Here is a 71,625-nt window from a genome sequence, read left to right as displayed (position 1 = left end):
CCCGGGATTCCTCTATGATTGACCCGTAGGTCCCATTATGATTTGGACTCATAGGTCCCTCTGTATTTGGACTCATAGGTCCCTCTATATTTGGACACATAGGTCCCTCTGTATTTGGACTCATAGGTCCCTCTGTAATTTCAGATCCAGTACAAGGCTGTCACAGATCCTTTTTAATCACATGATTCATGTACTTTCAATACCATATGTAAAACATCAATTACACATTTCTATCATATAATTCATTTACAACATCATATTCATTGCACCAATCACATATCCATATCATATTCCACAATCTATATCAAATAACACATAATCATATTGGATCACATCATATAATCAAATCATTCATTTTATTTAACACCTAGCAAGGAAGCAAATAAAACAGGTAAAATTAAAAGTGTGATTTATACACACCTTGACTTCGATAATAGTTGTCTGAACTTTTGAATCCATCTTTCCATCTACGACCCTTGTTCCTTCAAAATTTCCTCCTACTGGAATAATATTTCCCTTCCTCATTTCTTTTTTCCTTCACTAGTTTCCCTTTTTCTAATCCTCTGTTTCTCTTCTCCCCTCCTTTTTTTTTAACTATTCCTCCCCTCTTGCCTAATAAAGAATTGTTAATGAAATATATGTGTGTCTTAAGTCGGTTTGGCCGACGTGGGGAAACTAAATAACTATTGCTCCACGACCCTTGTAAATAATTTAATATAAAGAAAACACTGCAATTTATTGCTATTGTGCATGAAAGTTTAATAAATGGCCACATATATTACATAACCTTTCATTTACTTTATTTAATTTAATTACAAATGGCACTCCTGTATATATACTTATGCATGCAAACCTTAAAATTTGACACTTGTATGCACTATCTTCAAAACTATATGTTCCTTATTTAACTGATAATATAAGCCACATCCTTATTAATAATATATATGTACTATAATTATGTTACTATATCATATAAGAATCACGTATGTTTTTTTTTCCTTCCACTGAACTCTCCTAAAAATCTCCTTTCTTTTTTTATATATTGATGCATAAATATGAATAATAATTTACAAACATTCACGTCGGTCAATTGCCGACTCATGCATATAAGTTTGATAGTTTAACTCCAAATGGCATGTTCTTAGTTAAGTACTAGTGCTACGCGTCACTTATATAATTAGTACTAAAAAAATATCATTTCATATATTATATATAAATATATAAACATAGCTTAGTAATTAGAAAAATACTCCTAGTCTAACACGTACATATACATAAACATCTAACACATAAATCCATTATTCTAATTTAAAACTCAATTACATGTAATTATGTGACACATAATTGCTAATATCATGAAAGAATATTTCTAGATACAAAAAGTTATAATTAACTTAATCTCTCATAGTTTACTAAACACCACATGATATAGCAACCCACTTAAATCTCTAAAATATTTCATGTAATTATAATAAAATAGGTAATTATGCAATATGATGTATGATTTGGGTTACGGATGTCACAATTCTTCCCCTCTTTAAGAATTTTGTCCGCAAAATTCGCTTTTCCCATGAGTTAATGCATCCAATAAAATCACTAACCCGTAAACAGATGTGGATAGTTCTTTCTCATTTTTTTCTTCAGTTTCCTAAGCAGCCTCTTCGACCCTATGATTCCGCCAACTAACTTTAACCATTGGGATCTCTTTTCTTTGCAATTGTTTAACCTGTCGGTCTACAATATTAACTGGTTCCTCTATGTAACTCAGATTCTCAGAAATCTGTATATCAGGATCTCTCAGAACATGTGACGGATCATACCGATAACGTCGAAGCATACTGACGTGGAAAACATTATGAATCTGTACTAATTCCGGAGGTAGTGCTAACCTGCACGCCAATGGTCCAACTCGTTCGACAATATCATAGGGTCCAATATAACGAGGATTCAACTTACCTTTTTGTGTTCTCAGTAACCTATAGCAAAATATCGTAATTGCGTTCTCATTTCAAGACTATAATAGCTAAAGGCTTCAACAAACCTGTAGACATATGATTGTCTGCTTTAACAAGTTGACATGTCAAACACCTCGAAACAAACTTTACGACTTTCTTCTTCCTCTTCGACCAACAATAATACTCTAATAATGATATTTGTATATATGTAATCACTCTGCTTGATTTGTAACTCAAAGTATCTGTAACAACATTCACCTTCTTAAGATAGTATTCGATGGTGCTATCATATTCTGTAAGAACTCCATCCAATGTCTTAGTCTCATATTCAACTCATTCTCACTCTTCAAATATTTCAAACTCTCGTGATCAACCAGAATTTGACGTAGTCCTCCATACAAATAATGATGCCAAGTCTTCGAAGGAAAACCACACTGTTAAATCCAGATCAGATATATAATAAGAAGCTTCATGTACTCGTGATTGTCCTTGACGCATAAGCAATAAACTTTCCATTTTTTTAATAGAAATCCAGATCAGAAATAGAAAACCAAATCCATGTTGCAGTGCATTACTGTAAATAACATAATATCATGTACCTTGAAATTGATCAAATAAGTCTTCTATTCTCGGCAATAGATATTTATTCTTCACAGTCACTTGATTCGACTTCCAATAGTGTATATAATGTCGCAGTGTGTCGGCTTTCTTCTTCAAAAATAATATTGGTGCTCTCCAAAGTAAAACATTGAGTCATACATATCTCTTGTCTGACAACTCTTGTAACTATTTATTTAACTCTTGAAACTCTAATCAAGACATTTGATAAGGATGAATAGAAATAGATGCAGTACCTGGTAGTAACTCAATAGTGAAGTTTGTCTCTTGATCAGGTGATAATCCAGAAAGATTTCCACTTCGAATAAATTGAAAAGTCGATGTAGCTAATATAAGACAAGTTGCCATTGGTTGATACCATTAAATATCACTCCATCTCGTCTCGATGATTATATTACCATTTCTTTAACATGACAAGCTGCCTTAGTTCGATGAAGTGACAACCAATCTATACCCATGATAATATCAAATTTGTGTATGAATAAGAGAATCAATATTCGCTGGCAGCTCAACTGAATTAACTCGCACCACGCAGTCTAGTTAAACCGTGTATATTGAAACAATGCCAGCTCATAATCAACAACAAACATAGTTCTTGTTTAAAGACAGAATCTCTCTTTACTTCATCATCACAATACACTTCTTGCATATATTTATCATTAAATTCTCTAGAAAAATCGTCTGAACTTAGTACCAAAGATTGTATAATAGCTTGTGGGACTGTTTCTCACCAATAGTAAGTATTGCTTCAAAGAAAAGACACTATGTAATCAAAACGCTCGTCTGACATACAACTCATACGATTGAACACATGTTCTATCCTTTTCAACCCTATCTCGGCCTCGGTCGGATCAGTAGTCTCATAAAGGCAACAATTCCACTTTTCGGTGCTATTTAATGTTTCTACCTCTTTGACTCATCATTGGTCCATGTATTTATTGGAAATCATCATATGATGCAATATGTATATGAGATGTTTCTATAATTAATTGATGATGCAGGGCGGCTGACTCTTCTCTCCTCAGTGAGATATGTTCATGACAATACAAATGCAAATGAAACTTATAACATAAATGTATCATATGATATACATGAATACTATGTCCCAGCGGGATTCTATCCCCGCTCTGATACCACCTAAACTGTCACACCTCAACCCCTCTGACATATATTCTTTTAATAAATAAATCATTTATCATAAAAGCAATCAATACAGTGTCTAATTCATAGAACACTCATATTATATAAGTTCAAACCAACACTTATCCGATACATATTTCAAAATATCTTGTAAAGTAGTGGAACCCTCTCACCACTCTATATACTATACATTTATCTACATGCAAAAAGATGAGGATGAGAAGGTTGCCAATATGCGTCAGCCGCCGAACCTGATAAACATGTGGAGTTCCTATGACCCATGTCAGTCAAAACATTACTGCTATCTTATTCCTGAAAAATTTAGTGGTTTATATGAGCCACAACTCAGTATATATAAATTTCCACCTTTAATCTCACATGATACAAACATCAAACATATTCTTTCATCAATACATATAATCAGAAACAATATATATATATATATATAACATAATTTAAAAACAAACCATTTCATATTCATATGCATATGCCACTCTATTCAGTTTATTATTCTGTAACAGTCAAGCCTGGTATCTGCCCGGGATTCCTCTATGATTGACCCGTAGGTCCCATTATGATTTGGACTCATAGGTCCCTCTGTATTTGGACTCATAGGTCCCTCTATATTTGGACACATAGGTCCCTCTGTATTTGGACTCATAGGTCCCTCTGTAATTTCAGATCCAGTACAAGGCTGTCACAGATCCTTTTTAATCACATGATTCATGTACTTTCAATACCATATGTAAAACATCAATTACACATTTCTATCATATAATTCATTTACAACATCATATTCATTGCACCAATCACATATCCATATCATATTCCACAATCTATATCAAATAACACATAATCATATTGGATCACATCATATAATCAAATCATTCATTTTATTTAACACCTAGCAAGGAAGCAAATAAAACAGGTAAAATTAAAAGTGTGATTTATACACACCTTGACTTCGATAATAGTTGTCTGAACTTTTGAATCCATCTTTCCATCTACGACCCTTGTTCCTTCAAAATTTCCTCCTACTGGAATAATATTTCCCTTCCTCATTTCTTTTTTCCTTCACTAGTTTCCCTTTTTCTAATCCTCTGTTTCTCTTCTCCCCTCCTTTTTTTTAACTATTCCTCCCCTCTTGCCTAATAAAGAATTGTTAATGAAATATATGTGTGTCTTAAGTCGGTTTGGCCGACGTGGGGAAACTAAATAACTATTGCTCGACGACCCTTGTAAATAATTTAATATAAAGAAAACACTGCAATTTATTGCTATTGTGCATGAAAGTTTAATAAATGGCCACATATATTACATAACCTTTCATTTACTTTATTTAATTTAATTACAAATGGCACTCCTGTATATATACTTATGCATGCAAACCTTAAAATTTGACACTTGTATGCACTATCTTCAAAACTATATGTTCCTTATTTAACTGATAATATAAGCCACATCCTTATTAATAATATATATGTACTATAATTATGTTACTATATCATATAAGAATCACGTATGTTTTTTTTTCCTTCCACTGAACTCTCCTAAAAATCTCCTTTCTTTTTTTATATATTGATGCATAAATATGAATAATAATTTACAAACATTCACGTCGGTCAATTGCCGACTCATGCATATAAGTTTGATAGTTTAACTCCAAATGGCATGTTCTTAGTTAAGTACTAGTGCTACGCGTCACTTATATAATTAGTACTAAAAAAATATCATTTCATATATTATATATAAATATATAAACATAGCTTAGTAATTAGAAAAATACTCCTAGTCTAACACGTACATATACATAAACATCTAACACATAAATCCATTATTCTAATTTAAAACTCAATTACATGTAATTATGTGACACATAATTGCTAATATCATGAAAGTATATTTCTAGATACAAAAAGTTATAATTAACTTAATCTCTCATAGTTTACTAAACACCACATGATATAGCAACCCACTTAAATCTCTAAAATATTTCATGTAATTATAATAAAATAGGTAATTATGCAATATGATGTATGATTTGGGTTACGGATGTCACAAGTAGTGTGTAGTTGAAATGATCCCTCGAATAAATGTATCAAAATAATTTCTAAAATATATGCGTTTCATTTAATCTTTATTTTCGTTGCAAATTCTTTCGTTGTTGGATTTTCCATGTAAGATTAAAAGGAATATATGAATATTTAAATATTAAAATATTAAAATAGAATGATTTGGATCAGAATTATTTAATGTACTGTATTTTCTAACTTAATAACACGTGGTCAATGGATTAGATCTTGGATCCCCCAATTGCAACGTCATTAAGTCTGTCGGCAACTCACTTTTTCTTCTTTACACGTAATCCGGTTTATGATTGAAAAGACTTTCCCATGATTCAACCGATATTTTGCTAAATTTTAATTTTAAAATCTTTTAGAGCATAAATAACCCCGTCCCAAGTTCCGGCCCCAAGTCCCCTCCACGTCATCATTCCTCTACAGTTGCGGCCTGGCCTGAGAAGCCTCCAACCCTGCCGGCCGCAACTCGGGCCGCAACTAATAAATGACACTATTCACAACTCCAACCTATTTTAAACATAAAATAAAAAACGCCGGAGATTTATAACACGAAAAATTTAATTTCGCCGAATACTGCAAAATTACAACATATAAATTTTAAAACTGAAAATAAAATACATAAAAACATAACGTCAATGCTGGAAAACGTTGGTGCGAGTCCAAATTTCTTCGATTAGATCGGCTTGGAGGCGAGTGTGTTGTTCCTCTTGGCGCATCGCAGCTGAACGGGCCATGACATTGCGAATGTCGGGAGGAAGGCCCTGCACGGGCGGCTCGGTGACAACGTAGTCACTCCCGGTGCTGGCGAGCGGATCGTCGCTCCACGATGTGATGTTATATTGCTCGTCCTCAACGATCATGTTATGCATTATGATATATGCATACATGATGTCGGCGATGTGTGACCGCTGCCAACCACGGGCCGCTCCCTTCACGATAGCCCACCGCGCTTGGAGGACTCTGAATGCACGCTCGACATCTTTCCGAGCCGCCTCTTGCCTTCGGGCAAACATTGCCCTCCGATCGGTTGTCGGAGCTGTGATAGTCTTCACGAACACGGGCCATCGAGGGTAGATCCCGTCTCCCAGATAGTACCCCATACTATACCGACGTTGGTTGGCCGTGAACTCTATATTCGGTGCTCGCCCGGCACACAAGTCGTTGAATAATGGAGACTCGTTCAACACATTGAGGTTATTGTTGGACCCCGCGACACCAAAGTAGGCATGCCAGATCCACAATCGTTGGTCGGCAACGGCCTCCAAGATAATCGTCGGATGTGTGCCCTTGTGCCCGCTAGTGTATTGTCCTCTCCAAGCCGTTGGACAATTCTTCCACTGCCAGTGCATACAGTCGATGCTTCCAAGCATCCCGGGAAGCCGTGGACCCGTTCATGCATGTCGACCAACTTTCTAACGTCGTCGTTCGTTGGCTTTCTCAAGTACGTATCCTTGAATTCTTCGATGACTGTCCGACAGAATCTCGCGAGACACTCCCGTCCAGTAGGCTCGCTTACATGGAGATACTCATCGAACATATCTGATGTAGTTCCGTAAGCGAGTTGACGAATGGCAGGCGTGCATTTCTGCAACGTCGATATACTTTGCCGGCCCACAGCATCGGTAGTTTGGCCGAAATACATGTCACGAGATACAACTGCGTTGACAATGCGTAGGAACAAAGGCCTCCGCATCCGGAACCGGCGACGGAACATCTGATCTCTCCATCGCGGATCTCTTGAGAAATAATCCGTGAAAAGCTGCAACGCAGCTGCTTCACGGTCCCGGTGAATATACATCCGGGAACGTGGTACCCGGGTTTGTTCTTCGTTCCAAGCATGGAAGGGTTCAACTCCATTGTTCATTTCTTCTTGGATTGCCGGCAGCGCCTCGCCTAACACCCGGGTCAATTGATCTTCGAATATTCTTTGACGAGGAGGCATTTTTTGGAATTATAAGAAGAGATTTGAAGTTGAATGTGTATGAAAAGGAGTAGTATTTATAAAAAAATTTCGAATTTAAAAAAAATAAATAAAAATCGGTTGCGGCCCGACCCGAGAAGCGTGTAACGCTGGGCCGGGACTCGGGGATGCTGCCCGGCTCCCGAATAATGCCGTCCCAGGCCGGGCCGTGGGACGGGCACCAGGCCGCGATCGCGGCACGGGGACCGGCCCAGGCCGTGCCACCTCCTCCTCCAACGCGCGGGACGGGCCGGGACTCGCGAGATGCGGCCCGACCCCAAGCTTTATTCCTGCTCTTACTCCCTCCATCTATCATTTCTATCCATGATTACAAGACCACATTGTTAAGAAATACTACTCGTCTCGTATGTCTCGTCCAATTAAGTTGAGTAATACTCCATCCGTCTCCAATTAGAAGTCACTCTTTGACTCTGCACTGGTTTTAAGGAACTATTTAAATGTGTGGTGTAATAAATGAAGTTAGGTAGTCAAATATGTGACCTCTTTGACTTTTGGTGTAATAAATTTAATTAAACTATTCAATGTGCAAATAAATTTTGGAGGATTAGATAATGGTGTAGTGATTAAATAAATTCCATTGATTACACTTGATTAATTAAACTTGTGTTAGCAAAATTGAATGGAAAAAAAAATAGGCTGCATTTGCAATATAGAGACCTCAGAGGATTGAAAAAAAATGGCTCAAATTCAAACTCCTGCCAAAAAATAAAGAGGGAAAGCCAATTTCATTCCATGGAGGGAATTTGTACAACAAGGAGGGAACATTTACAAGGATTTTCAAAGTCCACCAACTCCTATAAATACTTTCATTTCTACTCTTCATTTACTTCCACCAACCAAAACAAAAAAGAAAGGAAAACATATTTAAAGTGAAATACCCTCCGAAAATCTTCATCACTGGGCAATGGAGCTTGAGGTGGTCCGAGAGTTGGACCATGAGCACGAGCAGCAGGAGCAGGGGCAGGGTGGAAGGGAGCGGGTTTCATTAGCGTTGAACAGCCAACAAAAAAACCTCATTGCGCAGTTTCTTCTACAGCGAAGTAAGGCTGGAGTGCTGCCAAGAGGTTCTTTTACAGAGGCAGCCAAACGATTCAACATCCATAAAAGGACAGCACTAAGAATTTGGCAGATCAGCAAGCAGCAAATAGACCGAGGGGAACCTGTCATGATGCAAGGCAAAGCAACAGGTTATCAACACAAAGATAAACTCATGCAAGATGAAGAAAAGTTTAGAAACCTATCCATGCTTGAGAGATCAACCATAAGGAAGGTTGCTTCTAAGATGGAAGTAAGCAAGACAACAATTGGTAGATTTATTAAGAGTAATCAGTTGAAACCTCATACAAGTGTTGTCAAGCCTATACTGACTGAAAGCAACAAAATTGCAAGGATGAAATGGTGTCTTGCTCATATTCAACCAACATTAGCTGATGGTAAACTTCTTTACCATTCAATGCACAACATTGTTCATATTGACGAGAAATGGTTCTACATGACAAAGACATCAGACAGATACTACCTTTTGCCCGATGAAGATGTGCCATACAGGTCCTGTAAGTTCAAGAGATTCATCACTAAAGTGATGTTCATGGTTGCTGTCAGTAGGCCACTTATTGGCAGTGATGGGGAAACCATATTTGATGGTAAAGTAGGCTTATTCCCGTTCACAAAGGAAGTACTAGTCAAAAGAAGTTCAAAGAACAGGCCAAAAGGGACAATTGAGACAAAGCCTATTCAATCCATTAACAAGGAAATCATGACAACTTGTCTCCTAAACCAGGTATACCAATTTATTCTGTCATTAAATCTATCAGACATTATTAATGTCATCACTTAGTCACATACACATATCATGCACAGATTATACCAACAATCAAGGCCAAGTGGCCAGCTAATGCAAGCAAGAAGATTTTCATCCAGCAAGATATGCCAAACCTCACCTAAGAGCTGCTGACCAACAGTTTGAGTCACTTCCTAGTACTGATGGGTTTGAATTCCATCTAATTAGCCAACCGCCCAACTCCCCAGACACAAATGTGTTAGACCTTGGGTATTTTAGGGCAATACAATCACTTCAAGATGACAAAATAGCCACAAGTGTAGATGACTTGCTGAGGAATGTGTTTACCTCATTTGAAGAACTCTCACCACAAACTCTCAATAGAGTATTCATCATATTGCAAAGCTGTTTGACAGCAATATTAGAAGTGCATGGGAAGAATGACTACAAGATCCCTCATTTAAACAAAGACAGATTGCACAGAACAGAGGGGTTGCCTTTACAACTTCATGTTGAAGAGGGTTTGGTGAGAGAGAGTTTGGAGTACCTAAAGCTGCCTGAAAACAACACTGGAGACACATATGACATAGGGCCTCTTAACCATGCTTTAGGGTACTAGACATAATATTAGGTGATGGAGTTACAGTATAAGCACCAACATATGTTTGTGTTTAAGATGTAAACTCTTTTTTTGTGCATAGGCTACATTTTTTTTAATGCCATCAGAAAAGTTTCATCACATGGCATCAGCCTCCAAACCCTTCATAGGGGGTGGCTTACTAAGCTAAATAGGCTGCATTTTGTATAAACATCATCACTGTACACCCTATTAAGTAATCAGTGAATATTTTTTGTATTATCACATGAAATCAGCCTTCATAGGGGGTGGCTTTTTTTGCATTTCCCTCAGCAAAGCTTCATCACAGGGCATATGGACAACAGCACAAGGCATAGGAGCAACACATTACACTTACAACAGCCTCCAAACCATACACAAGGGTGGTTGAGCCAAGTACGCAGAAAAGCTGTTAGGGTTTTGTATACTAGAAATCACCTTTCAAGTGATTGGATACTGTAAAACTCTAATGGTTATTTTCCAATAAATGCAACAGATTATTTTTGTCATAATGTTGTTATGTTTTACATTTAATGGTTGTTTATTGCATATTTAAATGTATGAGCAAACGTAACAAAGTCTAAGTCTTTGTTTTAGTAGACCGGTTGTGGGCGTCGTCCAATTTAAGGTAACACGGTCAGTTCTAAACAAAGAAAAATAAGAATTTCACAACCTAGATAGGCCTAGACTACCTATCGTGAAAGGTTGCAATGTCAGTCCGATTATTTCTAAACCTTATTGAAATAAGATGACGTTGGTGTGGTATAGCACTGAATGGATCTAACAGCAAGACGAGTCTTTATGCTATCTACTGAAAGACGAGGTCTTGAGAATTAATTTCTTAATCAATGTACGTTAGCATTGAGCATACGATATTGAGTATCCACTACTTTGACTTACCAAAGGTGAGGGTTTTTCGTAACCCAACGATCCAGGTATATTGGGTAGTGGTGATCATTATCTAGAGGTGCTAGGATTGCTATTATGTTGAAACGTGCGCGAGGAGAGTCTCGTTTGATAACATCCACAAGAGGAGCTCGAAACGAGGTTTTATTATTCAGAACCTAGCTAGTTGGAGTTTGATTACTCTATGAATAATAAATAAGAGTTTCTTGCTAAGTCCACTCTTGGAATTCGAAATGTGTTAATTAATTAAGTCTATAGCAGACATTAATTAATTAATGGATGTTTCCATCTTAAGCGCGGGAAATAAATCAAATACAATTAAAGGAAACCCGGAATACTTGTAATTTCGGATTTGGAAGGCAGTGCAATATTACTTCTGTAGTGGCTGCTCGTAATATTCCAATATAAGCTTATATTAAATTGTGGGTTCAATTTAATTAGTAAAAAGCTAATTGGGTGAGGCCTGTTCCAGATTCTTCCTTAGATCCCTGACTTGGCCCAATATGTGACTTATATAAATATGAGAATAAAGGAGACAGAAAACACAACAATTTATTCATAAAATTTTCGTCCCCCTCCTTTAAGAGAATTTTCGAAAATTGTGCTCTCCTCCGTGAGCTGAGTTCTGTCTTCCATTATTCGAGTCCTAGTACGTTGGTGAGATTTGCCCACACAAATATCAACGTATAGTCCGGGACACCAGTCAGAAGATCCGAGGTCTTGTATTGAAGATCTTCACGTGGAGACGGAGCAAGCCATCATCGATTCTTGATTGAATCAACGAGGTAAATTGGCTAATTCCGTAGTAAGCATGTTTTAGGAATTTAATGTGCTAAAGCATGTTTTAGTTCAAGTTATGAGCATGATACATGTGATAATTACGCGAATAGATTTTGTCTAAATAATCTGCTAAATAGATCAAATTCATGTGATCCGTTTTGTCACGCACGCTTCCGCTGCCAGCCCCTTCAAAAGCTTCATCACAGGGCATATGGACAACAACACAATGCATAGGGACATCGGAGGACACTAACACAGCCTCCAAACCATACACAGGGGTGGCTGAGCTTTTCCTTAGAAAAGCTTCATCACAGGGCATATGGACAACAACACAATGCATAGGGACATCAGAGGACACTTACAACAGCCACACTAATGCACATAAACATTCATCTTCGATTCCCACTGCCTCAATTTCACATAAACATTCATCAACAATTCCCACTGCCTCAATATCGCATAAACATGGAGCAATATCACATAAGCATGGAGCAATGCACATAAAGATGGAGTACATGCAAAATAGGCTGCATTTCCTTAAAATCAGAAAGAAACTCACAAATCAGATGAGATCCTTGAGGCAAGGAAACATGATTAATAGCATTGCTTTTTCATTGTCGGTGTACTCTCTATTTGGCTCCATCGCCGGCTGCATTGATGCGGCCATGCCTTCCTCGATGTCATCCAAACCAATGGAAGGTGTCTCCGACCAGTCAAACGGGTGCGACGGAGGCTGAGTTTCAGATCCGTCGAAACCCTTAGCCGGAGCTTCGGTTTCAGATCTGTCGATTAATGGGGACGGAGGTAGAGTTTCAGAACCGTAGAAGCCCTCGGAAGGATCTGTAATTTTAGATCCGTCGAAACCCTTAGCCGGAGCTTCGGTTTTAGATTCGTCGATTAATGGGGGCAGAGGTAGCGTTTCAGAACCGTAGAAGCCCTCGGACGGATCTGCAGTTTCAGATCCGTCGAAACCCTTAGCCGGAGCTTCGGTTTCAGATCCGTCGAGAGCGTTGGACGGAGCTTCGGTTTCAGATCCGTAAAAGACCAAATCAGGGGGTGTCGGACCTTCAGCCCCGTCGTCGCCTATGAAAGGTGGAACAATGTGAACCACGGACCGACGACCAATTTCGTCGTAATCAACCCAGTCCGTCGGTGTTTCAGGGACAATAGTGTCCATCGATTCGGAGGGAGGCGGAGGGGGAGAGTGAGTGAGGCGGAGAAATCTAGATTGAGAGGATTAATGAGAGAGAGAATCGAGAGTGAGAAAGAGTGAATGCGAGAGTTGAATCGAGAGTGAGAGAGAGTGAATGAGAGAGATGAATCGAGAGTGAATGAGAGAGTTGACTGCAAACCCTAATGGGATTTTTATTTCCTTTTTTTAATGTAAATAATGGCATTTCTTGTAAATTTTGCCAACAATAAGGGTAATTTTGATGTCCAAATATGGTAAGTAGGAATAGTGACTCTTAATGGGGGACGAACCGAAATGGAAAATAATGACTGTTAATCAGGGACGGAGGGAGTATTATTTTTGGTGATTTTCCAACTAAGTTGATTCATTTCATTTTTTGAAAAAAAATAAGACATTTAATCACTCTTACTTTATTCTATCACTCACTTTACTCTATTTTTATCTTTTCTACTTTGTTTTTCTCTGCTATTTTTCAACACAATATCTTAATCTTTGTGCCTAAATGTTTTGACTCAACTTAATTATGACGAAGAATATATACTGAAAAATAAGTGGAAAAAGGTAAAGTGGAAGGTGGATCTACTTTTATATACTACTATCAGAAATGTGAATGGATAAAATTAGTGAGATGTGAGATCTATTACTAAAAATGATAAAAAGTAAATGAAACTTTTATTGGTTGATAGATAAAAATACCGAAATGAGACGTTTTTTTTTACATAGGTAGTATTAACAATTTATAAATTTTTTGTAGCGTTTTTTGGAATATAATCTCTCTAGAATTACTTGATGATAGAGAGAATTTCGAATTAAAGATTTTATTAGAAGAAAGTTGAAAATAAATACTAATATTGAAAAAATACTACATGACTTGCTTCAACTATTTTTTAATTTTTTTTATGTTAAGTAAAGTCAAACGTCTATTTGTATTTTTAGAAAATCTTATTTATGCGTTTGAATTTTTGTTCCGATTAGTCCACACACAATTAATCTGCAATTTGAATAAGGATTCATCAGAATTTAGTTTGCTAATTCGAATAACTTTCCTACCCTCACTAGGTTAATAAATAATAAATAATAGCCACTATCTAAATTATCAAAATACTAATAAAAAAAGGCACGTCGCAACTTGGATCAATAAGTCGTTACACACTGAATAAACACGTAAAAGTTTAATTATATATCGAAAGTAAGAGGTCCGTCCATTTAATCGACTATGAATAATTGCAGTTTAATTAGCAATCAATATTAATACAAATAATACTATTTTTGTTATAGTACTACCATGTACTATTACATTTATTGAAAGTTAGGACTCGCTGTTTTCGTTTTTCTTCGATTCTTTATCCTACTAATCCAAAACCAACTCTACATATTGCAAATTTTATTGAAAAGTTGCTTTCAAACATCTAAGATTGACCCAAAATTATTTGAAAATCAAGCACAAACTAGACATGGCCAGGCTAATAAACTACAAGAATTTTTATGATATAGACATTTTAACAAAAAATATGGGATGGAAAAGTATTAGCCGAAGTTAATTATAATTAGCTCAAAGCTAATAGTATTATTTAATTCCTCTTTACACACACATAGTATCTTGCCTAATCTAAATTATAAACAAACTAAATAAATACATTAGAGCATGCGCAGCGGTGGCGTCCGTCGACCGTCGCCACCGCCGTCCGCGCCGCTGGCACGGCGCTGCTCGATGTATCGAGCACGTCCGTGCCAGCGGACGCACACGTGACGCGCTCCCATTCGTCAACGGCTCGACCGTTGCATTTAAACATTTTTATATTTTTTAAAAAAAATCGGTTTTTTATTAAAAAACTGATAAAAAATAAAAAAAATTTCACTTCCCCAAAAAAATATATCCGTTTATAACCGTTTTTTACACCTTTTTAATTTTTTTTTTCATTTTTTTACCCCAAAAATACACACTTTCATCTATAAATACCCCCAATTTCACCCCAAAAATTCACATCAAACTACACAACTCTCATCATCATTCTCCAATATCCATTCTCATCTCCATTCTCTCATATCCATTTTCATCTTCATTCTCTCATACCCTATAACATCACTATGTCCGGCCAAGACGATAACCCTTCGGGCTCCCACGGTTGGAACCCCGAACAACTCGCTGTGGATGCTCTTAAGCCAACTCAATATGGCCGATAGGTCATCTATGACCCCCACGCAACTTGAAACACACGAGATCATGATAAAAGGTCTCCAAAAACAATTGGGGTTGATCCCGCCGGATGCGTAGTCTTATTAGGAGTTTAATTATGTAATTTTTAATTTTTAGGATTTTAATTATGTAATTTTTAATTTTAAGGAGTTTAATTATGTAATTTTTATTTTTTAGGATTTTAATTATGTATTTTTTAATTTTATTTGTAATTTGTAATATTTATTATGGTTTTTAAATGGATTTTAATATTATGGAAATGTTATTGTTTAATTGAATTTTATATTAATTGTGCTCGTCCTTGCGGAAGAGCACAGTTGTGGGTGTTGTGCTCTTGCCAGAGAGCAGGCATGAATAGTACCGCCAGGGCCCACAACCGTGCCGCTGGCAAGAGCACGGTTGTGGATGCTCTTAGAATCAAATATACCGCTGAAAACGACTTGGGATCTTGTCCTTTTTTCCTAAGTCAAATGAGTTGATTGGGAAATGGAAACTTATGATATGGCTAACATTATAATTATTTATATGAATAACGATAATAAAATGTAATTAATTTAATTGGTAAGATATTTTATTTGAACTTCAAGTTATAATAAACAAAAATAGAAGGAACATTAGTGTTGGAATAAGATCGCATAATATCGGGAGAATATTATGTGATTGATTTGGGGATATATCATGCCTAAATTAGTGTAGTAATTATTGTAAATTTACCATATATGTAGAATACCTAGTCTATAAAATATGTAACCAATGTACCGTATTATTGATTCAATACAAGAAATCTTCTCCCATCGATTTCAACATGGCCTCAGAGCAGAAACGATCCCGGCTCAGAAAAATTTCATCATAGCCGATATACCTTTACCCGACCTGTTATTAGCCAAAATCAGCCCAGAAAAACACCAAAAAAAATGTCAGATTCAGAGGATGAGAAGAAACCGAACCAAGAACAGACGAAAAGCTTGAGGAATAGCAAGAGCATCACTATAGCATTCAAGTTGAATGGGAAAAACTACCCTTTATGGTCGAGACTGATCAAAGTAAAGATCGGCGGCCGAGGGGCGTATTCTTACATCAAAAACGATCCCCCAGAACCGGGGAGCAAGGGATTCGACGAGTGGGAGGAGAACGACCTAGTAGTGTTCTCATGGATCGTGGACAACATCGAGAATGACATCATCTCGGATTTTGCCCATCACCAAACATCGAAGGCGCTGTGGGAGAGCCTCGCTGTGACTTTCGAAAACATGGCGGATAAATACCTTATCTACGATCTGGAAGAAAAGGTAATCGCAATTAAACAGGGAAATCTCGATTTAGAAACGTATTACCGAAAGCTCCACGGATTATGGGTGGACATTGATCGTTCCCAAAAGCAGCCCGTAACTTGCTGCGACAAAGGAGTCAGCCAATACAGAGTGCACTCGAATGAGAAGCGATTAATCAAGTTCCTTACGGGACTAAACCAAGAGTACGACTCTGTCCGGAGAGAGATCTTGAAAGAAGACCCATACCCATCAGTAGCGGCAGCCTATGGGTGGGTGAAGACGGAGGCGGCTCGACGTCGAATCATGCCACCGACATCGTCGACACCCACTGGAGAAGCCGACGGCAGCGCCGATTCATCATTTGGGGGTGAAATCGGACATGGATTCGCGGCTATCGGACAGAACTCAATCGGACAGAGTCAGCGACCACCAAACCGCGGCACACCACCGAATCGCGGCGCACCACCGCGCCCCCCCGCCACCAACCGATCGGGAGGCCAACGACCCGACACCTCAAAATTGTGGTGCTCCCACTGTGGGAAACAGAAGCATACATGGGAGAATTGCTTCAAAAGACTGGGATACCCGGAGTGGTGGGAAGAGCGACAAAAGGCGAGGGCCGCTCAGGCCAAGCTCGCCGTTGCAGTAAACGGAGAGGGAGCACAGTGGAGGAATGACACCGGAAATCATGGGAATCAGACTACAATCGGGATGGGTACGCATCAGGAGAACCCCCCAAACGGTGGCAACGTGAGGGGAGCAGGCAATTTCGCCGGAAGAGTGAAATCGCCAGAGGAGACGGCGGGAGGAGGTAACGGGTTTGGCACAATGCCAAACCCTAACTCACTTTCCTTTTTTAATTCTGTGATGATACCCCCAAATTTTAGAAAATATCAACATAAACCCCACCCCATTATTTTTCGACCCCCTGATCCCTTAAAAATTGAGATTCAGCCTCCTGATCCTCTGGAAATTGAATTTAGACCCCATACAGTTCAGAAATTCCCCAATTACCCCAATTTTGTGTCAAATAATCGGTTTGCACCCCTACTAGAAACTTCCGCTGCATTTCACGTATATGATATATTTGATAAACACTCTAAGGGCTGGATATTTGATTGTGGGGCAACTGATACCATGACTCCGGATAGACGTGATTTTCTTATTTTTGATGGAAGCACTAAATCCTTTATTAGAACTGCAAATGGGGAATTAATTACGGTTGAAGGATCTGGCACAATTGAAATATCTCCTACACTCAGACTTAGGAATTGTTTATATGTTCCTACTTTATCTCAAAGATTGATGTCTATTAGCCATGTGACCAAGGAATTAAACTGCACACTTATGATGAATCCCGACTTTTGTATTTTACAGGATATTCAGACGAGGAGGATTCTTGGGCGTGGCACTGAAAGCAAGGGCTTTACTATGTGGACGAGATAGCTCAACATGGCAGTGCGATGCTAGCTCACGGATCCACAAAACAGGAAACTTGGCTCTGGCACCGAAGACTAGGACACCCTTCTCCTGGTTACTTTAAATTACTTTACCCAAAACTTTCAATTTCTTCTGATTTTTCATGTGAAACTTGTGTTTTGGCCAAGAGCCGTAGACAGTCTTTTAAGCCTACAAATACTCGTGTGAAATCTATGTTTTCTTTAGTACACTCTGATGTTTGGGGTCCTGCACCCACGGTTGGAAATGGATTTCGATATTTTGTGCTTTTTATTGATGATTGCACGAGAATGACGTGGATTTATTTCTTAAAACACAAGTCTGAAGTCTTTGATAGATTTACCTCTTTCTTTAAACTAGTACAAACACAATTCCGAACCACTATCCAAACCCTTAGGTCAGATAATGGGAGGGAATTCGTAAATAGTGCTATGACCCAATTCTGTAAAGATAAAGGCGTGATCCACCAAACTTCCTGTGCATATACACCCGAGCAAAATGGGGTAGCTGAAAGAAAGAATCGAACAATCCTAGAAATGACCCGAGCCCTCATGATTGAATCCAAAGTCCCTAACTTTTTTTGTCCCGAAGCAATTGCTACATCTGTTTACCTGATCAATCGTCTCCCGACTAAAATACTGAACATGAAAACCCCACTTGATGTTCTCTCCAAACAAGCCAAAATACCCGTGCACTTAAATCTTCAGCCAAAGATCTTTGGATGTACTGTATACACTCATGTCCCAAAACACGAGCGGAATAAACTATCTCCTTGTGCAACCAAGTGTGTTTTTGTGGGGTATGGGGTGAATCAAAAAGGCTACCGTTGCTATGATCCTTCCACTAGAAAAATCACCACCACCATGAACTGCAATTTCCTAGAAACCGAATTCTTTTACCATACCCACCTTAGTAGTCAGGGGGAGAGTGGTCCAACTACACATGAGGACTATCTAAGTTGGGTTGTGCCGTTGCCAAGCTCCTCGACTGAGGATCCACCAGAACCAGCGATGGTCACTACCGCCGAGCAAATCTCACCACAAGAACCCTCTCATCCGCCCCCGAGTGATCCTCCTCCGACGATATCCGAGGTAACTCCTGAACCAAATAGTGTTGAACCTTCAGTTACTACTGACCCCGCTGATACAGAACCCCAAGAGGAGAATAACACCGTGGATGGAGATACAGGGAAGTACGTGCTTCCTCACCGAAGTACAAGGGGAATCCCGGCCAAACGATACTCCCCTGAGAGGATAGGGAAGAAAACCCGCTATGGAGTGGCAAATTTCGTACAAGGAAACCTAACAAAGATGGCCCGGGCATTTGAGGCTGCACTATACGAAGAAGAAGAAATCCCACAGACAGCCGAAGAGGCAATGAATCATAAGAAGTGGAGAGAAGCAATGCTTGTTGAAATGAAAGCCCTAATGAAGAATAGTACGTGGATAAAATCGAAACTACCCGAAGGAGCTAGAACTGTTGGGTGTAGATGGGTATTTACGATAAAAAGAAGACCAGACGGGACGATAGAGAGATACAAGGCACGACTCGTGGCGAAAGGATACACTCAGACGTATGGGGTGGACTATGCAGAAACATTCTCCCCAGTGGCTAAGATTAATACCGTGCGGGTGCTGTTCTCGATTGCTGCTAATAAAGACTGGCCGCTCCACCAATTTGATGTGACAAATGCATTTCTGCACGGAGAATTACCTAAGCCAGTATTCATGGAACCACCACCTGGTTCACGGGAGAGTTTGCAGATGGGGAGGTGTGTCAGCTGAAGAAGACACTATACGGGTTGAAGCAGTCACCACGTGCATGGTTTGGGAGATTTACAGAAGTGATGAAAAAGTACGAGTATGAACAGAGTAATTCAGATCATACCTTATTTATCAAGAAAAAAGGGGGGAAGATCACATGCTTAATCATATATGTAGACGACATGATCATTACTGGAGATGATGAGGAGGAGATAGCCGAACTAAGGAAGAATTTATTCCATGAGTTTGAGATGAAGGATCTCGGCCCTCTTAAGTACTTCTTAGGGATAGAGGTGCTAAGGTCAAAGAAGGGAATCTTCATAAATCAGAGAAAGTATATACTTGACTTGTTGGCCGAAATAGGGATGATTGACTGCAAACCCGCGGATACTCCGATGGTACAGAACCATGGGTTACAGATGAAGGAAGGTGCGAAGCTGACCGATAGGGGGAGATATCAGAGGCTAGTTGGTAAGCTTATCTATCTATCCCATACACGACCTGATATTGCATATGCAGTTGGAGTAATGAGTCAGTTTATGCATTCACCACAAGAAGAACATTGGGAAGCTGTGCTAAGACTTGTCAGATACTTGAAGGGAACAGCCGAGCATGGGCTTGTATTCGAGAAACATGGTCACATGGAAATACACGGCTTTACTGATGCAGATTGGGCGGGAAATCCAAATGATCGAAGGTCTACCGCTGGCTATTTTACCTTTGTTGGAGGTAACCTTGTAACATGGAGGAGTAAGAAGCAAAAGGTAGTTGCACTTTCTAGTGCAGAGGCGGAATTTCGGGGAATCAAGAGTGGATTGACGGAAATACTATGGCTACGGAGACTTATGACCGAATTGGATCTTCGATCTGCGCTACCTTGTAGATTGTTCTGTGACAACAAGGCGGCAATCAGTATTTCAGAAAACCCGGTACAACACGATTGAACAAAGCATGTGGAAGTGGATAGGCACTTTATAAAAGAGAATCTCGAAGCAAAGGTGGTGGAGATGCCTTATGTCAAGACCGAAGATCAATTGGCAGACATCTTGACAAAAGCAGTGAATTCGAAGTCGTTTCGTGAAGTACTGGGCAAGCTAAGCATTGGGAACCCCATCACTTAGCTTGAGGGGGAGTGTTGGAATAAGATCGCATAATATCGGGAAAATATTATGTGATTGATTTGGGGATATATCATGCCTAAATTAGTGTAGTAATTATTGTAAATTTACCATATATGTAGAATACCTAGTCTATAAAATATGTAACCAATGTACCGTATTATTGATTCAATACAAGAAATCTTCTCCCATCGATTTCAACAATTAGTATTAATTATTTTTGAAAAGCTTATGATATGGATAATGGCATTTATTTGCAAATATCAATATTTTCTTTAATTTAATGACCACACCGCGTCGCCTCTCATTACATAAATGCGAGTTTCTCGCTCTTCTTTCTCACTCTCTCTCTCTCCTCTTCCATTTACCAATCTTGACACTGAGAAGATCCGATCAAATTCCCACTCTGTTTTCCTTACTTTGTAAGCTCTTGTGATCTCTCTGATCCTCAATTTGTTTATTAAAATTTCATATGTTTGTGATGATTAAACTTGGGCTACTTTGATTAAACTTGGTTGGGTTAACTGTGGAGTTGTAAAATGCGATTGTGGGGTTTTGACCTTTATCTGATGTGGTGACAGGTGAGAATCAATGGCGCAGCACTTGCTTCATGGAACTCTCCATGTCATGATCTATGAAGTGGACACGCTGAAAGTTGGAGGGGGTGGGAATATCTTCAGCAAGGTCTGATTCTGATGCGATGTCTACTTTAAATTGATTTTGTTCTGACTCTTTACTTTTTTATTTACTTTTTATCTATGATTAATTGCCAGATCTTGTTGTGTTGCGATTTTAACTTGCTTTCCTGTTAGTGTAAATAGATGACTAGATTGTGCTTGTTTTTGTGGAGTGATATTTGTGCTGATCGGTAGACATTAGAGGGTTTTTATTCTCTCTGTTTGAAAGTTGTTGGATTTTGTTTTGTCTTGTTTGATTTCGATTCATAGTTATTCAATCTTTGCAGTTTGATTGCTCCAAGTGTTCCTTGATTGATCTATTTGTAACATGAAATTTCTGTGTTTGTGATCTTTTAAGTGGTGTTTTTGTTGGTTGGAGTCGTATTCACCATTCATGAGTTTATCACTTGCTGCTAAGGATGTGATTACTTTCTTCACCGTATGCAACTTTAGTCGGAACATCAATCGCTTACTGTCCATCTTTCAAGGTTTTTCTGAGATGCTATACAGATAATGACTGGTGTCTGTGCCCCTTTTGACAGTTACTTTGTAGTAGTAATTGATGTTTGGGAAACTTCAAAGATAAATTGGTAAAAAGAAGGGATTTGTATTGGAACGTTGGACAGTAATATATGAGTTATTATCTGTTTCTAGAGTATAAGTACTTAGGCTGTTAGGCATAGCTGTGGCAATAGATGCAGAAGTTTACAAAGTAGCGTGTCGTGCACATTCTTATATGCTTTCCATTTTTACTTGGTGAATTCATGCTATGGAAATCTGAACCGTGTCGTGTCCCTATTTTAACTGTATATTAGTTGTCTTCTGTTTTCTCATATGTGGAACATCTGTGCAGTTTGTGGAGAATTTCCAGGAGAAAGTTGGGTTCGGCGAAGGAACTCCCAAAATCTATGCATCTATTGATTTGGAAAAGGCCAGAGTTGGGAGAACGAGAACGATTGAAGAGAACCCCACCAATCCTCAGTGGGATGAGTCTTTTCACATTTACTGTGCACATATGGCCTCAAATGTCATATTCACAGTCAAAGATGATAATCCCATTGGTGCCACTTTGATTGGAAGAGCTTATGTGCCGGTCGAGGAATTACTGGATGGGGATGAAGTAGATAAGTGGGTTGAGATACTTGATGAAGACAAGAATCCTATTGATGCAGAATCTAAGATCCATGTGAAGTTGCAGTTTTTTGACATTAACAGAGATCGCAACTGGGCTCGTGGAATTAAAAGTGCCAAGTATCCCGGGGTCCCTTATACCTTCTTTCCCCAAAGAAGAGGATGCCGGGTTTCTCTGTACCAGGATGCTCATGTGCCGGATGGATTTATTCCAAAGATCCCATTATCTGGAGGGCAAAACTATGAGCCCCAGAGATGTTGGGAGGACGTGTTTGATGCAATCACGAATGCAAAGCACTTTATTTACATCACTGGTTGGTCTGTTTACACAGAGATCACGTTGATAAGGGACTCACGAAGACCAAAGCCAGGTGGAGATACTACTCTTGGCGAGCTCCTTAAGCAGAAAGCAAGCGAGGGTGTTCGGGTTCTTATGCTTGTCTGGGATGACAGAACCTCGGTGGGTTTACTGAAGAAAGATGGTTTAATGGCTACCCACGATGAAGAAACTGAGCAGTACTTCCAGGGTACGGATGTGCACTGCAAGCTATGTCCCCGCAATCCTGATGATGGCGGAAGCTTCGTTCAGGACTTGCAAATTTCCACCATGTTTACTCATCATCAAAAGATCGTGGTGGTAGACAGTGATTTACCAAATGGAGAACCGGATAAGAAGAGAGTTGTGAGTTTTGTCGGAGGCATTGATCTTTGTGACGGGAGATACGATACTCCCTTCCATACACTTTTCAGAACATTGGATACGGCACATCACAATGATTTCCATCAGCCTAACTATACTGGAGCTGCAATCACCAAAGGTGGACCCCGAGAGCCGTGGCATGACATTCATTCCCGACTGGAAGGGCCTATTGCTTGGGATGTTCTGTATAATTTTGAGCAGAGGTGGAAGAAGCAAGGTGGTAAGAATGTATTGGTTGACTTGAGAGAGCTCTCTGATATTGTTATTCCCCCTTCTCCAGTCACGTTCCCTGATGACCACGACACATGGAACGTGCAGCTATTCAGATCGATTGATGGTGGGGCAGCCTTTGGTTTCCCCGAAAAGCCTGATGAGGCTGCCCAAGCAGGTCTGATTAGTGGGAAGGACAATATCATTGACCGAAGCATTCAAGATGCGTATATCCATGCTATACGCCGGGCCAAAAATTTTATTTACATAGAGAATCAGTATTTCTTGGGAGGCTGTTTTGGCTGGGACTGTAACGATATTAAAGTCGAAGACATTGGAGCTCTACATCTCATCCCGAAGGAACTGTCATTGAAGATTGTCAGCAAGATCGAAGCTGGAGAAAGGTTCACCGTGTACATTGTGGTTCCTATGTGGCCCGAGGGGATTCCGGAGAGTGCTTCAGTACAGGCTATATTAGACTGGCAGCGGAGGACGATGGAGATGATGTACAAAGATATCATTCAGGCCCTTAAAGCTAACGGTGTCGAAGAGGATCCCAGAAATTACTTGACATTCTTCTGCCTTGGTAATAGAGAAGTGAAGAAGAGTGGAGAATATGAACCTTCTGAACAACCCGAACCCGACTCAGACTATCTCAAAGCTCAGGAGGCTCGGCGTTTTATGATCTACGTTCATGCCAAGATGATGATAGGTATCTTTTCCTTCATATTTGTAGTATATCATTCTGATCACAAGTTTTCCATTTGAATCATATGATCTGAATTTCGGTCTGTTGTGTTGCAGTTGATGATGAATATATCATAGTTGGTTCAGCAAATATCAACCAAAGATCAATGGATGGTGCAAGGGATTCCGAGATAGCCATGGGAGCCTATCAACCATATCATCTCGCAAACAGACAGCCAGCAAGGGGACAGATCCACGGTTTCAGGATGGCGCTATGGTACGAACACCTTGGCATGATCGATGAAGCTTTCCTCCACCCTGAGAGTGAGGAATGTGCAACGAAGGTGAATGATATGGCCGACAAGTACTGGGATCTCTACTCCAGCGAAGAGCTAGAACGAGACCTGCCAGGTCACTTGCTCCGCTACCCTATTGGGATTGCGAGCGAAGGTGAGATTACTGAACTTCCAGGAGCTGAGTTCTTCCCGGACACCAAAGCTCGCGTTCTGGGCACTAAATCCGACTACCTCCCTCCCATCCTCACCACCTAAGGATGTCCCGTGCTGTCTGGATCCCGTCTCGATTAAAATTCCCGCGTAATAAGATGTTTGCCTGTTATGATCTGCAGAGTTGTGCATAATCAGTTGATGTTGCTGGTGTTGAATTTAGATTTTACTGCTGACTTGATTGCTCACTGTTTGCTTAAGATGTTGCTTATTTCAGTTGTATTGGAATTCCATAGTTTATCTAAAATGTGAGTTCATTTTGATGACTTGTACATCTTAAATTCTTAACTTATGTTTAGATTCCACTTGTGTTTGGATATATCATATAAATCCAAGATAAATAAAAAACCAAAATTGATGGCCAAATTGAGACAGAAAGCAAGTTGAGAGGATAAAAATGGTTGAATTGATTGAAGGGTACCTCTCAAATTCACACAGCCATTAATTAGTGAAGGTATGGATGGCCATCACCATAAACCTGTTCAATTAAATAGTTTAATCAATGTGTAGTTAATTATTTATTGTCATTATGTATGACCTTGTCATTTGGCCTAATTATACACCTGTCACCACAGCTTTTTCATCACAAAACGACTCCTACAACTCCATTCCTTGCTTTCAATGATTTTGTCATTTCGTAATTGATATTGCCAATTCCAACGACGACGAAATGCAGATGGTAAGACGTTTCCCTTGAATCAATAGGTCGACGATTTGAATCACTAAAAAAAACTCCAACACAAACTTAAAATGTACCCAATAACTTTATTATGTAGTTAATGATCCTATTAAATTAGGGATCAAATGGAATGTTTGGGATTTTGGTTAACCTAAACCTAACAAAAAGAAGAAAAACAGGCCAGAAAATATACTCCGTATAATATAAATGTAATTAGACAAGCAAGGTTTCCCAAAATGGCGAAATTGCAAGGCTAAAATTTGCACATTTTATTTCCTTAGATTCCATTTATTTTTCTTTCTAGACTTTTCCTTTTTTTATGAGGATGATGACTATGCTCCTGAAGTAGGACTAACCGTATATATAGGCGTGTTCATTTTCCTAGATAAAATAGTACTACTATTAAGATCTAAGGTTGACTATGACTAATTATTACATAATTATTCATTTATGATTGAGTTGTGAGATTCAATCTGAAAAATCAAACACACTACATATTTAATTATGAGATACAATCTTGTAAACCGAACCGACCCCATAGTATACTCCCTCAGTCCACAAAAGATAGCTCAATTGTGGACGACACGAGTTTTAATGATAAAATTGATAAAGTAAGAGAGAAGAGAAAGATAAGAAAAGTAAGAAAGATAGAGAGAAAAGTGAGTAAAGTATGAGAGATGAGGGAAAAATGAGTAAAGTATAGGAGAAAAATTTTCATTTTTAGAAATGAGACGGACTATTTTCTTAACATCCCAAAATAGTAAAATGGGAATGAGGAGGGAGTATAAAATAATATCCCAAATCACGTGATTAACCCTAATTAAGTGATAGGATTCTTATATGTCAAACATAATTAATTCCATCCCACTTTAAGAATACCGAATGCCCCTTAATTTACGTATGTAACAACTAACAAATTCCACGTCGAACAGAAATGAGTCAAGAAAAAAAGAAATTCAACTTCGTTAGCAGATTGATATTTTCTATACAATTTCAGTGGATTAACCGGTTTTGAATTTTTATAAATGGATGCCTCATGCCTCAAATACAATCAACCGGTTCGATCTTGAATCGGCCAATGATTCAACTGGTTTTGCAACTTATACTATATTTTTAGAGTAATTATTTTTTAAAGTTAACTTAATAGTACCAACGAGAAATCTTAATGTTTGGAATGAAAGCGAAATATATTACTCCGTATTATTCAAAATCATGCTTTGAGTTTATAATTTATAATTAATTGTCGTATATGTAAGATATTTTGATAAAAAAAAAGTGTGTATATTATTTGATACTGTACTTGATTATTTATAAACTTGTAAACTTCGATATTTAATACTAGTACTATTGCTTCATTAGTTCACTTATTTTTTAAGATTGGTTAGTTTAGTGGTGCAATAATTCATGTACTATATATCTTGAAGAATAGGGTAAAGTGGTTGGAGTGTACAAGTGGTACTACTATTCCATTTCCAACCCTTGACCAAATTTCAGACAACATTGGTGTTCAAATTAAATGATTTGAGCGTGACAACTACCATCTTCTACTACTTCAAACTTAGTACTCTATATGAAGACACCCAAGATTCACACAACTCACACCCATGGCTTACAACAAAAGGTCGGTCCAAAATAAAGCATCTCTATCTTTCTCTTACATGTACACGCATTACACACATTTAGGACAGCTTAAAAGAGTACAACTCCTTTTTTTTCAAAACATATGGTCAAATTACGAATTTTGTCAATAACATTCATTTTCAGGTTTTCAGGTCCATAACATACGAAAATCGCTCTCGGTTAGGTTCTTTTTGGACGGCTCCGTTAAAATACGCAAGTCAACCTTTACTTAGCAAAAGTTTGACTAAATTAAACAAAAAACTAGATTATTAGTGACTAAATAATTTGCTAATTATTTTCTTAAAAAACACCAATTATCTTTTTTTCTTAAAAAACACTAACATTTATTAATTGTATTAAAAAAATAAAAAACACTAACATTTTGTTCTTGTATTACTCTTACTCTCTTTCTTCCCCACACAATCAGCGAAGAACCCTAATTCTTCGTCTGGTTTCCCCCATCCCTGCAACACACCGACAAACCGTTTGAAATGCATCGGTCGACTTCCAGCGGCAATTCCGGCGACAACGGCGGTTGGCGCGACCTTCGATTTAGGACCCTGCGCTGCTTTTGTAAGGAGGTAGCGGCACTCCGAATCGTCAGTAGCGACATTAATCAAGACGAAGCCTCTTCTTCGTCAACCTTAGTTGTTGCTTCTGATTTAGGGTTGGTTTTAGCAGAAATTAATGAAAACATTGAGGCTGTAGAGTTGATGTTGGACGAAATTAAAGCAGAAATGAAGGCAAAATTGGAGAAATTAGTGTATGTTGCTGTATATGCTCTATGTTTTGTAGTTATTGTTGGGTTATTTTATATGGTGAATTAATTTGATGAAAATCCTAGTTTTGTCTGAATTTTATATTTTGAGTTCGATGCATTTGCGAGCTAGCTTGCTTGCTTCTTCTTCTTTGGCATTCGAACATGTTCTTGTTCGAAATTGGGTTTGGAATTTGGGGCATAAATATGCAAAAAATATCCATGCGAAAGCCATCCTTCATATTCATAAAGTACTTCAAACTGGTCCTAAATAAACGTTACGTTACTTGCAGCTGGTTGCATCTTAACATACCGTTTTGTCTGAATTTTGTATTTTGAGTTCGATGCATTTTTGAGCTAGCTTGCTTGCTTCTTCTTCTTTGGCATTCGAACTTGTTCTTGTTCGAAATTGGGTTTGGAATTTGGGGCATTAATATGCAAAAAATATACATGCGAAAGCCATCCTTCATATTCATAAAGTACATCAAACTGGTCTTAAACAAATGTTACGTTACTTGCAGCTGGTTGCATCTTCACATACCAAAACAAAACAACACTCAAATCCAAAAACCAACAATCCAGCAACAGGCAAGAAAACCGGCAAGTATTCATTGTATATGTTACATGACAAAAAACCGATCACACTAAATCAATCTGTTTTCTTCCCTCCTTTCTTCTTCCGAGTGAGTGAGGATGAACCATGTTTCTTGTTGAGAGGGTTAGAGGACGAGGCACCGCCTTCGCGAAACATGTTCGCGATCGTACTTTGACAACGTGCCCTATTGTGTCCCGGCTGGCGGCACAAACTGCACTTTGGTTGTTCCTCGGCACGATTCTGCTTCATTTTGCACTTCCTCTTGTGTTAACTAACTCATAGGCATCTCTGGCCCCTCAGAAGCATCAATCACCATACCCCCAACCTGAACTGCATAAACATCCACGACTCCATATTTGACTCCTAAATTTGCCATGTCAATTGCGGACTGGTTGTCAAACAGCCGCACCAATCTATTCTCCAAGGTCATCCTTGGCCACAGGTAGAAGTACTCCAAACCACTGACATCTACCCCTCGTTTCTCCAGAGCATCATCAACCTCCAGTTTTGACCACTTGTCCATATTGCATTTATGAATGTAATCTCACTCACCATTTACATACCGCTTTCCACCCCCTTCCAATGTCTCCATAACACCATTGTAGTGGAACCTTGTAGTGAATGTATCATCTGTAAGCAAAGGTGTCAATCATAAGTAAACAATAAAAACATAAAGTGGTCCAACATTTATACACAACAAACCCTATTAGTCCAACACATATCAAGACAAAAAAATTCATCCATGTCGTCTGGTTTCCCTACAACCAGACCATCCACTTGTTTTCCCCACCACCAATTCAATCTATATTCGGTGGGACCACACTTACATACATATTCTATGGGACCACAATTCAATCTATTCCAATTATTGCAAACCCTAGTTTTTTACATGCAACGAATAACTCATATGCTCAGTTCGAAACTAACCTTCTCGAAGTGGATTTCGAGGGCGTGGAACTGGAATTTCAAATGGCGGCTTATCTCTGAGGATTTCAACTGGCGAACTCAAATTGGATTTCGAAGAAGAAGCAGCAGCCTTATCCTTCGGAGGAAGTGGCGGCTTAAGAGAAACCGAGCGGTCGAGTCTCATCTTCGTCCTCCTCTCTACTTTGGGAAAATCGGCGTCAGTCGGACGTCGTCGGTCAACCTTCGAAGAATTAGGGTTTGATATAGACCCGTCGTTACCGGAATGTAGCTCCACTTCGACTTCCGCGACGGGGCTAAGGTTCGACGAGGCCAACCCACCTTCGGGACTAGGGTTAGCTACACACGAACCATGACCCTTCTCGCCTTCATTCTCAGGTTCAGTTGGGTTTCGCGACGGGGATTCCCAACTCATGGCTGGAACAATGGTATATCGCCTCGAATCGCTGGAAGATCGCCTAAGAGTTGGAATGTATCGCCCTGAAAGTGAGAACGACGCTTTGCCTTCTTCTTTTGAAAATGAGAGTTGAAGGCAGATAATTGGTTTTTAAGAAAAAAGATAATTGGTGTTTTTAAGAAAATAATTAGCAAATTATTTAGTCACTAATAATCTAGTTTTTTGTTTAATTTAGTCAAACTTTTGCTAAGTAACGGTTGACTTGCGTATTTTAACGGAGCCGTCCAAAAAGGACCTAACCAAGAGCGATTTTCGTATGTTATGGACCTGAAAATCTGAAAATGAATGTTATGGACAAAATTCGTAATTTAACCATATGTTTTGGACCAAAAAGGAGTTGTACTCTAGCTTAAAATGAGAAGGAAGTAACACATGTAGTCCATGATTACCAAACTTTTTGGCCAACGATTTCTATGATTAAATAACTTACTTTTGTATAACCTTTTCAAGATTTTTTTTTTCGTTTTGGGGGCGATAAATAACTACACAAGGATTAGGAAGAGTGTAGGCATAGCAGTAAGCACAGTGGAACAACTTCCATTTTATTTTCTATCACGTACATGATTTTCTGGCATCTTCCACCAATTACTTTTCGGAGTGGATACATGAGGAGTTGTGGTGTATGGATGTTAGATTAGGCATGATTTTTAAGAAATACGCATACTTTTTTAAGTTAAAAAAGTTAGTACAATTTGAGTCCAACATTTGTTTATAATAAAATATGAGTGAGTGAGTCAGTTAGTGGAACGTGAGGTCCATTACCTAAAATGGTAAAAGTGGAAAGTGCCAAACTTTATGGGATGGACGAAAATAGAAATAATTGGCAATTTTCAAGGATATAGTAAGTAAAAATTATTATTTTTTTTTTAATCTTATAAATTATATAAAAATTAAAACGGATTTGCACTCTTGTATTTGAATTAATGTTTCGTAAATGATGTAGTAAGAAAATAAAAATAATTAGTTTAATTTAAAAGACACCTTGATTTTGATTCAGTTCTTGTTTTCAAATATAAAAAACTTAACATTGTTGGTAATTTTCTCCCGATTTCATTTTAGTCAAACAATATACTCCTAATTTTCGATAAGCTCTATCCAACAACATGTAGATTGTCTTGATTACCATGACAAAGATGGGACAACTCACATGATTTTAATGAATCGCACATGCATTTCATTTCCTCCCAAAACTTTATTTGAATAAAATCCCAATTTTGCAAAATTTGTAACGAAATTGGCCTCCTCTTACTATATCAATTAATACTTCACTATTATGTGAACGTCTTACAAATTGAGTGCATCTAGTCCAACGTATGTAAAGATTTTCCATATTTAGAAATGAATTGATTTTTTTTATATTGATTGCATCTAGTCCAACTTATGTAATAAAATTTTCCTATTTAGAAATGGAATGACATTTTTATGTATTGATTCATTGACTGCATCTAGTCCAATGTACTCCAGTATGAATAATTTGCCATCTTTAGAAATGGAATGACATTTTTTAATTGTTAATATGACTAGAAAATAAGATTCCAAAAATGTTAGTACAATACAATTTATTTACTAATTTTTATAAAAAGAAAATAATAAAGTAACTAATAGTTTGATGTTTTTTTTATTCATTTCTTATAATTTAGCTTGTATTAATATTTTATATTCATTTAATTTAGCACCTTTTTATAAAATTGTTTCTAGCTAGAGATATCCACAACCACTATGTAGTGTGCATATAATAACATCTTGACATATGAAAATATTAGTGTGAGTACAATAATAATATCTTAACAAAGAAAATTACTCATATTAGTTTGGTTTATTAAATTAAGAGATATTGGTTCCTAAACTCATAAATTTTAGCCAAATTCTGATATTTTTCACAAATTGTTCAAATTGATCTAAAATATCACAAACTTTAAATCTATGAATATTAATCTCTAAAACCATAAACTTTGATCATATTTTATATGATTTAAATTAAAAGATACTCCCCCCGTCCCATAAATTTTATTACACTTTGACCGAGTAAGGATTTTAAGAAATGTACTAATAGAAAGTGAATTGAAAAAGTTAGTGGAGAGTGAATCATACTTTTATAATAAAATGTGAGGTCGAATGAGTCAGTGTAATATGAGGTCTACTACAAAAAATGGTAAAAAAGTGAAATGTGACAAATTTTGTGGGATAAATAGAATAGAAAAATGTGACAATTTAAGGGACGCATGAAGTAATAATTAATTATATTACAAAATTTAGTCAAATCACACAAAGTTAAAAACAGTATTAAACAATGCCATTATGAGCATCATCAAATATGACATTTTGTACGTGTACTTAAAAATTCAGAAAATTTGAAAAATGGCAATTTAAAGATAGTGATATACTCCTATTGTTGACCACATCTCGACTTGGTCATGGCGTGTGGTTCACTTGGACAAATCCCAAACTCAATAAACCTCTTTTCTTCCCACTTTCCTTTTTTCTCCCCATTCAAATTAGTAATTACAACCCCTCTCTCTACAATTAACACATTCATATTACTCCACATTCAATTTTAAAATCCCATTAATATATTCATATACAAATAAATATACTATTTCTCCTCAAAACCAACCCACCGTAACTTTTTCTCGTATACTCCTACTAATATAACTAATTTAATCTTTGGCAATTCAAAGATCAGAATTTGTTGCCATGTCTCCGACGTTGACTTCTCAAGGTGTAGTCTTGGCCACCGCCACCGCCATGGCCGTCTCCGCCGGCACCGCCGTCCTCTTCGATCTCCTCCTTGAGAAGTATTTCCCTCCCATCTCCCAAATCCATCAAAAGAAACTCCTCAAACCTTGCCTATCTTCAGGTAATTAATTTAATTAATACATAAACACAGCTTTAATTGATTGGTTTCATGAATTGCATTTTCTGAGTGATTGGTGTGGTGACAGGTGGCAATAGGAGGAGGAAGAAGAAAAAGAAGGTGAAATTTGCGGAGGATGTGAAGGAACCGGAGGGGAATGGCGAACTGTACAGAAAAGCAGGGAGGAAGAGAATCGAAATACATAAGAATCGGTGTGGAAATGAATTGCCGCCGAATCATGCTGCCCTCTACAGGGGGATTTTGAAGGGTCGTATGAACACAATGGGGTATTCCTTTTGACTCTTCAATCATTAATTAATTTAATACTACTATCAATTATTGATTCAGATCAATCACTGTTTTTTATTTTTAATTAGATGATAAATCATTGTAAATAGTAGTTACAAAGTTTGATTAATCTTGCTCAATTAATAGTCCTAAATTTCTATGAATTTTATTTTATTTTATTTTGGATTATTGATGAGAAGCAAGATGGAATATGAAATTGCAGTTACTACAGTTTTTGTCGAATGAAGTAGAAACAAACTAAACAGAGAATCTTGGTTGTGTTGGGATATATGGGAAAGGGAAATATGAAAGAAATGAGAAATCTAATGTTTAGCTGTTGTCTCATGGATTCGTGGTGGAATCTGAATCTGAATCTGAATCCGACCAATTGAAACACAAAAATGATGGGAGTTAGTATATATTTATGAAAATAAGATTAAAGAAATTAAATGGATTGACATAAATCAATATCCGAAATTGTTAGTATTTTGTGGCCTATGAGATTCGGTATCTAACTTATTCTCATATTATAAGGCATAGTTTGGTAGGTTAGATTATTAATCAAAGTTGGTGAATTTTCCCTCAATATTCTTTATAGAGAATTGATATATTGCAGAGTGCAGACGTTGTGTGAGCGATTCATAGGCGATGAGACCATCCACAACGCGTCTCGCGCCGGGCTCGCGTCTAGTCTCGGAGAGACGAGACCCCCGCGAGACGCATTGCAGCGCCCATCTCGTCTCCAGCTCGCGACCGTCTCGTCGCGTAGCTCGTCTCGGAGAGACACGAGACGAGCTGTCTCGCCACGCGCCAGGGACACGTGGCACGTCCCCATGCGTGCGTGACGCCCACTCGCTGGCCCGCGAGTGGGCGTCGTCACTGATGACGCAATAATTCATTTTTTTAAAAAAAAATCGATTTTTAATAAAAAAATTTTTTTTTTTCAAACGGTAATATTACCGTTAAATATTTATTTTCATTTTTTAAATTTTTAATTTTTTTACTCTATAAATAATTCTATTCCATACTCATTTCAAACACAAACACACATCTATTCCTCTCAAATCCTCTCTATCACTCCAATTTCCATCTTCAATCAACTCAAACAAATGGATCCTTTTGAGCAAATGCGCCAATTAATGGAACAATCACTCGAAGAAGATCGACGACGAGAGGCGGAGGAAGCCGCACCACCCCCACGACGCTCCCGGAAGTACATCAATCGGAACCGGGAGGAAGCCGCCGCACGGTTAGTACGCGACTACTTCTGCGATAACCCGATTTGGGGAGATACCTATTTCCCTCGCCGTTTCCGCATGCGGAAACCGCTATTTCTCCACATAGCGAATACTTTGGCGGCCAGGGAGGAGTTCTTCCGAGAAGGGTTCGACGCGGTCGGTCGTCCCAGCCACACGACGCTGCAGAAATGTACTGCAGCCATCCGGCAGCTTGCGACTGGACAAACGGCCGACATATTCGACGAATACCTGCACATCGGAGACAGCACTGGGCGCTTGTGCTTGCTCAACTTCTGCAGAGGCGTCCGGGCAGCCTTCAGTGACGAATTTCTCCGGAGGCCAACCACGGAGGATTGTCAGTTCCTCCTCAACCTGCACGAACAAGTGCACGGATTCCCCGGGATGCTTGGCAGTGTCGATTGCATGCACTGGCAATGGAAGAATTGCCCGGTGGCTTGGAGGGGTTCCTACACGAGCGGCCACAAAGGCACCCACCCAACCGTTGTACTCGAGGCCGTTGCCGACTACCGACTTTGGATCTGGCACGCGTACTTCGGGGTCCCTGGCTCGAACAACGACGTAAACGTGCTCCAACAGTCCGACCTCTTTACCGAAGTTTTGGATGGTAAAGCGCCGGCCATCAACTTCGTCGCCAACAACCGGCGGTATAAAATGGGGTACTATCTCGCCGACGGCATCTACCCGAAGTGGCCGACCTTCGTGAAGACGTGCGGCAGGCCAGCGAACCCAAAGCAGGCTCTTTTTGCGCAGAAGCAGGAGGCTGCGCGCAAGGATGTGGAGAGGGCGTTCGGGGTTCTCCAAGCGCGCTTCAACATCATCAAAGCCCCGGCTCGTTCGTGGTTCATGGAGAGCATGGTCGACATCATGTATACGTGCATAATCTTGCACAACATGATTGTCCGAGACGAAGGACCCGATGCCGGAAATTGGTTCGACCCCGAATCCCCCGGAAGCTCAACCGCAAGTAGTCCGCCGCGAAGTGGAGCGCATCCATCTATACAAGAACGGTTGGCTATTCGGGCAAGGACACGCGACTCTAGCGCCCACACCCAACTCCAAGAGGATCTAATTGAGCACATTTGGGAAAACTTTGGCGGAGAAGATTAAATTATGTCATTTTTATTTTTTTAGAATTTTAATTATGTCTTCGTTTTTTTTAATGTTAAGTTGTAATATTGTTTTAATTTTAATAAAGTGTTGTTTAAATTGAATTGGGTTTTAAAAAAAATTATAAATTAAATTGAATGAATAGTAATTAAGAGACGGTATAGAGACGGTTAAGAGACGGAGCGTTGCAGGTTCCGTCTCTTAGTTAAGAGATGGAGGAAAAAAGGACAGTGGGGCCCTCAAATAGTGCTCAAATAGTAGTTAAGAGACGGTTTAAGAGACGGTATAGAGACAGCGTTGTGGATGGCCTGATAAGTGATGAGGCTAATTATTTTTCCTCTTAATATTCTGCTACTCCTATTATTTTCCCTTATTTTAATATTCTCTCTGTCTCTTCCATCCACCCATTTCAATTACCACGTCTAGTAATAATTCTCTCTCTTCAAATGAAACTTTGCACCCTGACCTTCATTCTTCCAATGATTTTCATTTTCTTGTCTCTCACATGTAATTTTGTTCTTCCTCGTCAAATTGCTTCAACCCTGCACAGACTTAATACTAGTAGTATGTTCTAGTTTTAAACGTTATGTTTCTATTAGAAATGAGTCGATCACACTTTAAAATGCCTTATAAGGGAGAGGGTTATCCATACTTTTATAAGTGAGCTAGGATCGTTACCAAGTCAATGTGGGACAAGATATTAAGAATTTTAACAGTTTCTAATCTTCTCTGTTTCTGCAATTTAAGTTTCTAGCCAAATGAGTTTCTACAAATTATGCCTAAAATTTCATGAATCCCAATAGATAATTCCATTTATTTCTAAAACTAAAACAGTAGATCCTTGCATATAAATTATCCATGGTTAATGAATATGAACTCGCTCAAATCCTCTCTTTCTCTTCAATACCAATATCATTCATATCTACGAATAAGATAATTCATAGCAGATAGCATTCCGTCAGTTTAATCTAAACCAGTAGTGATGAAGTATAAATTGTTTTAAAATAACCTACAAAAAAATACTAGAATTTACAAACAACAGGGGGAAATCGGGAAATAGTAGAAAGGATAGGAAAGATGAAGATGAGATTTTGCAGAAAGATTAAGTTTTTTAAATGGTTCGAAAATTGATAAAAGTAGGCGTAAGATTCAAAGTGTGGATTAGAGTAGAGGAATTAGAAAAAATTATAGAAAGAGATAATATTAATAAAATAGTGAAGTAAGATAGGAAAAAATATATAAATATTCCACGTCACCTGTCGCGTACAAAGTGCTCACGCGAAGGACCGCAGCGCAGCGCATCAGTTCTCATTCTTTATATATAGTTACGATATATTCAAATTGAAGAGACGGTGATCAGCAACAAAAATAAAAAGATGACAAGCAACAGATTAACAATTTGCAAGCAGTTCATAATATAATAAGAAAAACAAAATTAATACGGAGTACAAATAATCAATTTACTTTATTTATTCAATAGAATGATCTCGCAACAACTTCATATTAAATGAGAAGCATCAAATAACAACTACTCCATAAAATATCCGATAACCAAACCAAGTAAACGAAAAAAAATCTACAAAACACAAACAATAGAAAGTGTAATTGGCTGCATAGTTTATGAAAATTCAAGAAAACTTTGATAAATTTATTACTGGAGTATGTTACATTTCGACTTTAATGATTCCTCATTTTCTTATGAAATTATTTATCTGTGTAAATAATATATTCTGTAAACCAATCATTCCAATTTCCAAACTCAAAAGATTAGATTGAATTGGCTCACCAACCAAAACCTATCCAAAAAATATACACCAATAACTTACAAGCAAAAAATACTACTCCAGTAATATGGAGTAATATATTGTGGAAGTTGTTTTTATAAAAACCGTTACCTAAAAAATAGCAACAACCAGACATCCAACTACTTACATAATAGGTTAGCCATGAAATTGCTCCTTTGTCGGAGAAGAAGAAAACTGAGAAAACACAACCACGAGTCTTATCGCTGAGAAGCGATCGATCTCAGGAAGAAATCATTTCAATGTAAATTTATCTACCATCTCCAATTTGTCATATCTCAATTTATGTACATGAATTTTTATGGAGTATTATTTTTTGGGTAAATGGCAGAAGCTAATCAGCAATCCTTCCTGTCTTCGACGCTTACAGTGAGAGCTTTCCTGATTTTTTTAAATTCTAGGTATGCATTCTTTTATTTATTAAATTTCCCTATTTTATGTTCTCTTTTTTGGGCAATTTCACAAATTAGTTATTTGACAATTTCCGTTAACGTTTGTTTCTCAATCAATGGTTTTTTGGATTCTATATAGTGTGTTTGTAATTTAGCAATAAATTGTTGATTATATTCGTGTTTTGTTTCTCAGTAATAGTAATGCTTAGATATCTTTATATTACTGAAAAAAACATTATTGATTTTCTCCATCATGGAGGTTTCAATTGTCAGGAGCCCTTATATAACTGTGTTTCATTATAGGAGTAATGAATCATCTAATGTTTAGCATTTTTTTCTGAACTAAGATTTCTACTTGATAAATGTTAGATGTAATTTATCCATTCCTTTCTAGCTACAAGATTGATGTGTTGTGAATTAGGAACGATCAACGGTTGTTGTTTCATGAGCTGTTGAAAGGGATCCTTAGCAGGCACCAAAAGCTACCATATCAGTAGCTTTTGATCAGTCAGCACCCGAGAAATGAGGTCTAGCCCAATGTGCTTTGGACTGCGCATGTCATCAAGAGATGCGCCGCCGACCCCAAAGCATGCCAATCAAGCTGCTGGCCGTTCAAAAGAATCAACTGAATACATAAATCCTGGTCAGTTCTTTATTGGCCTTTATAGCTATGCTTCAATTCTTGTAATTGTTCAAACAAATTATGTTGCTTTGGTTAGTCATGATTCTTGTTCAGTTCCTTTCTCGTTTCGCCACTTTATCGCCTTATGGCCTAGACTGGAGTACATTTTTTTGAGTTTTATGATGCTCGACCCCCCTTGTTGTTTGTTTCATATGAATATTTAACTAAGGAAGGAAGAATTGTATCACCTTCAAATGATGAACTTTTTGTTCCATTCATCTCTATGTTGCTCTATGTTTCAATGATAAATGGATTCTCTCTCATTTGTGTTGTTTTTGGTTATAGGTCTTCGACTCTGGAATGAGAGCAGAGAGAAATGGGTAGCCGATAAAAAGATAGCTACTCGATCTCAATTGTTGAACGTGCTCAAATTAAGGTAACGACTAATTGTATGCTAAGAGAATGCAATACTAGCCAGCTATATATTGATTCCATGGTGTGTTTTTTTTGTGGACAAGATCTATCTGCATGGATACAAAGCTTCATCTTTGCTCCGTGACAACGTGCAAGGATATGCATAGGCTGCTTAACAGCGCAGAGCCGTTTCCCAGACCTGTTCCTCTTGGGGTATGGCTGTTCCGTTGGTACGTGCAAGCAAGTTAGGCGCCGTGACTGACTGTTTTGATGAATAACTTTGCAGGAAATGGTGGATTTTCTGGTTAATGTGTGGGATGATGAAGGAATGTATGAGATGATCTAAGAGGGAGATGAGTAATTAGTAAGTATATCAGCAACATGTTCAAAATGGCTTTATATATTGGACATATATATTTTGGCTGTAGATAAAATTAAAGATGTAGGAATAATGTAAGGTGGTTGTGTCATTTTTGTTGGTAATATTCAAACAGCTTTCTCCCTCTTTTACTATTGTTACATTTTTCTGCAGAAATAACTATCGTGTAGCTATTCAAAATTCCACGTTATTTTAGTTTTCATTTGATAAAATTTGGTAAAATATTGATGTGTGATTGAAAATTTTATACAAATAAGAGGTAAAAAAATCGATGTAGGATATGAAGGTGGATGATTGATGCATCACATGTTGTAGTTAATTATAATACTCCATATTTTGAACAATCTCCTTAAATTAAAGAATAAGAAATAATCTAAGATTACATCCTCTATCTGATAATCTTCTTTCCGAACTTTATAAACCTTGTAAATATCATCAAGTCTGGAGCTTAAGATACCGAATTTTGTTTTGACCATCGTCTTTTCTAGAGTTTGAAATATCATACTCCCTCTATCCCATTGAATATAAAACATCTGATGTTCATCAGGGATTTTATATAGTTTTGTTTTGTGAGTTAATCAAAAGAAATTAAAAATAAGAAAGATGAAAAAAGTAGAGATAATATTGCTTTATTTTTAAGAAATGATTCATTTTTAATCGGATAACCCAAAATAGAAAACGTTTCATTTTAATAGGACAGTGAAGAGTGAGTACTTGACTTTCGACCATCATGATATTTAAAAAGATATACTCCCTCCATTCCAAGGAAGATGACCCATTCTTTGGGCGGCACGAGATTTTATGCAATTTATTTCGTTTGTTAGGTGAAAAGAGTAAAAGAGAGGCAACAAAATATGGATAAAGATGTTTTTTATTTTTGACAATGGGTCATTTTAGATGGGATAAACTAAAAATGGAAGTGAGTATCTTCGATGGAAAATATTATGAAAATATTATGAGTATCATCCCATCTAAATTTTAAAATATCAGAACTTATTTTTAAAATTATCCTATCTATAGCTCTTTATGACTAACTCTTTTTGGGAGGCAATGTAAAAGAGATACCATATGGTGGATAAAACTTTTGAGGTAAAGAAGCGTTAGTTTGGTCTGAAATGGAAACTGCGTGCGCCAGCAAACTCATAAATGACGTCAAAAGCGCTGTTCTACACATGCCTGAAGTCGCTAAAAGTCTAATGCGATGTCGCATCGCACCCACTCATATTTCACCCTATAGAAAGGAATGAATTCATTTTTATTTTAAAGACTCTTTTCCACTTTCTTCAACGAATTAGATCTACGTTCAATACAAATCCCAATTCAAGAGTTTATAGTTTGCAGATTAATTATACAAAATGAAAATAATATTCCCTCAATTCCATAAAAATATTGACATTTGAAATGACATATAAACTAATATACAATTGATAAAGTAAGAGAGAAGAAATGAAGAGTAGTTAAAATATTGATAGTGGATAGTGGAACACACATTATATTAGTGTTTATTGGATTGTAACAGTGGTCATAGTGATAAAAATTGTAAATAAATAGATGAATATGCGTATGAGTTGAGGACAACTTTTCATAAATGGAAATTTACATATTTTTATAAGGTAAATTGCTTCAAAAGTCGTCAACTTTGCAAATAGTTTGGTATTTCCCGTAAACTTTAAAAGTTGCATAAAAAGTCATGAACTTTACATTTGGGTGCCGATTTCCCGTGTCAGGTATTCCGGCCATTCGGGAATTGTGTGGTGGAGGAATCGCCACCCTACCTATGGAGGAAACACGATGGGATTGTAGATTGACGAATCGCGACCAGTTACATGTCGCAATGGAGAAGAAAGAGTTGAAATCTCGACGGGAATAGAGATTTCTGTCACAGAGAGAAGAGACATAAACCCTAAACTGATATACATTTTAATTTAATTGAAACTAAAAAACGACGTCGTTTTATTGTTCTGCCGGAGATTTTGCCATGACACGCCTCCGGCGAGCCACGTATGATTAGTTTTTGCCGGAAATGTACCGGGTCGGGTCGTACGGGAAATTTGCAACACTTGGTAAAGTTCATGACTTTTCATGCAACTTTTAAAGTTTACCGGAAATACCAAACTATTTGCAAAGTTGACGACTTTTGAAGCAATTTACCTTTTTTATAAAACGAACGAAAATAGAAAGTGCATGTAGTTTTATGGGACGGGGGAGAGTATAGAAAACTAGGACCTCCTAGAAAAATAAAATGTGTATAGTGTTCCAAAAAAATATGTACTGAAACTGAGACGACTGGATTTTCCACTGGATTCTCCCATGCTACCTACTATTGCAGATATTGTTTCTTTCTAATTTTCCAGTGGTAAATTAGGTGCACCTTTCACTTTAAATTACTGTTTAACTGTTGAATTTCACATCACCATGCATTGCAAAAATTGCCCTTCTCAGATGGGGGGGTCGCCACTCCAATTCAAGCCTGAATAGTAACTTTCCTACTTTGTTCTTCAGGGAAAAAATTTAAATAAAAATAAATTTATATTATTACAACTAATATATTCCTATTAAATATCAGTAGTACAACTAATAATTTTAGATCACTGTAGTGTTGGGTAAACTGTAAACAGTTTTGCAGTCAGGCAGTTACATCCACCACTACCAACATTCCTATGCTACTATTTTCCAGCTACCAATCATTCTACACAAAAAGTGAGTTAGAAACAAAAAAAAAAAAGGAGATAATCTAAACCTAAAATATAAACAATTTCAAGATAGTTCCTGATCTCAATTCAATCCACATTCCACACTACATGCAAATTATTTTATCTAGTGTAATTTATTTATGAGTTACTCCTACTAGAAATTACTATGGATTGCAGAATTGGAAGAAGAATTGTGTATTTGGAGCTGGGGAACATGATTCTTGAGCAAAGCTGCAATCTCCATACCTATAAGCATTTCCAATAAAGTTTGTTAATTTTCCAAGAAGTTGGTGACTGAGATCTGAAATATTCAACAATCATATGCCTCAAAAGTCAAAAGTCAAGCTATTTTATTTTTTCAGTTAAAATTGTTTTCTCAATATTATTATACACAAATATTCCTACGTTTTAGCTGTGGCCTAGCCTATAAACTAAGTTATGCTTGTTAGATTGCACGGAATCAACGTATATATATAGACACACTACACATAAGGTAACATGACAAAATAATTTATAGGGCAGGGGCCGGCTCGTAACCGGTTACTAGTATTGGAATGTCGATTTAATCTCATTGTGGACTCATGACAGTCGAAAATCCATTAAATTCAACCTTTGGACCATTAACCCTACTATGCAACTTCTCTGGAATTCTTGTTCTTTTGCTTGTCATTCATTGTTAGAGCACAAATTTCTTTAGGAAAATTTGTCGGAAAAATAAAAAATGTGTGTGGAATAAACGAAATTGTATTTTGGCCACCAAATCATACACAATTACGTACCCTTAATCCAAATCAATGCAAAAATTTTAAAAATATATCAAAATTATAATATAACTAGCCACATTTGAAATTTACGAGACTGATCAGAAATCGACCAAAAACATGGGTTTTTTTTTTCTTTCTAATTTGCCCATTTATTAACCAATCATCAAATACAATACTCAATGCCTAAGGCATGCATCACAAAAATATATATATATCCAGCAGTAGATAAGCTACTAGCAAACTGTGAATAGTAAAACCCCATATGTATAGGAGTATTCACTTCAATTATAAAAAAACATTACATTTTAGAAAAAAATGAAAATGTGTTGAAGTAATTGATCACCACCACAAAAGTCACCAAAAACAACATTTTCCCAAAAGAAGAAAGGCAAATTAAACATTGTTTTCTGTGAATTGAAATAGAATGCAAGAGGCCCATGATTTCTCAACACTGTGAAACTGTCATGTCCCTCATTCTCCACACAGTCCTCACCTTTGTCTTCAAATGCTTCAACACATTACACATACATATCACACCCCCATTAATTCTATTCCCCACCCTATCACAACACTCACCATGCCTCCATCCACAAACCACCACCACCTCTTCTTCCTCACTCTTGCCCTCACATCCATCATCTTCCTCTCTTCTCTCCCCCCTTCCTCAGGTGATTTTCCCAAAATGCCCTCCATGACTGCATGAGGGATTAGCATGAGATTTACTGATTAATCATGTTTTTATCATCAGGTGGGGCTAAGACATCAAGAGAGGAGGAGGAGGAACTGAGGAAGATGGTGCTGGGGTCGAGGCCGCCTGCCTGCGTCAACCGGTGCATGAGCTGCCGGCCCTGCGAGGCTACTTTGGTAATTCCACCGCACCAAAAGGCAAGTTATGGTGCATCTTCTCACAGAGGGGGAGATGACAGCTACTATCTTCTTTCTTGGAAATGCAGGTGTGGGAATAAGCTTTATCAACCTTGATTAATTCAATTAATCAAACATTTTCATGTTTCTGATCATGTACTTATAACTTTGTATCAGACGCTTTATTTAATTAATTACTTATAAACTAGATTATTATATCGAGAATAATTAATATTGGTTTGGTGTATTTTTTAGGAGTTATATACTATATATCATTAACCTGAGATGTTTAATTAATTGTTTTTTTCACTATTTATTTTGTATAATCTCATTTGTTTAAAGTTGTTCATGGATAAAACGAGATGAATATACGTACTTTATTTGATGTATATATATACTGTATACAACTATACATATATAGATTTATACATGAGATGAATAATATTGGAGTAAGGAGACAGACTGCATGCAAAGGACTTTATCAATTCTATATTTAGGTATGTTCGCTTTCATTGCTAATTCATCATAAGTAAATAAAGAAAAAGAAAATATTTATGGAGGGAAGATATAACAACATCATGCTATCATAGATTAGAGTGAAATTTTTTTAAAAAAAGGCTGCTCGATAAATTTTTTATTTTGTTCAAGGAAAAATATAAGCATATAAGTGAAATAATATTAGTATAAATGTTTAATTACTATGTAGTGGAGTACTATAATTTTTTAAAGTCATGATTGTTTCTACAGTTTATTTCTTTATATGTGACTGTGATAATGGAAGAATGCCGGAACTATGTATGTATTTACTTATCATTTTGTTGGGTTGTTTTCGATCTCTTCTTTAAGATCTGAGGTCAGGTGGGGGCTCAGCATATTTGATTGGACATTTCACCATTTACCAAATCACTTTTATATTTTTACATTATGATACGTCTAAAATCAAGATCAGAATTGCATGCATCATAAATTGGAACCAACCATAGTGGTGTCATTTCACTTCAACCCTTTAAGCATGCATACACAAAAAGACATATACTTCAAAATTCAGGTTACTTTTTTCTTGAAATCAATAATTACTCATTAATTTCAATTCAAATGAATTAGTTGAAATAAGAAAAGATAAATCACAGTTAAAAATTAAATGTGACGAACTAAATTCAAAGGCCGAATTTTGTAAGCAGAAAGAGGGAAAAGAAAAAAACATGATAAGTTGGGTTAACTCTTTGGGCCAAATCCAGACCCGAATTTGATATTCGGAGCCCCGGCCGGAAGCCAACTGAATTAATGAGCGAAACAGAAAATAAGTCAACAAAAAATGGCGTCTTCTTCCTTTACCTGCCGCGAGATCGTCAACCGCCACAATTACCACCACAACCATGCTATTCCGCCGCCGGAAATTTACAGTTGTACCGCCGCAACCACTTACCGTTTGATCTCCTGCGTTTCTGCTTATTCTTACTCCTTTAAATTGGATCGCCGTGATTCATTTCCGCCCAAACGCTATTCGTGGTTGGGATGCCTCCGCGCCACCGGTTCAGCACCGGAGCTGCCTTCTGAGAAACATCTGTCTCCAATATCTGGTGCAATTTTCATGTTTTTCAGAAAATTTAGTCGTAATCGTTTCCTTCAATTTTTGATTTTAATATATGATCGTTTGAGTTTCTACCGATAAATTACCTAGGATTATCAATCTAGAGTGAGTTTATTGACTGCCCATGTGTGTTAAAATTGGTGGGCTGGACGTATCAAAGATTATGTTTGATCATTTGTATTGTATACTTTCTGGATGATTGAACGATTGAGAGAGTATTAGTTGGATTAGACTTAGTGTCAATTAGGAGTATGTGACTTCACTCAATCAGCGGCGAAGAATCTCTTTCGTAGAAGAAAAGGACAATTTTGGTCCATTAGGAAGTTTGCCTTTATTGGTGTTCATGTGTTAGTCAATGGTCAGTTTGAATCCACTCTCTTTAGATTGGTACGGACTATCTTCTGAGTTCTGACTATCATGTTCAGCGTTTAATATCATGCCTGACAGAGGAAGCTTCACCTAGATATAATTAATTAACAATTAGCAAGTCTATATTATTAGACAAAGTAAATAATGGAGGTTTTCTGAATTATGATAGCTAATAAGCCCACTTTCCACCAGTCAAGTAGTCCTTAAACCTAGCAGTATACGGTAATTGTATATCAAGAGGCATTTTTTTGTTGCGTGTATATGATGAGAATACGAGACGTGCATTTATAAGTTGGACATTGTTGTACTATTGGGGACTGGTTGGATATGTTATGAGATTTGAGATGGTCATAAATATATGAGATGAGAAGAGGGGTTTCGTTAACTATTGAGATAGTCCAGTTCAGTAAACTCGATAACTGGTGGTCTGAGATCCATTGAAATTAGAATCTTCGAATATTTGTATCTATACATTGTTAAGGAGTGAGGATTCTAAGCAAATTAAAAAGTGGATTAAACTTCTCCTTAACAAATGGTCTCTTCATTTGCTAATTGTATCAATCAGTTTGAGTGCATTAGTTGGGAACTTATAATCTTATAATGGTATGGTTGAAGATCAGGCATCGGTGAGAACTGACGGCTATAGATTTCGACTGAACTAGTTAAGGCCGCCAACTTGTGATTTAACTTTTCCTTACTTAAACTCAAGGCAATATGTTTAGATTTGCAGTTGAGCTACATCATGTTCTGAAAGAAAATGGATTAAAAAAATTTGTTAGGCAATACAGAACATGGTGAAAGGTTGCAGACAGGGTCTGATGTTGAAACTTTCTTTCCTGTTTATTTCGATCATGGTTTTAGTTTGTGACTTGATGATTATATAATATTATTAACTTCAATATTATAATGATGCCCCTTTCTACCATCTTAAGCTTTCGAATGAGGTGGTCCTTAAACTTGGTACCATAGGCTAGGCCAAAATGAAAGGTTGTACGTTTATCTTACCTCCACGGTTTCACCTGATGAGGCTGATATGAGGGTATGTGTTGAAAATGTCGAATGAAATGCTGAAATGATACTTCTTTCTACTAAGAAGTAATTTCCAGCTAGGTTATCTATTTCGCAATCAAAGAAATAGAACTAATTTCTGCTGAAGTACTGATTAACACATTTTCCCCCGTCTTTCTTCCTTAACAATATTACTTAGCATATCAGCCATCAAACGTAATTTCAATTCCCAACTTCAAATCTTATGCACTCTTAAAAAATCGAGTATCATTGAATATTGAAAAGGGAAATCAGCCAAACCATCTCTCCTTAACTAATAACAACTGATGAACATGTTTGTCCCCCAACATTTCCATCTGAAAGCAAATCATACCTAACCAAATAACTTCAATGAAAATAATTTCATATGGTTAATCTTTCATTCACCGCAGACGAAGCTCGAAAATTGGAGTTTTGATTTATTTTCCTATTTAATGATTTAACATATTAATTCAAATTCCCACTCTGCTGCTATCTGGGACTTAGTCATTGAATTTCAATGTACATACATGCTAATCGTTTGACAATAATAGATGTATTAATCTCTCCGTATAGTATACTTTTGTTTTCACTTACTCCATTATCTGTCAAGTACTGAAATCTTCAATGGCATCACATGATCCATTTTCATCAGGTGTAACGACGACCTTCACCAGATTTCAGGATACTCTAGGGATCTTCTTTGCTGTGCTATTTTGGATGTCTTTTTTCTTCTGGTCTTCTATATGGGATGGGGGAAATGGTGGTAGCCCCAACAAGTTGTCTCGATTTAGGAAATAATTTACTTGTAAGCTGATATGTTGTACATATTTTTGGCATACTTATTCTTAGCATCATTTCATATTTTTTAGAATTTAGAATTTTTAGATCCACTGTTTGCCTTCTTGATCATATTCATAGAATTTCTTATTAGGTTTATCATCCTCGCCTCAATATCAACAGCATGACTTCTCTTTTAGTTTCAGTAAATGCAATCCTTTTTTTACTTTTTGAAGTTGAATTGTCAATATGGAGGAAATGTTTATCCTCCAGCCAATTTTTCTACCACAACATACTGATTTTTTTGGATGCACCTGATTGAAGTTACTCCCTAACCATATTCAAACCCAACAACTGCCATGCTCACTCACATGCCCACCTTTTCACCCTATCTTCATTAGGCCATATTTGAGTGTCTGAAATAAAAAAAAAAGACTATTCAGTGAAGTTTGAAACACAAGCATGTTTCACTCATCTTCTCTGTTTGTTGTATTGCAGAATTATTGATCAAAAGGTAGGCTGTGGTCCCAGCTAGCAACATGTCCATACCTTATCACCATCCATGGGGGCACATGTTCAGGTCAAGTGAATTGATCGTGGCACCCGAGTGCAGCTCTGCCTCGATCTCATTGGTGGACCAAATGCGGCTAATGAATGATCAAGAAAGGTGGAATCCGACGGCCCTCTCTGTGCTGTTTCTGAGTCGTGGCAGCCGGTTATTTGATGGACCGAGCAAGTGAAAAAGGCACGTCCCATTTCCCCTTTTGGGTGTTTCTCATCCTGGCTTTTGAGCATGACCGTGAAATTTATTTATTTTTTAGTTGGCATTTAATTTGGTTTATAATGTATCACCACCATATCTACAGAAGTGGAGTGTGGTTAGCTGCTTGTCGTTATCATGCTTTTCTATAATCTGAGATTAATTCAAGATTACTAGTACTACTATAATTCTTCACCATAAAAAAAAAAAAGTGAGATGTGGAGCCCCTCGTTGCTAAAATATCAATTTTAACATATTTCCTTCGCATCTTGTCACCTTTTTTAATCCCATTTTCCAGATTAAGAATATTTGTGGATGATAATCACGTCAATTTGGCCTTTGTTGATGGATGGTGTTTCTTAAATCTTAATTATTGATTTGATATTAGTTGAAATGGACTTTGAAAAATGTAATGATGTTTCAATTTTACCTATAGCTCGATAAATATCTGTAGTTCGACTTTGAGATTTTTTTCTGAAACAATATAATGGCGCTATTTTTAGCATGTATTTGATTTTTAATTAATGTTCGTGTAATTCTTTTTGAAAAGTAGAGCTTGAATTGAATGAATAAACTAATTAGCCTTAAAGTTTTATCTATATACAAAGTCTGCCTAGATGTATAAATATAGAAAAACTTTTGCAAGATATTGTAAATTTACTTTTGAATTTTCCTAAATTTAAAGCTATCTACTTCTAGTATGTACTTAAATATTAACCGTCAAAAAGAATATATTTGAGTTTTGGAATATGAAATTGCTGTAAGAAATTTAAAAATTAATCTATAAAAAGAAGAATAAAGAAATTGAAACATCATTTGGTACCTGTTGACTTGTTGCTACAAGCCCAAAAGGTTAATGTCGAATGATTTAAAATTCTTTTGCAATTGATAATTTGATAAAATCGTTTATACTCACAACCAATAATCTTGTTTTTTATCTATTCAAAAGTTTTGAAATTTTCAATTTTGGTAAATTTATCTTTTTAATAGAGAAACAACCAACTTTAAGTCAAATCATTTATAGTTGTGTCAGGTTGCATGTAGGGCGGTGTCATCACATAAGGTAATTTGACAAAAATATTCTTTTAGGGCCTGAGGGTGTTATGAAAAAACTTCATTTGTGATTATATATTTTGTTAGGCTCCTCTTGTACTATTTTTTTTGTTAGAGGTTATTGGTGCAATAAGTGAAAAAATTATAGTCATTTGGTGCGGTTCACTCTAATGAATTATAGAAACATAATTATGGTCATTCTTTATTCGCTGAACAATCTTTAGCAAATTTTCGTGGTTCAGTTGATTTTTAATTTCAAAGATAATTAATAATGAATTTAAATTTATTTACTTTGTGATTCAGTGAATTCAATAATTGACCTATTGATTAAAAGAAAAGTGTGTTGTTTCAGTCGATTTAATTAGTCTGTATGACTTATTAATCAGTCATTGTCAACTAGACAACTACACATTCTATTGTCCTAATTACTATTTATTTTCTTTTATTTAGAAGCTACTAGTACATTTTAAAATTTTATTGTAGTACTGTACTACTCTATAACTCCAAACCCTGCTACATATAGTTAGGAGTGTATAACCGCTTGTAAAAGAGTATAAGAAACATAAATTAATGTAAACGGTTGATATTAATAGTTTTCTTTTACTCCAGATTCTGCATAAAAAAACTAAACTAAATGTACAATTTGTGAACCAATAAATTAAATAAAGTTAATCATTTACTTGACACGAACACACAAAAAAACACAGCTAAATTGACAATTTATACACATATATAGATACGACACTGACACAAACATTACATGATCTTTATTATATGAACTAAAAATAAAATTAATGAATATATATGAAACGAACATGACATGATCTTTATTATATGAGGCCATCCGCAATGTTGCCTAGCGCACCGCCTAGCTGAGCGCCGGCGCCAACTGTCCAGCCATTTTCGGAATTAAAAACCGCCTAGCGCTCGGCGATTTCGTGGCATGCGCTGGGCGATCCGCTCGGTGCTATTGCAGCGTCCGGATCGCCTAGACGATTTTTTTTTCGAAACACTATATATACGCGCTTTGGCGTCATTTTCATTCGCACCACTTATTTTAACGAGTACTCTCTCTATCTTAATTTCTGTACAAGATCAACACCGAGAAATGGAGAACACCAACGAAGGTACTCCAGTGACGAGGGGGTCTCAAACTCCCCCGGTACCCGTGGGAGGTGGATGGGGTCTGATGCCAGGGTACTATAACATGTACCCGTGGCAGGGGATGATGCCCGGGATGGCACCTGGGGGGAGTACGCCGGCGTGGCAGGGGGTACCGGGGATGCAGCCCGGTGTGCAGATGATGTCGGGGTGGGCACCCGGGATGCAGATGATGCCTAGGGGGGACGCCGATGCAGCCCCCGACAGGGGGGTACCGGCGACGCATGGGACGCCGGGGGAGGAAAACGTCTATCGCCCCAGTTTTGATTTTTCGACTGCTTCTTCGCACACATCGACCCCAGCGGATTCGCAGTTCACGCAATTTGAGTCTTTCTCCTTAGAGGAGTTGGGGTTCGATATGCTCGGGGTTCCGGAAACTCCCGATCAAATGGGGGGAGCAGTGCGGGGTGGGGGCGACCCAAAGAAGAAGGGCAAGGCGAAGAAGAAGGGCGAGTCGTCGCAGCCGGGTGTGGATAGCCAGGTCCGGAGGAGGTGGACGGACGCGGAGAACGTCGCGCTGTCCAAGGCGTGGGTGAGTGTTTGCGACGATCCTCTCGTTTCGAACAACCAGAGGATCGTCACTTGTGGGGCAAGATAGCAGCAGCCTACCAGACATTTTGCCCGGAGGGGAGGCCACGCAACGGGGAGGATTGCCGGAAGGGGTGGGACCGAATCAGGGCTACCGTCTCTCGATTTTCGGGTTTGTACGCCAACGCCCTCCGCATACAGAGCAGTGGCCAAACGGAGGAAGACTGCAGGAGGATAGCGGAGAAAGCCTTCCCCCAGCCCGGGTTGTATAAGGAGTTCACCAGCTGGAACTGCTATCTTGTGCTGAACGACTCCGAGAAGTTCCGAGTAGGTGTCGATGCTGGCTAGCCGAAGAAGTAACGACTGAACTATACCGGTGATTTCAGCGGCAGCAGCGGTGGTTTCCACGACCTCCCCGAGACGGCCCAGGAGGTCCCGACCCCTCGTTCGTTCGCTCGCCGAACTAGCCCGGTTGGGCACAAGCGGGCTCAACTGGAGGCGAGGGGGGTCGCCGGGGGTTCCCAGGAGGTCCAGTCGGTATCCCCCCTAGGCCAATCCACAACGGATCTCAAATTCTTTGCGCGTCAACAAACGCGCGCTCAGATGGTCAAGACGCTGGCCGAATGGCGGGCGGCGGTAGACCTCGTGGAGAAGAGTTTGCTTCAAACATTGCTCATGAGCATGCAGGACGAGTTGGAGGCGGCACGAAAGGAGACCGGCGGGAGTAGAGGCGGCGGCGACGGAGGCAGCGACGATGGTGGCGACGGAGGCGGAGGCGAGGGTGGCGACAGTGACGTAGGAGACGACGACGAAGACGATGAGTGAATTATTGTTCTTTTTTTAAATTATTGTAATTTTTTTAAACTATTGTACTTTTTAAAATTTTAATAGTATTATTAATGTTTTCCGTATAGGTCTTGTAAATTAAATTCCGTATATTGTGTGATTGTTAATTATTTCATTTTTATATAATTGTTATTAGTGATGTGGCTAGGCTATGGCTGAGCTATTTGCTTGTTTTGATGATGTGGCAGAAGGATTTTTAGTGCTGATGACGTGGCAGAAGGAGTTTGTGGCTAGGCTATGGCTGGGCTATTGTTGGGCTATTCCTATTGTGGATGGCCTGAACAAGAATATGACATCAAATCATCATGTTGTTGTAAAATTGACATGCCACAACGAATACCATCTTTATCTTAATCTTAATACTCCATTAAGAACGATCACTTATCAATCATTTTTCGCTCAGTAGATATTCAACAACAATTTATGTTGTTTCAAAGTAAGTGGAAGAAAAATCGACTAAATTTGTTACTCCATTAAGTAATTATTGATTTATGGTGCAATAATTCTTTTAACCTTATGAGATTGATTCGATCTTCATCTATCATTTATTGTGTGTAATGACCAGTATTTTTTATTTTTTTTTTCTATTTTCTATTAAGGCAACAAAGACCAATTGTAAAAGTTGAAGAATTAGAAGTAGCTAAAATCAGAGGAAGGAAAGAGTTAGCTACAAAAATTGATTTGGAAAAGAAGAAAATATTATCAGAAAAAATTCTAAAAATATCTTACATAGCCATAATTTCAAGTTAAGTTAATGCATTGCATTAAGTTCAAAATATACTACTACACTGAATATATTAAATTAAAATATTTACTTTATTCACTCTCTTATTTTATCATATCTAATGTATTTACTTTTCTATGTTACTTATTAATTAATAAAATCTCATAGTACTTATTTAGGTGGGGGGCCCACACATCTGAGATAAGCGGTGCTTCCTAACGCCACCTCATTATCATCACGTGAAACATTTGACAATTATTGATTCAATTCTTGAATAAAAATCTTTGGTGTTATCATCACTATATTCCAATTCCGCCCCTTTATAAAATCCCCACCACTCTCCTTCAACAACCAAGGAGGAGCAGCCGCCTCCATTAACATCACTACCACCAACTGGAAACACACACAAATCGATCAATCATGCTGCTGAGGAGCGCGTCGTCCCCAATTTTGAATTCATGGCTTCCCAGCAATTCAACAACCGGATCCGGGTCCGGATCCTCGCCGGAGCCGGAATCCCTGCCACAGCTTACGAGGACACGGTCCTTCTCCATGTCCATGTCCTCCGAGGAAGGGATCGGCCGGGTCACGCCAACCCGGTTCGAGTCTGATCTCAAGGATCCGGCGAAGCGCACGCCGCGGGTGCCGAAGCTGGCGCGGGTCCAGGAGCGGAGGGAGAGGCATGAGGTCGGGCCCAGCGCCATGTCCACGGTGGGGTATCTGGAGAGTCAGAGGAAGCCGCAGTCGCTAGTGGTTGGCGGCGGCGTTGGGGGATGCGGCGGCGGGGGAGTGTGCGGCGGAGGTAGGGGTTCGGATGAGGGGTCGGGTCCCGGCCGGGAGAGCACAGACGTTTACTATGAGATGATGATTCAAGCTAATCCTGGCAATGCTCTTCTCCTCGCCAATTATGCTCGATTTCTTAAGGAGGTAGTTTTCTTCTGCGAATTAATCTCGGATTAGGTTTTGGGTGGAAAATTGGGGCATGATTTTATACCTTATGCCTTCAATTTTGTGGTAGGAGCCTTTGTGTGTTTGAGTTATTTATGGTTTGAAGAACTATACTGTTTATCCTTTTTGTGTGAATTTGTGTTTGGAGGGTTGAGATTTGAATTTGGAATTGTTTGATGTGTGTGTGTAGGTTAGGGGAGATTTGGTGAAGGCAGAGGAGTATTGTGGAAGGGCGATTTTGGCTAATCCGAGTGATGGTAATGTGCTATCGCTCTACGCGGATTTAATATGGCAGACGCAAAGAGACGCTGTTCGAGCCGAGGCCTATTTTGATCAAGCTGTCAAAACTGACCCCAATGATTGGTGAGGATATGATTCTTACCTTCTTGCTTGTTTAATTGTGTTGGTTGTTTGCTTAGATAGTAACAATGGTCTGAGCTATGAATACTTTGCAATGAATGAATCTGAGGATATGATTCTTGCTTTCTTGGTTCTTTATTATCTTTGAAGAAAAAGATTATTATAATTGTGTTGGCCTTTTTTGTTTGCTTAGTTAGTTTCTGAGCTATGTATACTTTGCAGTGAATGAATCTCCATGAGAATTATGTGATACAGAGCAAAAAGGATATGATTCTTGCCGTTTTGGTCCTTTTATTATCTCTGAGGGAAAAGTTTGTTATGATTGAGTTGGCCATTTTGTTTGGCTTGTTAGTTTAGACAGTGGTTTGATTCTATGAATACTTTGCAATGAATGAATCTCCATGAGAATTATGTGATACAGAGCAACTAGGATATAATGTTTTGTTCCATATTTATGTGTAGTGACTTAACTATCTCCACTTCATTGCTAATTTATGCATTATTCTGAGCACATGCTATTTTGATTTGTTTGACAAACCTGTCAATGTGTTCTCACACTATGAACAATTAAAAAGGTTAACTAATCCTGTGATAAACTTAAAACTTGTGCAGCTTTTGGCTAATTGGGAAACATAAGTGATTTCATGAGTTTTTCCTTGGTTGAAACTTTATTTCATGGTGCAGCTATGTTCTCGCTTCATATGCTCGATTCTTATGGGATGCTGAGGATGACGAAGAGGAAGAAGAAGAGGAGGAGGAAGCAGTAAACGATATGTACGAGAAAAGAAGCAATCTTCCGTCCAACTTCTTACAAGAGGGAGCTTACTGGCCTCCTATCACAGCAGCTTCTTAGTAATATAGCGACACAACATCGAAATATAGTAGTCATCAAGTGCCAAGGAGAAAATTGTGTAACATTCTTGAATCTTGATGAAATTTTGCTTCTTGGTATGTTTTCTTGCTCTGTTGTACTGTACATATTAAAGAATAGCAAGATTCTGACTGTAACATCTCTCTGTATGAACAATGTTCAGGTATCCATGTTTCTAATATAAGTGGTTTAGCTCCCTTTAATTTCATTTGGATGATGACTTAGAATATGATGAATTTTCTTGTTTTTTTGGATTTTAGCCTTGTTTTTCTTCTTTGCAAGTAGCTGATGAGGGTCCCCTTGGAAAATCTTGAGTTGTTGCAGCAAAAAAATTATCAGCCACACTTAATGATATGCCATATCTTTTCCCTGTTTGTGGATTTAGTTTTCTTTAAAATTTCAAAATTAGATCTAGGGATTTTGGTTATTGGTTTGAATAAGTCTATCGTAAATATTTTTGTAAACACATGTCATCCATGAAAGTTCTGAATGATATTTCTTGTATAATTTGATCTATGGCAAATATAAAAGGGTATTTAGTAATTTACACAAATATGTACGTATAATCATAATCATTTAACTGTAAACTAAAAACAAAATTTATATGATGAAAAGTGAAAAGTAATTAAAATTTTGAATTAGATATGTAAACACTGTTTTGCATTCTTAGGGGGAAATTAGCGAAAGCAAAAAATATGTAAATTTAAAAAGAAAATTCGAAAATGGGAGAAAAAAGAAACGCCGTTGCCGGGGATCGAACCCGGGTCACCCGCGTGACAGGCGGGAATACTTACCACTATACTACAACGACTTGTTGTTTAAGTATCATGCAATAATATTATTTATTTTCTCATTCATTTTTGAAAAAAAATATCATTTTTAGTAATTTGACAATAGTTATAATAACGTATTTTGCTTTAAGATTTTCAGATATATATTACTACATATTTTCCGTTATAACTTCATTTTCATCATCGAAATAATTAGGATACTAGTAATTTATCCGAGTTAGGAAAGTGGGATGGAATTCTAATGATTAATGATAATTAGTTTGGATTATTTTGAAATTGTGAATGACGAGGTCATGGCCCATTAGATAGACTTGGCAATGTGCTGGAATGGACTAAATGTTTCTATTGCAAAAATATTAAAGATATTTGGGCCTTTGGAATGTCTATGGTTCGCAGCATTTAGATATACTTATGTTCATACATGAAATATGTTGGGATTTACTCACACACAAGGCTTTCACACACTCAAGAAGATCACACACACACTCACTGTTGTATGAGATCACACAATGCAGAAACACACACACTCACACTTTGAGTATTGAAGATGATAATCTTGGAGAGAAACTGGAAAACTCTTTATTGATTAAACTCTACTCTAAACTACATACACGGTGAGCTATTTAAAGCTCTACAATCAAGTAGCAACTGCTACTAACTAACTACAAGAAGAATCAAGAAAGCAAGAAGAATAACCGCTACATCTCAGCTAACTAACTGCTGTTCCAACGGCTAGTTCGGCTAGGTTGCTTCTTCCTTCTCGGTTCAAGACCGAACTCCTTCCTCGGCTCAAGACCGAACTCCTTCCTCGGCTCACAACCGAACTCTTCCTTCTCGGCTCACAACCGAACTCTTCCTTCTCGGCTAGTTCCAGCTCAAAGCCGAGCTTCCTTCTTCTGCCTTCTTCTTCTCGGCTAGTTCCAGGCTAGTTCCAGCTCGGTAAGCCGAGCTTACCGAACTCTGCCTTTTTCTTCCAACTGAAATGAGCACTCCATTATTACAATTCTCCACCTGAGGGCTCATCTCAGTTCTTGCACAAACATTGATCAATTTCTTGCAATGATCAAACTTGTCTCTACCTAGAGACTTTGTTAGCATGTCAGCCGGATTGTGCAAGGTGTTAATCTTAATCACCTTCACTCTCCCCTTCTCGATCTCATCTCGAATAAAATGGAACTTTATGTCTATGTGCTTGCTCCTTTCATGAAAACCCGGATGTTTAGCCAAGCACATAGCTGAGCTGCTGTCACAATGAATCACCATTGTCTTTTGATCAAAGCCAAAGTCAGAAATCACTCCCTGAATCCAAAAGCTCTCCTGTACAGCTGCAGTGAGAGCTATATACTCTGATTCTGTTGTTGAGAGAGCAACAACACTTTGCAACCCTGACTTCCAGCTGATTACAGTTCCAAACATGGTGAAAAGATAACCTGTTTGGGACTTCCTGTTGTCCAGGTTTGCAGCATAGTCTGCATCACAATAGCCCTGCACAACCTCCTCAGATTCACCTTCCCAGCCATTGAAGACAATCCCCCAGTCCTTAGTTGACTTCATGTACCTCAATATCCACTTAAGAGCATTCCAATGCTCCTTCCCCGGGTCTGCCATGTATCTGCTAGTCACTGAGATAGCATGAGCAAGATCTGGTCTTGTACAAATCATAGTATACATAACACTTCCAACCACACTAGCATAAGGGATAGCCTCCATCTCATCAGCCTCTTGCTTAGTTTTAGGGGCCTGCTCCTTTGAAAGCTTAAAACTCTGGGACAGAGGAGTTGATGCAGCTTTTGCATTTTCCATTTTGAATCTCTGCAAAACTTTCTCAATATAGTCAGTTTGCAGCATCCACAGCTTCTTGCAGCCTCTATCTCTCTGAATATGTATGCCTAGGATCTTCCTTGACTCTCCTAGATCCTTCATTTCAAAGCTTGACTTCAGATCTTGTTTAACTTTCTGAATTTCTGTCATAGAAGGCCCTGCAAGTAGCATATCATCCACATAGAGTAATAGGTAGGCAATGGGAGTCTTGCCTGCCTTCTTGATGTAAATGCAATCATCATATTCTGACTTGGAGAAGCCAATCTTCTTCATCTGTGCATCAAACTTCTTATTCCACTGTCTAGGACTTTGCTTAAGTCCATAAAGACTTTTCTGTAACAGGCACACCTTGCCTTCTTCTCCAATCTTCACATAGCCCTCTGGCTGTTCCATGAAGATAGTTTCCTCTAGATCTCCATTTAGGAAGGCTGTCTTCACATCAAGCTGTTGTAGCTCCCAGTCAAGCTGATTCACCACAGCCAATAGGATCCTAATTGAAGTGTGCTTCACAACAGGTGCAAACACTTCATTGAAATCGATTCCCTCCTGCTGTGTAAAGCCTCTAGCCACCAGCCTTGCCTTGAACCTGACTCTATCCTTATCAGTGGTCTCAATCTTTCTTTTAAACAACCACTTACAGCTTACCAGCCTCCTTTCCTTACCATCTGTACTCAGCTTGGATTTGTCCACCAAAATCCATGTTTTGTTCTTGAGTAAAGACTCTATTTCCTCATTCATGGCTTCAATCCATCTTTCTCTATCTTTACTCTGCATAGCTTCTTTATATGTGAGTGGATCTGCGCCATCAATACTTTCAGCTGCACACAGAGCATAATACACAACATCAGAGAACCTTGTTGGTGGCCTTGTTTCTCTTCTAACTCTGTCCCTTGCAAGCTGATAGTCTCTGATAGAGTCTGATATAGACTCACCAGCCTGGTTGCCCTGAGTTGGAGCCTCTTCTTTATCTGAATCAGACTCACTCCCTGAGTCAATAACTCCACCTGCTCCTAGGCCAACCCCCACAGGCTCCACCTTGAAGAAATCACCCTCATCTTCATTGGAGTCCAGCTTATCTTTCAGGAATGGCATCTGATCCTCCAAGAACACCACATCCCTACTCACCAAGACCTTCTGCTTACCGGGCTCAATACACCAGAGCCTATACCCCTTAACACCCCTCTGATACCCCAACATAATACATTTCAGAGCCCTAGCTTCAAGCTTGCTTTGCCTAGCATGAGCATAGGCCACACACCCAAACACCTTGTACTTTGAGTAGTCACTATGAGCTCCATACCACATGTAATCAGGAGTTTCAGATTTCAGGGCAGTAGATGGGCATTTATTGGTGAGATAGGCTGCTGTATACACAGCCTCACCCCAGAATCTGCTGCTCAAACCAGAACCAAGAAGTAGGCACCTCACCCTCTCTAGGATTGTCCTATTCATCCTCTCCACAACACCATTTTGCTGAGGATTACCAGGAACAGTCCTATGCCTCTTCATACCCTTCTCTTTACAAAACAGATCAAACTCAGCAGACAAGAACTCTAGGCCATTGTCTGTTCTTAAGCATTTAACACTTCTACCCTTCTCTAGCTCAACCTCCTTACACCATATCTTGAACTTTGTGAGTGTTTCAGATTTTTCTTTAAGAATATATACCCACAACTTCCTTGTATAGTCATCAATGATAGCTAGATAATACTTTCCTCCACCAATTGAACACACCGGTGAAGGCCCCCAAAGATCACTATGTATGTAGTCTAAAGGGGCTGTAGAAGAGTGAATACCTGTAGGATAGGGTGCCTTCTTAGCCTTTCCAAGTATACACTGCTCACAGGGGTTCATCTTGTTGAAATCTCCAGAGATCAGACCCTTCTTGATGAGTTCTTTCAAGCTTCCTTCAGCTGGGTGGCCCAATCTCTTGTGCCATAGCATTATGGAATCATCTGACACTGCATTGCTTTCTCCATCAACAGCCTTAGCCTTCAGATAATAGAGAATATGCTCTCTGTCAGCCTCCATCATCACTGCATCTCCAGATTTAACAAACAATTTTCCTTGACTCATCAATATGGTGAACCCTTTCTGCTCCAGCATTCCCAATGAGATGAGATTCCTCTTCACTTCTGGAATATACCTCACCCCAGTTAGGATCTTTATAGAGCCATCTTGTAGGCTTAGCTTTACCTTCCCTATTCCTCTGATCTGACAAATATGATTGTTTCCAAGAACAACCGTACCCGATGCTTCTTGAAGATCATGAAACCAGCTTCTATTGGGGCACATATGGAAGCTGCACCCCGAGTCCATTATCCACCTGTGACTGACCCCACTGTCACTAATATTCATAAGTTGAGCCGGGGGATCAGCACTCTCCACACAATCAGATTGGTTGTGTCCCTCAGAGGCTATCTTTCTCTTCCATGCATGACAATCTTTCTTCAAATGTCCAGGTTTCTTGCACCAATAGCAAGCTCTGGTTTCCTTCTGAGCATCAGAACTTGAGGGTTTAGAGCCCTCAAACTTCTTCTTGAAGTTCTGCTTCTTGAACTTCTTCACATTCAAGGCCTCTGCAGCTTGAACATTGGAGCTTGCAGAGCCTCTGTTGGCTGTCTTCTGGAGTTCTTTGGCCATCAAGGCTGAATAGACTTCTGCATAGGTGATAGGTTTATCTCTTCCATAGATAATTGCATCACTTAGCTGGTCATACGAGCTAGGCAAGGCATTCAATGTGAGAATGGCCTTATCCTCATCTGAAATCTTGACATCAACAGATCCCAGGTCATCAATGATCTTGTTGAACTCCTCTAGCTGCTCAATGATGGACCTATCTCCAGAAAAACTATAGGCATACAGCCTCTTCTTGAGATACAGCCGGTTAGCCAAGGATTTGGCCAAGTAAACTTCATCTAACTTGTCCAAGATCTCCACCGCAGTCTTGGCTTCTTGAACTTCCCTCAAGACCTTATCTCCAAGGCACAGAATCACTGCAGAATGTGCCTTGAGCTGCATCTCCTCCATCTTTGCCTGAGCTTTGTCATCAAGCACTGGAGCCTTTCCTTTCTCCTCTGGTTTTGCAAGAACTGCGGCCAAGCCTTGTTGAATCAAAACCGCCTTCATCTTCATCTTCCACAGGCTATAATCATTCTTGCCTGTGAATTTTTCTGCATCAAGCCTTGCTGCCATCTCTGAAACCGTTTGATCCTCTGCAAATCAGCTTCAATATCCCTTCCCACAAACGGCGCCACTTGTTGGGATTTACTCACACACAAGGCTTTCACACACTCAAGAAGATCACACACACACTCACTGTTGTATGAGATCACACAATGCAGAAACACACACACTCACACTTTGAGTATTGAAGATGATAATCTTGGAGAGAAACTGGAAAACTCTTTATTGATTAAACTCTACTCTAAACTACATACACGGTGAGCTATTTAAAGCTCTACAATCAAGTAGCAACTGCTACTAACTAACTACAAGAAGAATCAAGAAAGCAAGAAGAATAACCGCTACATCTCAGCTAACTAACTGCTGTTCCAACGGCTAGTTCGGCTAGGTTGCTTCTTCCTTCTCGGTTCAAGACCGAACTCCTTCCTCGGCTCAAGACCGAACTCCTTCCTCGGCTCACAACCGAACTCTTCCTTCTCGGCTCACAACCGAACTCTTCCTTCTCGGCTCACAACCGAACTCTTCCTTCTCGGCTAGTTCCAGCTCAAAGCCGAGCTTCCTTCTTCTGCCTTCTTCTTCTCGGCTAGTTCCAGGCTAGTTCCAGCTCGGTAAGCCGAGCTTACCGAACTCTGCCTTTTTCTTCCAACTGAAATGAGCACTCCATTATTACAAAATAATATCTAATTATCAGTATTTGTAAGAAGCAATGACTGATCAAAAAACAAAATTCATGAGGTTGGATAGAGTGAAAAGGTTCTTCTTGTTGAGTCGAAAGACAAAGATGGTGTGGCAGTCATGCTGTCAATGAATGACGGTCGAAGAACGGAAGTGATCCATAATTTCAAATGGTTAAGGCAAAGTTGTCGCACCATGGTCTCGGTGGCAGCTCTAAAGGCTGAATACAATGTACTCCATTTCTCTAGCCCCATGGCCGACGGTAGAGTCAATCTTAACCACGTTCTCATCATTAATTAGAAGCGAAACCTAAAATATTGCACGTACCATAGAATTTAAGTATTTATCGCAGATAAAGAAGGAAATGAAGGAAATGTTGTATGTTGAATTCAAAATTTAAGTCTATCAATGTAATGCGAATTGTGCTTGACTAATGAATTATATGACGCTGAGCTGTAATGTATGATATTACTTACTTACATTCTGGTAAGATTGGATATATATATATATATATATATATATATATATATATATATATATATATATATATATATAGGGAGATGATCAAAATAAGTATGTGTTTAAATCCAGAAATGCAGCCCAAATCTCAGCCATAGGATTAGATGATCTAATGGTCAATAATTAACACAAAACACGGAAGGTCATAATTAAGCAGTTTTATGTCATATTATAAGATTTGAGTTTAATGTCATGTTAAGATCATTTTAGGTCATACTTCGTTAGTATGACCTAAAAATAAACTAACTATGACCTAAAAATGTGCTTGGCATGACACTGTTTTGTGTTTCTGTATTTAAATTTGGTTTTGCATAGATCAAAACCCTATATATATATATATATATATATATAGTCTCATTATTCACAAATCCACTCTTAAAGACCAAACTAGAGACCAAATTTAAGCCCTTAGATCTAATTTTTAATGGCTGAGATTAGATCATGCTTTATTAATTTTACTCCTTCATTAGGTAGATAATTTACTTCAATCAAGGGGTATTTTGGTCAAAATCAATTTAGGGTAAAAATCCATTTATGGTAAAAATTTCGCACGCCTCTTTGCCTTCAAAAATTTCGCACACCACTTTAGTCTTCAAAATTTCGCGCACCTCTTTCTCCTTCAAATTTCGCACCTCTTTCGCCTTCAATTCACCGCGTTTCTCTTTTGCTTCATTCAATTCACGCGGTTTCTCTTCATTGTCATTTCTCCCTCTATCTTCTTCTTCTTCTTCTTCAAATTGACGATTCCACAGTTTCTCTTCTGCAAATCGACGAGATAATCGTCGACCAGAGAGTAAAAATCGACGACATTTCCAGGAAGTCGATTAATCGTCGATTAGTCAACAATCAAACATTCGAAATGGTTGACACAAGGAAGTCGTCGACCAACAGTGGACGCCAGTTACGTTCTGGCAGAACATCCGGCGAAGGTAATACACCTTGAACCTTTCCAGAGTTCTTATTCTTAATTTACTTCATCTAATTCTTAAATTTGTTTCTGATTTTAGTGAAAGCGGATCTCAAATATTATCGAAAGAAGACAGCAGTTATTGGAAGCAAAATTGATGAGGAAGAAGGTATAAAAACTATTTGTTATGAAGTAGTAATTGATAAAAACTATTTGTTATGAAGTAGTAATCTGATGAGGGAAGAAGGTATAAATGCTCTGTTTAAACAGTAGGGTTTATGAATGAAATGAAGTAATAAAAACATTATACTGAAGTAACAGACTCTAAAAATGAATTAATAACACTTAATAATGAAGTACATAGTATTCCAAGTGAACTATCTATAATTGTTTCTGATTTTAGTGAAAGCAGAACTATTTGAAGAACATCTAATTCTTAAATTTGTTTCTGATTTTAGTGAAAGCAACACTCAAATATTATCGAAAGAAGACATCAGTTATTGGAAGAAAAATTGATGAGGAAGAAGGTATAAAAACTATTTGTTATGAACTAGTAATTTGATAAAAACTATTTGTTATGAAGTAGTAATCTGATGAGGAAGAAGGTATAAAAACTGTTTGGTATAAAAACTCAAATATTATCGAAAGAAGACTGCAGTTACTGTATTGATTTTTATGAAGTATAGGTTTAATATCTGTTTTGAAGTATTGATATTTAATGAAGTTAATCATGTATTTAAAGAAGTAACATAGTATTCCAAGTAAACTATCTATAATTGTGGGATGATAGCTTGTATATTAATTCCGTGTTGTTATGTATAAGGTAAAACTTCCCAAAAGAATAAAGCAAGTATTTCTTCTCAAATCACTCACACAGAAGGTAAAAATGAATTTAAAGCATAGATGCATCAAATATTGAATTCATATGGATTAAGTTAACTGCATATTAACTGAATATACTATTTGATTATGTGATATACTATTGTTGTGTTGTTTGCATATTCAAATGAACTACATATTATGTTTGATGAAGTAGTAAAATTGATAAGATGAAGTAATAAAACGTTATAATGAAGTAACACACTCTAATTATGAACTACCTATAAATATGTTGTATGGGTTTAGTGTTTAGGATTAAACTTAACTGCTGCGCTGTTTGCACATTTAAATGAACTACATATTCTATTACATGAAGTAGTAAATTGTTAGATAAAGTATAAGTTATGATATTTAAGTAATATAAATTTGTAAAATGAAGTAATGAAACATCATAATGAAGTAACATACTCTAATTATGAGCTACCTATTTAGGGTATTAGGATTGAACTTGACTTCTGTGTTGTTTTGCATATACAAAAGAACTACATATTCTTTTCAATGAAGTAGTAAATTAATAGGATGAAGTAATAAATTATGATCATGAAGTAATATAAATGCTCTGTTTAAACAGTAGGGTTTATGAATTGATATGAAGTAATAAAACATTATACTGAAGTAACAGACTCTAAAAATGAAGCAATGACACTTAATAATGAAGTAACATAGTATTCCAAGTGAACTATCTATAATTGTGGATGATATGTTGCATATAATCCTGTGTTTGTTATGAATAGGTAACACTTCCCAAAAAGAAGAATGCAAGTATTTCTTCTGAAATCCTCACACAGAAGGTAAAAATGAATTAAAAGCATAGATGCATGAAATATTGAATTCATATGATTAAGTTAACTGCATATTAACTGAATATACTATTTAATTATGTGATATATTATTGTTGTGTTGTTTGCATATTCAAATTGAACTACATATTATGTTTGATGAAGTAGTAAATTGATAAGATGAAGTAATAAAACGTTATAATGAAGTAACAGACTCTAAATATGAACTATCTATTTACTTATTATTATATGGGTTAGGGGTTTTGGATTGAACTTAACTGCTGCGCTGTTTACACATTTAAATGAACTACATATTCTATTACATGAAGTAGTAAATTGTTAAGATGAAGTGATAAGTTATGATATTGAAGTAATAGAAATTTGTAAAATGCAGTAATGAACATCCATAACGAAGTAACAGACTCTAATTATGAATGTTGTGTGGGTTTTAGGGTATTAGGATTGACTTGACTTCTGTGTTGTGTTGCACTAACATATTCTTTTCAATGAAGTAGTAAATTAATAGGATGAAGTAATAAATTATGATCATGAAAGTAATATAAATGCTCTGTTTAACAGTAGGGTTTATGAATTGATATGAAGTAATAAAACATTATAACTGAAGTAACATACTCTAAACATGAAGTAATAACATTATTCAGTATTTTTGTTCTAAAATATTGATGATGATAACAGAATGTAGTCAATTAGTATTAATTGTATTTTTTGTTGTGATGATGATGTTTGATGCAGCCGACAAGAATTGGAGGCTATGAAGAAAACCATTACCCCAATTAATGAACTGCAAGGTTAAATTCCAAACTGCCATTATTGTTTGATTTAATACAACATGTCATTTCATTCATTGACTAAAATAGTCGTCCTTTTTCAGAAATGATAAATCTGAAGCAAAAATCTGGTGTGATTTTGTAATGATGAAAAGAAGGACAAAATATAAGCATGATAAGCAGCAACACACAGGGAACAAAGGTTTGTTTTAAAATAAATATTAGTTGCAATGACCTAAATAAGTTAACTGATGAACTAAATAAACTTATGAAGTGTAATTGATAAAATGAAGTAATAAATATAATAATGAAGTACATACTCTAATTATGAACTACCTATTTACTGTGGTTTATGGGTTTAGGTTTTAGGATTGAAACTTGACTGCTTGTGTTGTTTGCACATACCAAATGAACTACATATCCTTTTTAATGAAGTATTAATTGATAAGATGAAGTAATGGAAATAACATGTTTTCATATAACCTAGTTGCTGTGCTTAGACCTTGCCCGTTGTCTAATTTGTAATGTGTTGTATGTTTTATATAGCCAAAGGCTTGTCTATATCGATATTGGATGCAGCTCTGGAAGGTAAAACGTGAATTCTAAGCTTTTTTGTGTTCTAAAATATTGATGATGATAACAGAATGTAGTTAACTAGTATTAATTGTATTTTTTGTTGATGATGATGATGATGATGCAGCCAACAACAAATTGAACGCTATGCAAAAAACCGTTACCCCAATTAATGAACTGCAATGTTAAATTCTAAAACTGTCATTATGGTTTGATTTAATAACTTGTCATTCATTCGTTGATTAATATAGTCCTCTTTTTTTCAGAAATGATGACTTTGAATCAAAAAGGGGGGTAATGATGAAAGTCAGGCAAAAAAGAGAATGAGGGAAACAGAATGTTCTTTACCTAGTGGGGTACAAGGGAATGATGCTAGAAAAAAACAAGGGAAAGCTAAAAAGTTTGCTCGTAATAATGCTAAAGGTGATGCCAGTAGACCTTCTGCCCAGAGAGTTCTCTGTCTTAAGAGAGGACCAAGGAAATTTGTTGAAGCGATTGAATCGCTTAATGTTGATCAGAGAGATGCTGTGGAGAATATGGGTTTTGGCAGCCTTTTGCATTTCAAGTTAAACTATATCCCAGCGAAGCTCGCATTTGAGATTCTTGATCATTTTGATCAAGATACATGCGGTGTAGTATACCAACGTGGTATATTACACATTGGGTATGATGATGTTCGGGCAACATTGGGGTTGCCAAATGGTAGTGTGAGGTTAGAGGATAATGGACATCAAAGGAAAAACAAATTCATAAACGAGCTTGCTGAGTCTGTTGGTCGTAAGAGGTCTAACATGGGTGCACAAATCCTTACAGATATGATGTTAAGTGATATCTGTGGAGGGGAGAAGTTCAGGAAGATATTCCTGATCTTGGTTGACACAATTTTGATCAATCCTTCGGGGGACGGGTACTTGCACACACAGATAGAAGATGTCATCCATGACATTGATAATGTCAGAGAATATAATTGGTGTGGGTATGTGATTGACTGCCTACTCGATGCCCATAAGACTTGGCTCGAAACAAGGACAAACCATTCACTGGCCCAATTTCATTTCTGGTGGTAAGTTTTAAATTCAGTAATTTATTAACCTTGAATAAATATATTTTAAATATGAACTTTACTAATGCTAGCTTTCATTTTGTATCCATGCTATGTGGATAGGATTGTGCTTCGATCGAGGCCTGTTACCCGAACATTCCCAACCATAAAAGGCTGGACAAGCACGTTAATCCATGAACGTGAGAAATTGGAGCTTGAGTCTGGGCCATTTGGAAGAGGCATTGAGGAGCCCATCTTTGATCCTAAAAGAAACTACAAGTCTAAAGAATCTGCCAAGGAGAATACTGTGTCCTCCTCTAGGGCAAAGACCAAAGATATCTCTCTGACAGCCCAACGTAGAAGTACTGTTGTCAACCTTATGGGAAAGGCTGCTGATGTCCTAGGGGAGCTGATGAAGGAGCTCGAAGATGGGGCAGAGGATCTAAAGAATGATGGCTGCTCTAAAGTGCAGCTAAATGCTCAATGAAGATGATGGGGTTACATGAGATGGAGCCAGAAGAAGAGGCAAATGATGTCCAATCAATGTCTCAAGCAATGGAACAAGATGATCTCGACAATCCAGAGTTCATTGCTGCTGTAGAAAAGGTGATGAGAGGGTAGTAGAACAAAGGAAGAAATGGCAAACAGAAGGGCCTTCCTTTGATCTTGGATTTGAGTTTCATGAAAGAAACGTAAGTTGACGATGGGCTGCATCGTGATGTTGGGGTTGGAGTGATTTGTTATTGGTTTGTAATTTATAAAACACATTAGTTGTTTGTTGTATTTGGGATGTTCTAAACTTTTTGTTGTATTATATGGTTTTTGTAACCAACTGACATTCTCCATTTGTGTTTTTAAATGAAGATTACTTGTTCATTGGGTTTTGTTTGTGTTGTTGTTATTATATACAGGTTGATACTACACCGACAAGGGATATAGATCCCGAAACTACATCTTTGATGCTGTGCAGTTCATGCCTGTCCAAGATTTGGACAAGGTAAGAAACTGTATTTGCCTCTTATTAATTCTGGATGAAGTAATATGTAGTTGTGATGTAGTAAATGTCTCACTGAATCAACCATATGATTATATAACACTACTAGCAGGATATTCCACCATCAATCACCAATGTTAATGCTGGACTTATGGGAAACTTAGAAGTTAATCTAGTGGCAGAGGTAATATGACAATACCTAGAAGTATACCTCCTATATCATGAAGTAATTTGTCCTTGAAATGAATCATCTTTTGAATGTATGAATTGCCACTACCAGGATTTCAATCCATCGTGTGTATTTCAAAATGGAGCAAATATGAGATCGCATACCGATAATGAGCCAAACAATGAAGGAGCAAAGGTATAAATTTGTTTTGGATGATGTAATACATAGTTGTGATGAAGTAAATGTCTCACTGAATGAACCATATGATTATATAACATTACTGACAGGATATTCCACCACCATCAATGATGCTAATTGTTGATGCTGGAATTATGGAAACTTAGAAGTTAATCTAGTGGCAGAGGTAATATGACAATAGCTTGAAGTATACCTCCCATATCATGAAGTAATATTTAATTATAATGAAGTAATCGTCTATCTGAATGAACTATCTGTTTATATAATACTATGGGCAGGAAATAATATACCAATGGAAGATGTTACTCAATCATCAAACTTCAGTGTTGATGCTGTACTTAGGGGAAACTTAGAAGTTAATTTTGTGGCAGAGGTAATATGACAATAGCTAGAAGTTTGCATTCTTTATGATGAAGTAAATTTTCCTTGAAATGAATCAGTTTTTGAATGGATGTATTGCCACTACCAGGATTTTAATACGCCGTGTGTAGTTCAACATGGAACAAATGTGACATGGCATACAGATAATCGGACAAAGGATGATGGAGTAAAGGTTAGATCTAAATTCTACAAAAAAAATTCTTCATCCTCCAACAACACACAACATACAACCATGTGACATAATTCCTTTTCTTTTTCAATCCATGTTTACAAGTGTCAACCCAGCATGCTATGCATAATTATTCATTCTGGATGAACTAATATTTAATTGTAGTGAAGTAATCGTCTGTCCGAATGAACTATATGATTATATTATACTTATATCTATATTTTGTTGAACAGAATGCTAATGTGGTTGCTGAAATACAGTCAGTTATGATGCTTACAAGGAAATAGACATGGATGATGATGATTTCATGGATAATGGTCCAGTGTGTAAGCCGGTAGGGACTGAGGTCATTGTTTACAATGCTAAACAAGGTAATCCTGTGCAAATTAAGAATCTGATAATAATATGTAATCTACTTCTTGTTGGTTATATAAAAGTGATTTATTTATTGCAAACAATAGATCAAAACTTTGAAGGGGCGAATGGAGGTACGTACTAGAACAGAGAAAACTGTTTCGCATGCATTGCGATCTCCATTCGCTGACAGACCGGTTAAGATTACAAACAAGCTCAGTAAAGATGAGAAGGAATCATATTACTGGATTCTTGTAACACATGAAAGAGACGGGTATGATTTCTAATATTGTCTCTTGTTTTCTAGGATTATATCATACAATTAACATATCCAATAATAGAATGTGAAATACAACATGTATGATATAATGTGCAGATTAGTACTTGTTTATGACGACGATGTTGTAAAAGTTACAAAGATGGAAATGTGTTCTTTGATACCTCGGCAATTGATTGTGGTTGGCGTTATAGATGCATGGGCTTCCTACCTCAACAACATGGAGGAATTTCGATCATCGTACTCAGCAAGGGCCTATTTTTCACCACGTACCCTTGTGTAAGTACAAATTATTGAAATATAATAAGATTGTATGTTATGAGGATCCTAACTACATTAATATTAATATGCAGTTGTACACCATTGTGACAAAGCCTCAATCCATGGATGCCAACACAGTTATTGCAAACTTTTGTAACAACTTGGACAGAGAGTTGAAGGAAATACCATATTTCAAATGGGAAGATGTAAACATGGTACAAGCATCATTAGTATACTTCAAGTCTGATTTATGTCTTCATCATGTTTCCTGTTACTTCATTTTTCAGATTGTTATAACTTTATTCGTAAAATTTATTACTTCATTCATAATGCATGTTACTTCATTCGTACACTATATACTTCAATCATGTTTCCTGTTACTTCATTTTTCAGATTGTTCATAGTACTTCATTCGTAAAATTTATTACTTCATTCATAATGCATGTTACTTCATTCGTACACTATATTACTTCAATCATGTTGTCTGTTACTTCAATTTTCAGATTGTTCATAATACTTCATTTGTATACTTTATTACTTCATTTGTATACTTTATTACTTTCTTCATGTTGCTTTTTAATTCATTCAATAGGTGTTGTTCCCCATATGTGCAAATCAGCATTATTATGCTGTTTGTTTTTGCTTCAAGAGAAATGCTATTGCTGTAATAGACAATTCTGCAAACGGGGATGACAATGACCTCACAATAAATTATGGTCACATTCTAGAAACATTGGTTCGTATTCTTCTTATGTTTGAATTTATAACACATACATATGAATGCACACAACTATAAATGACATGTATTTGTTTTGTACATGCACAGATCATACTTTGTCACTTCCTCACCAAGAATGGTCTCCACGCATATTGTAAGATAGTGTCCAACTCCAAAATGCAGAGATTGAAAATGCCATGGAGAACAGTTGATAACGTTGAAGATTGTGGAGTATTCTAATGCGGCATATGGAAAACGTACAGGGTGAGCGAGAAGGTTGCTGGAATTGGCTTGAAAGTAATCAAGTTCGGGTTCCTTCAGAGTTTGAGGGCTAAATATTGTTCGGCGCTGATGTTAGCCGAAAACAGCCATGAAAGCTTCAACAACAAAATTGTTACAACAGCGTATTATGAAGAGGAAAGGAAAAACAAACACATTGAAATTGATGTTGAGAAAATGATTGCGGCATATTTAAAGAGCAAATGATCATTTAGCATATCAAATTTGTATTCGACATACATTTGTTATGAGCATTGAATAAAGTACCACGCGTTTTAATATTGTTCATTATTAGCCTATATTACTGCATTGGTTAACAGATTTAGTTCATTTCAGAAATCTTAGTTCATTTCAATAATCTATTGACAAATGGAAAATATTTTATAAAGTAAGATTAATAAATATATTCCTACAATATACCTTGTTTATTCTCTTAAGCTTGTAAAAAGTTTAAACAAATTCAAATTCAAAATGTAAATGAAGTAAGAAACAACATGGTTGAAGTACAGAAGTAAGTGAATGAAGAACATAATTATCCAACTGAAGTAAATTATCAAAATCCAGATATTTAGCCTCAACATCGTATTTTCCTCTTTATATGTTGTTCAATATTAGCATGTAATGTTGCATTGGGTACCATATTTAGTTCATTTCAGAGATCTTAGTTCATTTTTGAGATCTATTGATTATTGATAAGTGAATGACAAATAGAAAATATATCAAAGAAAGACTGAGAAAAACATTATATAAGAAAAAATAAGCCATTATAACAACACTTCAGTCTATTCTCTTTAAGCTCGCAAAAAGTTTAACAAATTCAAATTCAAAATGTAAATGAAAGTAAGAAAAACTCAAGACTGAAGTACAGAAGAACACAATGAAGAACAGAAATATCCGAATGAAGTAATAAAACAACCAGCTTTAACATTGGTTTCTCCTCTTTTTTCTTGTTATTCTCCTCATGTATTTATCACAATTTCTTGAATCATGCCGACCAACCTCGCCGCATTTTCCACCATTTCCCGACCAGGCTTGGACATCTCTCTCATTTCCTTCTCAAGCCGAGAAAGACGTCGACCACAACCTTTGGTTTTGACGACTCTGGCGGATGAACATCTATTTGACTAGGGACATGTGATCCATAAAAATTCTCAATCATTAAGCTCTTTTCACTAATTGACAACACATTTCCCTCACCAAGTACTTCTTTTTCCCTTCAGCCATAATTTGTCTAAATGCTCGAATTTTATCACTATCTCCTTCAATAAGTCCTGCAATATCATAAAAATCTCCATGCATATCCCTATACTCCTGCTTCGTCTCATTCCGCCAACAATAAATGTTTCAATATCATCATCAAACCCACATGAACAGCTTGACAATTTAGACTTCAACCATCGTCCTCCATGTAACTCATTAGGGATTAATTTTATTTTTTGTTTCTCAAGACCCAAAAAATGTGACTGCATACAAGCCCAATCCTCCCAAACATCTTACAACTACATGCATATGAATCAAAAGATGGGGAGTATGACACAGTCCAGTTCTTCGAGAACTTGTCGTTGACTACATAAATCTCATTCTCACCAATGTTTGACACTAGTCACCATA

At 37.4% G+C, this 71,625-nt stretch overlaps 8 protein-coding genes and 1 non-coding gene across 9 annotated transcripts; 8 read left to right on the top strand and 1 right to left on the bottom strand.

Moving 5' to 3' along the window:
* Positions 1-8,679: 8,679 nt before the first annotated feature.
* Positions 8,680-10,174, top strand: LOC121796606. Its single transcript, XM_042195421.1, has 2 exons — positions 8,680-9,555; positions 9,737-10,174. Exons 1-2 carry the CDS (start codon positions 8,680-8,682, stop codon positions 10,172-10,174), a joined length of 1,314 nt encoding a protein of 437 aa, XP_042051355.1.
* Positions 10,175-16,160: 5,986 nt separating this feature from the next.
* On the top strand, positions 16,161-17,963 carry LOC121796605. Its single transcript, XM_042195420.1, has one exon. The coding sequence runs from the start codon at positions 16,161-16,163 to the stop codon at positions 17,961-17,963; it is 1,803 nt and encodes a 600-aa protein (XP_042051354.1).
* A 2,170-nt stretch (positions 17,964-20,133) lies between these two features.
* On the top strand, positions 20,134-20,682 carry LOC121796604 (secreted RxLR effector protein 161-like). Its single transcript, XM_042195419.1, has one exon. The coding sequence runs from the start codon at positions 20,134-20,136 to the stop codon at positions 20,680-20,682; it is 549 nt and encodes a 182-aa protein (XP_042051353.1).
* A 464-nt stretch (positions 20,683-21,146) lies between these two features.
* Positions 21,147-25,033, top strand: LOC121795050 (phospholipase D alpha 1-like). Its single transcript, XM_042193481.1, has 4 exons — positions 21,147-21,278; positions 21,438-21,540; positions 22,387-24,286; positions 24,379-25,033. The coding sequence occupies exons 2-4, from the start codon at positions 21,448-21,450 to the stop codon at positions 24,810-24,812; spliced, it is 2,427 nt and encodes an 808-aa protein (XP_042049415.1). The 5' UTR covers positions 21,147-21,278; positions 21,438-21,447; the 3' UTR covers positions 24,813-25,033.
* Positions 25,034-32,281: 7,248 nt separating this feature from the next.
* On the top strand, positions 32,282-33,120 carry LOC121793798. The gene is made up of 2 exons (XM_042191830.1): positions 32,282-32,656; positions 32,742-33,120. Exons 1-2 carry the CDS (start codon positions 32,494-32,496, stop codon positions 32,951-32,953), a joined length of 375 nt encoding a protein of 124 aa, XP_042047764.1. The 5' UTR covers positions 32,282-32,493; the 3' UTR covers positions 32,954-33,120.
* A 4,062-nt stretch (positions 33,121-37,182) lies between these two features.
* Positions 37,183-39,041, top strand: LOC121793840. Its single transcript, XM_042191873.1, has 6 exons — positions 37,183-37,353; positions 37,441-37,510; positions 37,923-38,144; positions 38,469-38,559; positions 38,642-38,750; positions 38,824-39,041. Exons 3-6 carry the CDS (start codon positions 38,024-38,026, stop codon positions 38,881-38,883), a joined length of 381 nt encoding a protein of 126 aa, XP_042047807.1. The 5' UTR covers positions 37,183-37,353; positions 37,441-37,510; positions 37,923-38,023; the 3' UTR covers positions 38,884-39,041.
* A 3,705-nt stretch (positions 39,042-42,746) lies between these two features.
* LOC121795048 (EPIDERMAL PATTERNING FACTOR-like protein 8) lies at positions 42,747-47,915 on the top strand. Its single transcript, XM_042193480.1, has 4 exons — positions 42,747-43,041; positions 43,122-43,326; positions 46,879-47,031; positions 47,502-47,915. Exons 1-3 carry the CDS (start codon positions 42,879-42,881, stop codon positions 46,991-46,993), a joined length of 483 nt encoding a protein of 160 aa, XP_042049414.1. The 5' UTR covers positions 42,747-42,878; the 3' UTR covers positions 46,994-47,031; positions 47,502-47,915.
* Positions 47,916-52,384: 4,469 nt separating this feature from the next.
* LOC121795047 lies at positions 52,385-54,462 on the top strand. The gene is made up of 3 exons (XM_042193479.1): positions 52,385-53,002; positions 53,214-53,386; positions 54,068-54,462. The coding sequence occupies exons 1-3, from the start codon at positions 52,496-52,498 to the stop codon at positions 54,234-54,236; spliced, it is 849 nt and encodes a 282-aa protein (XP_042049413.1). The 5' UTR covers positions 52,385-52,495; the 3' UTR covers positions 54,237-54,462.
* A 531-nt stretch (positions 54,463-54,993) lies between these two features.
* On the bottom strand, positions 54,994-55,065 carry TRNAD-GUC. The gene has a single exon. It is a non-coding gene; the product is annotated as a tRNA-Asp (tRNA).
* Between the last annotated feature and the right edge of the window lie 16,560 nt (positions 55,066-71,625).

Source organism: Salvia splendens, chromosome 3 (assembly GCF_004379255.2).
Source record: "Salvia splendens isolate huo1 chromosome 3, SspV2, whole genome shotgun sequence".
NCBI classification, from domain to species: Eukaryota; Viridiplantae; Streptophyta; class Magnoliopsida; order Lamiales; family Lamiaceae; genus Salvia; species Salvia splendens.
The sequence above is the reverse complement of the archived record's forward strand: the minus strand, read 5'-3'. Positions and strand labels throughout refer to the sequence as shown.

What these genes read in the sequence shown, in the direction of transcription:
- LOC121796606 (XM_042195421.1), top strand. Translation starts at nt 8,680, where the DNA reads ATGGAGCTTGAGGTGGTCCGAGAGTTGGACCATGAGCACGAGCAGCAG. An exon ending in CAACTTGTCTCCTAAACCAG is followed by an intron (nt 9,556 to 9,736) that starts GTATACCAATTT and finishes GCTGACCAACAG; the next exon opens with TTTGAGTCACTTCCTAGTAC.
- LOC121793798 (XM_042191830.1), top strand. Translation starts at nt 32,494, where the DNA reads ATGTCTCCGACGTTGACTTCTCAAGGTGTAGTCTTGGCCACCGCCACC. An exon ending in CAAACCTTGCCTATCTTCAG is followed by an intron (nt 32,657 to 32,741) that starts GTAATTAATTTA and finishes GTGTGGTGACAG; the next exon opens with GTGGCAATAGGAGGAGGAAG.
- LOC121796604 (XM_042195419.1), top strand. Translation starts at nt 20,134, where the DNA reads ATGGTACAGAACCATGGGTTACAGATGAAGGAAGGTGCGAAGCTGACC.
- LOC121793840 (XM_042191873.1), top strand. Translation starts at nt 38,024, where the DNA reads ATGAGGTCTAGCCCAATGTGCTTTGGACTGCGCATGTCATCAAGAGAT. An exon ending in AACTGAATACATAAATCCTG is followed by an intron (nt 38,145 to 38,468) that starts GTCAGTTCTTTA and finishes TTTTGGTTATAG; the next exon opens with GTCTTCGACTCTGGAATGAG. An exon ending in CCAGACCTGTTCCTCTTGGG is followed by an intron (nt 38,751 to 38,823) that starts GTATGGCTGTTC and finishes ATAACTTTGCAG; the next exon opens with GAAATGGTGGATTTTCTGGT.
- LOC121796605 (XM_042195420.1), top strand. Translation starts at nt 16,161, where the DNA reads ATGTCAGATTCAGAGGATGAGAAGAAACCGAACCAAGAACAGACGAAA.
- LOC121795050 (XM_042193481.1), top strand. Translation starts at nt 21,448, where the DNA reads ATGGCGCAGCACTTGCTTCATGGAACTCTCCATGTCATGATCTATGAA. An exon ending in GTGGGAATATCTTCAGCAAG is followed by an intron (nt 21,541 to 22,386) that starts GTCTGATTCTGA and finishes ACATCTGTGCAG; the next exon opens with TTTGTGGAGAATTTCCAGGA. An exon ending in TCATGCCAAGATGATGATAG is followed by an intron (nt 24,287 to 24,378) that starts GTATCTTTTCCT and finishes GTTGTGTTGCAG; the next exon opens with TTGATGATGAATATATCATA.
- LOC121795047 (XM_042193479.1), top strand. Translation starts at nt 52,496, where the DNA reads ATGCTGCTGAGGAGCGCGTCGTCCCCAATTTTGAATTCATGGCTTCCC. An exon ending in ATGCTCGATTTCTTAAGGAG is followed by an intron (nt 53,003 to 53,213) that starts GTAGTTTTCTTC and finishes GTGTGTGTGTAG; the next exon opens with GTTAGGGGAGATTTGGTGAA. An exon ending in AAAACTGACCCCAATGATTG is followed by an intron (nt 53,387 to 54,067) that starts GTGAGGATATGA and finishes TTCATGGTGCAG; the next exon opens with CTATGTTCTCGCTTCATATG.
- LOC121795048 (XM_042193480.1), top strand. Translation starts at nt 42,879, where the DNA reads ATGCTTCAACACATTACACATACATATCACACCCCCATTAATTCTATT. An exon ending in TTCTCTCCCCCCTTCCTCAG is followed by an intron (nt 43,042 to 43,121) that starts GTGATTTTCCCA and finishes TTTTATCATCAG; the next exon opens with GTGGGGCTAAGACATCAAGA. An exon ending in CTTCTTTCTTGGAAATGCAG is followed by an intron (nt 43,327 to 46,878) that starts GTGTGGGAATAA and finishes CATTTTCATCAG; the next exon opens with GTGTAACGACGACCTTCACC.